At 38.3% G+C, this 69,470-nt stretch overlaps 6 protein-coding genes, 3 long non-coding RNA genes and 2 pseudogenes across 13 annotated transcripts; 7 read left to right on the top strand and 4 right to left on the bottom strand.

The window, feature by feature from the left end:
- The first annotated feature begins 118 nt into the window (after positions 1–118).
- On the top strand, positions 119–8,589 carry SEU (SEUSS transcriptional co-regulator). The gene is made up of 10 exons (XM_088245363.1): positions 119–504; positions 827–2,368; positions 2,451–2,570; positions 2,837–2,885; positions 3,116–3,330; positions 3,421–3,489; positions 4,027–4,124; positions 4,892–4,985; positions 5,968–6,037; positions 7,326–8,589. Exons 2-10 carry the CDS (start codon positions 1,325–1,327, stop codon positions 8,303–8,305), a joined length of 2,739 nt encoding a protein of 912 aa, XP_088101489.1. The 5' UTR covers positions 119–504; positions 827–1,324; the 3' UTR covers positions 8,306–8,589.
- Positions 8,590–9,314: 725 nt separating this feature from the next.
- On the bottom strand, positions 9,315–10,693 carry LOC110744691 (uncharacterized). The gene is made up of 2 exons (XM_021944680.2): positions 10,310–10,693; positions 9,315–9,757 (listed from the first exon to the last, which is right to left on the bottom strand). Exons 1-2 carry the CDS (start codon positions 10,530–10,532, stop codon positions 9,438–9,440), a joined length of 543 nt encoding a protein of 180 aa, XP_021800372.1. The 5' UTR covers positions 10,533–10,693; the 3' UTR covers positions 9,315–9,437.
- LOC148291107 (uncharacterized) lies at positions 9,725–10,442 on the top strand. The gene is made up of 2 exons (XR_015826072.1): positions 9,725–9,852; positions 10,183–10,442. It is a non-coding gene; the product is annotated as an uncharacterized LOC148291107 (long non-coding RNA).
- A 6,142-nt stretch (positions 10,694–16,835) lies between the features above and the next one.
- LOC148291106 (uncharacterized) lies at positions 16,836–17,760 on the top strand. Its single transcript, XR_015826639.1, has 2 exons — positions 16,836–16,888; positions 17,017–17,760. It is a non-coding gene; the product is annotated as an uncharacterized LOC148291106 (long non-coding RNA).
- Positions 17,761–20,072: 2,312 nt separating this feature from the next.
- LOC110744692 (class V chitinase-like) lies at positions 20,073–21,761 on the top strand. The gene is made up of 2 exons (XM_021944681.2): positions 20,073–21,191; positions 21,350–21,761. Exons 1-2 carry the CDS (start codon positions 20,102–20,104, stop codon positions 21,367–21,369), a joined length of 1,110 nt encoding a protein of 369 aa, XP_021800373.2. The 5' UTR covers positions 20,073–20,101; the 3' UTR covers positions 21,370–21,761.
- Positions 21,762–33,373: 11,612 nt separating this feature from the next.
- Positions 33,374–34,300, bottom strand: LOC110744694 (class V chitinase pseudogene; annotated as a pseudogene).
- A 7,326-nt stretch (positions 34,301–41,626) lies between these two features.
- Positions 41,627–43,255, bottom strand: LOC110744693 (class V chitinase-like). The gene is made up of 2 exons (XM_088245550.1): positions 41,917–43,255; positions 41,627–41,806 (listed from the first exon to the last, which is right to left on the bottom strand). Exons 1-2 carry the CDS (start codon positions 43,034–43,036, stop codon positions 41,787–41,789), a joined length of 1,140 nt encoding a protein of 379 aa, XP_088101676.1. The 5' UTR covers positions 43,037–43,255; the 3' UTR covers positions 41,627–41,786.
- A 512-nt stretch (positions 43,256–43,767) lies between these two features.
- Positions 43,768–47,762, top strand: LOC110745576 (uncharacterized; annotated as a pseudogene). Its single transcript, XR_015826322.1, has 7 exons — positions 43,768–45,021; positions 45,548–45,685; positions 45,871–46,037; positions 46,122–46,332; positions 46,537–46,774; positions 46,866–47,016; positions 47,129–47,762. The product of XR_015826322.1 is annotated as an uncharacterized LOC110745576 (transcript).
- Positions 47,763–49,442: 1,680 nt separating this feature from the next.
- LOC110745574 (uncharacterized) lies at positions 49,443–53,378 on the top strand. Of its 3 annotated transcripts, none has more exons than XM_021945680.2 (7): positions 49,443–50,793; positions 50,957–51,103; positions 51,216–51,376; positions 51,814–52,024; positions 52,333–52,570; positions 52,649–52,799; positions 52,894–53,378. In XM_021945680.2, the coding sequence occupies exons 1-7, from the start codon at positions 49,668–49,670 to the stop codon at positions 53,194–53,196; spliced, it is 2,337 nt and encodes a 778-aa protein (XP_021801372.2). In that variant the 5' UTR covers positions 49,443–49,667; the 3' UTR covers positions 53,197–53,378. The 3 variants fall into 3 exon arrangements, with proteins under 3 accessions (XP_021801372.2, XP_021801373.2, XP_021801374.2); XM_021945681.2 differs by having other exon boundaries at positions 49,444–50,793; positions 50,957–51,088; XM_021945682.2 differs by lacking the exon at positions 50,957–51,103 and having other exon boundaries at positions 49,444–50,793.
- An 873-nt stretch (positions 53,379–54,251) lies between these two features.
- ERS (glutamate tRNA synthetase) lies at positions 54,252–59,538 on the bottom strand. The gene is made up of 13 exons (XM_021945696.2): positions 59,097–59,538; positions 58,876–58,994; positions 58,474–58,595; positions 57,938–58,120; positions 57,640–57,758; positions 57,454–57,502; positions 57,226–57,327; positions 56,948–57,050; positions 56,760–56,823; positions 56,389–56,503; positions 55,489–55,589; positions 54,699–54,855; positions 54,252–54,590 (listed from the first exon to the last, which is right to left on the bottom strand). Exons 1-13 carry the CDS (start codon positions 59,348–59,350, stop codon positions 54,360–54,362), a joined length of 1,719 nt encoding a protein of 572 aa, XP_021801388.2. The 5' UTR covers positions 59,351–59,538; the 3' UTR covers positions 54,252–54,359.
- Positions 59,539–59,781: 243 nt separating this feature from the next.
- Positions 59,782–61,896, top strand: LOC148291105 (uncharacterized). Of its 2 annotated transcripts, none has more exons than XR_015826329.1 (3): positions 59,782–59,954; positions 60,536–60,848; positions 61,600–61,896. It is a non-coding gene; the product is annotated as an uncharacterized LOC148291105 (long non-coding RNA). The 2 variants fall into 2 exon arrangements; XR_015826328.1 differs by having other exon boundaries at positions 60,988–61,896.
- Positions 61,897–69,470: the final 7,574 nt, after the last annotated feature.

The following is a 69,470-nucleotide window of genomic DNA, read 5'->3' as shown; positions in this document are numbered from 1 at the left end:
GTAATGGACAATGATGATGAGATGCTATGATGATACACGCATATATAAATGTATACATGTACATCCATCGCATAACATAATAGGAGAGGCGTGAGTGGTAGAATAGCATTTGACTTGGTTTGAGAGAGAGAGAGAGAAGAAGAAAGAAGAAAGAGAAAAGGTAAAGAATGAAGAAAATTCAATCGAATCGAATACAATTTTGACGTCCGCAAGGACACACTCTCGCTTCTCTCTCTACAATCCCTTTCTCTCTCTACAACTCTCTATTCTCTCTCTAAGCTAACCACCGAGGGACAGGACTTGTGCTTCAGAGAGAACACAGAGACTGTGAGCAAACCCTAAAAAAGGGAACAAAAGCTGAAGTGAATTCAAATAGAATTGAAGCCGAAGGAAAATAAAACACAACTCAGTGAATATCTAATACTGGGTTTTATGTATTAGAATCATTGTGGGTTTTTGGGAAGTCTCTCTCTTTCTCTTTCACTGTTCAAAGCTCTACTGCTGGTGAGTTACTGTCTACTCTTTCTTTTTTTGTTTGTTTTTGGTTTCTTCTTCATTTTGTATTTTCATTCAGTTGAAGTTCTCGATCGTTGATTTGGGGACTTTGGGTCCGATCGAGGTTGTACTTTTTTGGCATATTTTGGCAGCTGTTGCTGGTTTAGCTTTACAAAGTTTGGATATTTAAGATTGGTTTTGGGTTTTGGGTGTGGAATTTGGGTTTTACTTGTGTTTTAGAGCCTAATCTTTATTGGCGCTCGTTCAATTTTGTTTAATTTTTGTGGGTTTGTGTTGAATTGGTGAGTTTTGGTAAATTGGTGTATTTCAGGTTATTGATTGGAGGTGGTTTTGGTTGATAAAGTGAGAAATTTTGGGATTTCTTCTCTGTGTTTGGTGGAGAGAGTTTGATTTGTTTTGATTTAGTTCTTTCGTTCAAGGCTGAGGTTATGGTGGATCTGAAAGTTCATGTAATAAACAGAGATTCATGCGGAAGCTGGTCGGGGACTGCTCTCCTCTTGAAGCTAGTGAGATTGTAGAATGTTCAGAATTAGAGCCTGTCCCTTGGTATTGGGTTTCTATGGTATTTGGCTTGTGTTTGGCAAAACTCAACACGATGTCCCCAGGCACAATGCTTACCCTTTTCTATTGGTACACAATAGAGATTCTGAAACCTGTGGCCTTCGACGTAGGGGTTCGATGCTTTCTGAATTGAGCTCCATGCCTGGTATTTTGCGTCCTGTTATGTAATCTAGGCTTGTTGAATTCAAGTTGTTTTAGATAGTTGTAATACTTTCACCTAGTATTTTTAGATTGTGATTTTGAAATTATGGTACCTTCGGGGCCGCCCACTCCAATTGGTGGTGCCCAGTCTGTTTCACCTTCACTCTTGCGTACGAATTCTGGAATGCTGGGAGGTCAAGGTGGTTCACTACCCTCCCAGTCAGGTTTCCCCCCGCTTGTCTCACCACGTAATCAATATGGTAACATGAATATGCTTGGCAATGTAGCCAACGTGTCTTCTCTCCTTAATCAGTCTTATGGAAATGGGATTCCAAATTCGGGGCTTTCTGGTCCTGGTAGCAGCCAACGTGGAGGTATGGATACCGGTGCTGAATCAGATCCACTTTCTAATGTTGGCAATGGAATGGGTTTTAGTGCGCCTTCTTCGTCATATGTTGCATCAAACATGGCTAATCCTGGTACATCTGGTCAAGGTCAGGGCCAACAATTTTCAAACCCTTCTGGTAACCAACTATTGACAGATCAACAGCAGCAGCAACTTGAAACACATAATTTCCAGCATGGTCAGCAGCAGTTCTCTGCCCCTCACAACACACAGCAGCAACATCAATTTCAGGCTATTCGAGGAGGCTTAGCTGGTGTTGGACCAGTAAAGTTGGAGCCCCAATTGACAAATGATCAACATGGACAGCAGCAGCAGCAGCAGCAGTTGCAGTCTTTGAGGAATCTTGGTCCAGTGAAATTGGAACCCCAACAACTTCAGACCATGAGAAGCTTGCCACCTGTAAAATTGGAACCGCAGAATTCTGATCAGTCATTGTTTTTGCATCAACAGCAGCAACAACAGCAGCAACAGCAGCAACAACAGCCGCAACAGTTCATCCACATGTCAAGGCCATCTTCTCAGGCACAGATTAACATTTTGCATCAACAGAGATTCTTGCAGCTACAACAACAACACCAGCAACAGCAACTCTTGAAAGCAATGCCTCAGCAACGCCCCCAATTACAGCAACAGTTTCCACAGCAGAATCTGCCTATGAGGTCTCCTGCGAAACCAGTATATGAGCCTGGAATGTGTGCTCGGCGTTTGACACATTATATGTATCAGCAACAACATAGGCCTGAAGTAAGATACCCCCATCCATAGATTTCATTAGTCTGTTGGGTGTGACTGTTATGGTTACTGATGATGCCTACTTTTCATATAGGACAATAATATTGAGTTTTGGAGAAAATTTGTTGCTGAGTATTTTGTACCTCATGCCAAGAAGAAGTGGTGTGTTTCTATGTATGGAACTGGTCGGCAAACAACTGGCGTTTTTCCTCAGGTCTGTTGCTAGGATACAGTAATCTGTTCGACCCCATCTATGTTGGCATCTTAACTAGTAAAATGAGGTTAATTGCAAAACAACCTTTATGCATGCATACACGCGTTTTAGCAACTGCATCTCGTTTTCAACTCACTTTTATTTCAGGACAGTGTTCTCAGTGTGATAGTAGCTATTTAATTATCCTATAGACATTTTGGTTTGTTGTAATACAAATCATGCTGAGCTATTTAACACTCATGAGCTTTCTCTACCAAATTTTGCAGGATGTATGGCATTGTGAGATATGCAATCGCAAGCCTGGGCGTGGCTTTGGTATGTTATGCAATTTATCTTTTTGTGCCTCTTGTTGTGGTCTGCTGTTAACCAGTGCTTGTTTGAATGACATCTGGTTCTAAATATCTCTTTCATGCTGTCAGTTCAATGCCATATCTTAGAGTCTTTGGCTAGATATCAGTGTTAGTTTTAATGCTATATCTAGGTGTTTTGTTCATGGGCTGTTCTCTTTAGAACTAGTATCTGAGTTATTCTTGCCATACTTTCAGAAGCGACTGTTGAGGTGCTTCCCAGGCTTTTTAAAATCAAGTATGAAAGTGGTACTTTGGAGGAGCTTCTTTATGTTGATATGCCACGCGAATATCATAATTCATCTGGTCAGATTGTACTGGACTATGCTAAAGCAATACAAGAAAGTGTTTTTGAGCAACTTCGTGTTGTTCGGGATGGTCAACTTCGGATTGTTTTCTCTCCAGATCTAAAGGTAGGACATAAAAATTGTTTTCATATTTCCTTTTATGTTCTGCCTTCCCCAGGTGTTGATCAACTTTCTCTTCGTTCGTTCTTTTGACAGATATGCTCTTGGGAATTTTGTGCAAGGCGCCATGAAGAGCTTATCCCTCGAAGATTACTGATACCTCAGGTTACTACCAAATGTCTACTTGTGATGGGCAGTTTTCTCCATCTGTATTACCCTTATGCTGTGTTTTCAAAACTTGGGATTTTCTGTTCTCTTCATGTGACAAATAGAAAATGTCCAAATTCATATATTTGAAGCTTTTTTTGTGTGTTAGGATATGTAAATTGTTTGGATGAAATAAGACTTAGTGTAACTGAGAAGATAGATGCTTCTGCTGACTTTGGAGATGAAAAATTTGTTGATCCTAGCAAATAGACCCATCAGTTCAAATTTAAATCTGAGTCTAATTTGATTAAAAAGTAAGTGTAGATATTTAGTTATGTTATATCAATAACCAGTGATTTTAGTAAAGGATTTATAAATTTGTGAGATTAAGGTCGGAGTAGGGTCCTACATTATGTTTATGTGTTTTGGATATGAATCTGGATACCAAACTAGCAGAGTCATTGACATCCCCATCTGGTGTATATGAGACTAATTTGAGTACATTTACCATTCATATGTTATTCTGCATTAATAATATGTACTTGCTCTGTGCAGGTTAGTCAGCTTGGTGCTGCAGCTCAGAAATACCAGGCTGCTACTCAAAATGCATCATCCAATTTATCTCTTCCAGAGATACAAAATAATTGTAATATGTAGGTTCTTTATCTTTCTATCTCATTCTTGTGCATATTTGAGCATCCAAATTTTTTTTTTTTTGCCTGAAAATATTTGAGCTTTCAAACAGCGCTTTTTGATAGAAATTTGGCTGTCTGTTTTTATGCCTTGTTTGTAATGAGGGAATGTTGGATTGTCCTTATGCCATCTATGACTCTGGATCTCTTGTTTTTATCAGTTCATGTGCTGTACCCTTTAGGCCTACAAAAAGTATAGTCTCACATTTCTAGTAAAGACATCAGCAGTCATTAATTATTTTGTGATCAGAAAATTACATAATCAAGTTATTATTTGGCTGTATAGTTATGTAACTTTTTCTTTTCTTCTTAATTTGCTTAGGGCTTATTGGGAAAGTTGCATATTGTTCACCCTTTTTTTGTTAATGGCTCAAACTTGTCTGTTCTTAATTACTTATTCCAGGGCTTCTCCGAAAAAAGAAAAAAGAAAAAAAAGAGTCTGAGACTAAAGAATATTTGATTTTGCAATTACATGGTGGTTTCATCATAAAGATCTTAATGACAGTGTGAATCTAAGTGTTGAAATCTCCTGCCTCCATTTCAACCTTTGTTCTATGTAGTGGGGGCTTAGTTTTTCAGTTAAACTACTGTATGTCTACCAAATATATGGGTGAAATGATTTTAAAAGCCTATTTATTTGTATTATTTGATGTATATGCAAAATTGGTGATTGATTGGATTGCAGTTTTTTCTGTTTGATTAATTCCTCCTGTGCAATTTTGGTTTAGGTTTGTATCGTCAGCTCGGCAGTTAGCGAAAACCTTGGAAGTGCCATTAGTAAATGATTTAGGTTATACAAAGAGATATGTAAGGTGTCTTCAGGTAATTTCTTATTTCCTTGCATAGTCACTGTGCATTATGATGGTCCTTGTGTACAAGGAGCCTTACGGTGATCGGATATATGTTTTCATCAATGCAAAGTTTGTGTAACATCTTTTGCTTTGAGATACGCTATTGTATTTTGCATTTTGTGCTGCAGCATTTGTTCTTGGTCCAGTGTTTATCTTATCTGCATGGGGATCATTTTTCTGATAGAGATTATATGTACATATGTGAACTCGTCAAAAGAATTATTTTGCTCCTATGTTACATGTATCCCCCTTCTATAACACCTGAAATAAAGTTCTCCATTATTTGCATGGACGCTTGGATGGAAATATTTTTGACTTAATACCATCATTTTTTTTTTCTCCTTTACCCCTTTTTTGTCTACATATGTAATGTCGGGGCTTGTGTGTTTTTTTACTTGGTTCACTGTCTCAAAATTTGCAATAGCAAAGTGAGATTTTTTTGTGTCCTACTGTACCAAATTGATTACATGTTTCTACATGTCTGACAATTATTCAAAAATATTTCTGAATGATTTTGTTCCAATCACCCTACTAATTGAAATGTTCTTTGGTGAGTTGTCTGATGGGTTGGCTTGGAAGTGTAAGATGAGTATGAATTGTGTTTTTGTTCTGTTTTTTACAGTCATCTTTGGCTGGTTAATGAGGCATTAGTTCTATCCACTGTTTGTTATAAATTAAATTATCAACACACAGCATGTCAAATGTTTAAGTTTATTGTGTAACATCGGGTTTAACATCTGATTGTTGAAGTTGGAGTCCTTACGCCAGAAATGCCTTTGTTTTTGTTAAAAGAAACTTATGACCAATATATTCTCTTCTTATTCCTTATGAAGTGTAATATATGATATTTCAAACAATTATGGTCCTATGTTAGCGAACCATGTAACTGAGTTTGCTTGCAGCCTGATTGACCATTGTCATTGTTAATATTTCTTTTTTGGGGTGCAATGCAGATTTCAGAAGTGGTTAATAGTATGAAAGACTTGATTGATTACAGCCGAGAGACAGGGACTGGACCTATGGGTAAGCCTGATTTTTCTATGTTAACTAAATAATTAATGATAATTCAAACATACGTTCCCCTTTCTTTTATTCAATTGTTAGAGACAATCTTTATGCTACATAAAAATTAAAAATATTTATTTTCCACATAAGAAGACGTAATGAGTAATTTAGAACTAAAAAATGTGTAAATTTCGTAGGAATAACAAATGAAGCCTGTAATTTTCTATGGATTAGATTCGGTATGTACCTTTGCAGTAAAGCTTCTGCTTTCATATATGCATTTTATTACTATTGTTGAGATCAAAGGAAATTGTAAGAACAGCACTGAGTGGAAGAAGAGTGTGTGAACTAATGACGTGGTGCCTAGAAGTGATGGATTGGGAGAAACCTGCTTATGTATGCTTGTGCGGTGGGTTTTCAGATTGCAAGTTAGGTTTCAAGTCTTGGGTTTGTAGAAAGAGGGGTTTAGGATATGTAAATTGATTTGGAGGTGAAAAGATCATTGAATCTTGATGGTGAATTATGTGGAAATCTGAGAAGGATGCTTGCTGGAAATTAAACTAAAGAGCTAATTTTAAGCACTGCCTTAATCCTAGACTACTCGTAACTTGATCTTCAAAACCATAAAGGATCTTCTTTTCAACTTCAATTGACATTGCCGGTAGGCCCCACAAGGTAAAACCTCAATTTTCCTGACCTAAAACTAATAAGCAACATAGCAGCTTGATCCTTTCTATCTTGTTTGTACTAGAAATACCTAATTCCTAAGATTTAGAATCAGCTTCAGCCATGATGCTTAAAAAAAAAAAACAAATTCAAAGAATAGCAGCAGGTCTGAAAGGATAAGGGGAAATTAAATTATGGAGTTCAGAGATATATCACAGTTTATTGTTGAATTTATGGAGGGAACATAAGAGGAGTGTCGCGGTGATTAACAATAGTTAGAGAACAAAAACAAGAAGAATGATATTTATCTTCATGGGAGTGAATGAGGCTGCTGCTGGATTACCAAGCTTCCATAACATGAAATTTTGCTTGTCTCATAGTTAGAAAATCAAGTCGCTGTGCTATTTTTCACAGTTACTTGTGAAGACATGCACAAATGCTCCGAATGCCATATGGTTGCACGATATCATGGCAATTTAAAGCATTATATTGTGGGCACCTATTTCTATGCCCATCAAATCGTACAAGTTATTCTTGAGGCTGAATGCTTGCAATTAATTCATTGTATGTTAGTAGCTCCGCTATAATATAGGATTGTTTGATTGCCACATGGTAGTTCATTGCTAATGTTTTCTTTCAGAGAGCTTGGCCAAGTTTCCTCGAAGGACGAGTGCTTCATCTGGGTTTCACAGTCAAGCACAACAGTCCGAGGAGCAAATGCAGCAGCAGCAACAGCAACAACAGCAACAACAAACGATGGGCCAGAATCCGAACGGCGATCCAAGCTCTGTCCAGGCCACCACTATGCAACTTGCTGCCAGTAATGGTATGGCTAGTGTAAATAATGTTCTGAGCACAGCATCCACATCTACCTCTGCAAGCACCATTGTTGGGCTCCTCCATCAAAATTCCATGAATTCCAGACAGCAAAGTTCAATGAATAATGCAAACAGTCCCTATGGAGGAAATTCTGTTCAGATTCCATCCCCTGGTTCTTCTAGTACAATTCCACAGACGCAACCAAACCCCTCTCCATTCCAGTCACCAACACCCTCGTCAAACAATCCCTCTCAAACATCTCATGGTGCCTTGACAGCTGCCAATCACATGAGTGCAACAAATTCACCAGCGAATATAACCATGCAACAGCCAACCATTTCCGGTGAGGCTGATCCAAGCGATTCCCAGAGCTCTGTCCAGAAAATAATACACGAAATGATGATGTCCAACCAGCTGAATGGCGCAGGCAGTATGGTTGGTGTGGGTTCTCTGGGAAACGACGTGAAAAACGTTAATGGGATTTTGTCAACAAGCAACAACACAGGAATGAATGGCGGCAACTGTCTGTCAGGGAATGGCATGACTAACAGTAGTAACTCGGGTATTGGGGGTGCTGGATTTGGGAGTATGGGTGGACTTGGTCAGCCTTCCATGGTTAATGGAATAAGAAGTGCAATGGGAAATAATTCTGTTATGAATGGAAGGGTGGGAATGGCATCAATGGCTCGAGAGCAAAGCATGCATCATCAACAACAGGATCTGGGGAACCAGTTACTTAGTGGGCTTGGAGCGGTTAACGGCTTTAACAATCTTCAATTTGATTGGAAACATTCCCCTTGAAAGCCTCTGTGATCATGTTGATGCTCGTTTCACCGGTTCTTGATTTAGCTGCTTGTGCAGCATGGGAAGTGGCAGAGTTGCCTCTAGCCCTGTGGAAGATGGCAGTGCGTGGATGAAATGAAATAGTTGACAGGGCTGTCGCTCCCACTTTGTACTAATCTGTTATTTATATATAAAAAGGAAATTTGGTGGCTGGTTGTGTGGCTGATGGGGCTCATTTTCTTGTGGTTTTAAATGTACTTCAATTTTTTTTTTTAATTTTTAAAAATCTCGTCATAATGGTATACTACATATCTTTTTTCCTAGTAGTAACTTTTTTACTTGGGTAGAGGGGTTCAAGAGTGCAAATGAGATCTCCTTGGTTGGATCTGTTCATCCAATCATAGAATTGTATTTCTCAACTATTCCTTAGGCATGTATTTGTTATTCTCAATTCCAATAGGCGTTTCCGGTATACATGTTAGAAACCAGTAGTTATGAGAAAGTGAAATTTAGTCTTTTTCTTTGATTACGTGGAAGTTAGTTGGTTGACCTTACTGGTGGTTGTTCATGTAATTTTAAGTTGACAAGTCACCTAAACTTATTGAGTGTTGGTGTAATCGTGTCCTTTGTACCTAATTCTTCATATACTTGCTGTCTTCTTCTACTCAAATCTAAGAAGAATATGAAGTCATAAGACCATTTAAAATCATGCTCCCAATTTTTTTAGTTGAAATTTAGTAAAAACGTTAAAAAGCTATTTAGGGAGCTTTTATAAAATTTCAACTCAAACCATTAAATAAAATGTAGACTAAAAATGGTTAGCATAAAATAGATGTTTAAAATAAACCATAATTAAATTATAGGGAGTTATTAGGAGTCGTTTCTCTCTCTCTTCAGATTTAGGATTTCCTGGACACCTCCATGTATTTCGACAGTTGGCCCCAATTTTCAATGTGTAGAAATATATCCTTGTTTTAGGGGGTAAATGGAAAGTTGAGTAAAATAAAAGGTTAAAGATTACAGGAAGGAAACAACAATAAGAAATTATATGAATTCAAATGGAGGAGTTAATTGAAGATTAACAATGAATAGCTTCTTGAGCACAAGCATGATGGCTCACACTAAAAGTCTATATACATCATTTCCCTCTTTAAAGATCTACATATTTTTCTATGGTAGCAGACAAGGTGGACTTGGGCACTGCTCCAATAACGCTCTCCTTCTTTTCTCCATTCTTGAAGAAAAGCACAGTTGGTATGCTCCTTATGCCATATTGAGTGGCAATGTTAGGGCTGTCATCAGTGTTGAGCTTGAAACAAGCTATCTTCCCAGCATACTCTTTCGCCAGTTCGTCGATCACTGGGGCAATCATCCTGCACGGTCCACACCACGGGGCCCAAAATTCTACCAGAACTGGGTTCTCACTTGCAATCACCAGGTTATTCCAACTTGAATCATTCACCACTTGAACTGCAGAGTTTGCACAAGTCAATGAACTCAGTTGAGATATTCATGTGATGTGGTTCTTATTCAGAACCAAACCAACTAATTTGAAGATGGAACAGGTAACAAATTATAGTGCAAAAGTAACTTATATGTATAAGTTGCACAAATAGTCAAATTTGGGTAATTAAATAAAATTCTTGCATACGCTTTACTCTACATACATATATATGAAAATAACTGGACATGTGACCAACACGACATGGGTATTATATACACGAAAGAATGAATTTTGCGTAGCGAAAAATTGCCATCAATTAAAAGAAAGCAAAAGAAGATATTGCATAATAAACTCAATTGTCAATTCTGTAAGTGGTTAATAACTGTAGCTGCTTTCAACACCTTCTTTAGTTGTTCATTGCACTAATATGTGTTGTTATTTCTTCTTCTAGTTGTCATACATCTACATATAGAAGTTACAAGATTCCTAACGAAATCAAGGGAGAGTGACATTCAACATAAATAATTAAGAATTAATCAGAAACAAACAACAATAATAGCAGAGACTGTGCAGCTAACCTTCATTCACAGCTTCACGAGCCTTGCAAATAAAGCGGGATCTGTGGGATTTATTGGAAGGTGCAAAAGATGAAGATGAAGAGAATTTCAAAACAGATTTCTTCAATCCATTGCAGGTTGGCACAATAAGCTTTTCCCTGGAAGAAAATGGCTGATAGCATTGTGCAGCACCAACTCTTGTAGTGCACACTGTGCTTAGTTGCAAACAGTTTTCCAAAGCCATTACTCTCCCTCTCTCTCTCTTGTTTTCTGGCTAAGTATATTTTTTTACAGTGAATGGGGTGTTGAACAGAAAATGTGGCTTTTGTTTTCTGATGAGCAAGTTTCTACAAATTTCTTCTTTGAATTTCCTATTTGTCAAGGCTGTACATATTTTTGAATATTTTTCTGAGTGTGGATATTATGCCAAGATTGTAAGGTGCTAAGTGTGCTCAGATGTATGTGGATAATATTTCTGTACTGAACTGTCAATATGCCCCACTTGATGTCCAACTCTCAAAATTCAATGTAAGAAAGGATCAAAATTGAGGACCAAAAAGTAAAATTCTTAGTTTTCATTTGATCCTTACTGGTGGGTGAACCATATATATGGGCCTCTCATTCATTAGGCATTTCTTTTTCTGTAAAAAAAATCTGGTCATTATCTATCAGGCAGCTTTAGCAGGATTGGCCCATTTAACCAGTGAACAAAATTATAGCCGTTAAATGATGACCAATAATGGGGTTCACCAAAAATATCTCCTACAATTTTCACAGTAGTAGTACAGTACAGGCTTCAACTTCCATGTTTTCAATATGGTCGAACACTTGGGGCAGAAAGAAGAAAAAAGAAAAAGAAAGGAAACCTGATACCCTTTATTTCCACTAACAATACAAAAATGAAAAGCAAATCATTTATCCATACACAATGAAATTCACACTTGTGCAAACATTAAATGAAAAGAAAAGAACTATATATTGCAATAATTTTCAAATTGTGTTATAGTATGAATGTATTGTACAGGACTAACTCTACTATACATACAATATAAATACAAGCATGGGTGTCTCTTATAACTTGTAGTTTGTTTTTACCATAATTGAATTCAAGTTCTATGAAAACTGAACATGTTTTTCTCAAAACAATTCATGCTTTTAGGTCTTTTATCTTTCTTATTTTGTGCCCATGCGAAACTTGGGAATATAATAGTAGGGCATAAGTGTTTTGGTCCGATAGATTTTCCAGATGAGGAGGTATATGAGGAAAACTTAGAGGTGCTACTGACACAGTTAACTAAATTAATTCCTCAGGCAGGATTTTCAAATGTAATCTTGGGTGGAAAAGGGAAGAATCAAACGGTATCAGGGCTAACGCAGTGCTGGGGATCAATCCTCTCAGTTGGCCACCTTACATCTTGAAGAAGATGCATACTTCAAGCAAGCCAAGAGGTTAGAAAGCGATGCCGTCATGGCGCTATAATTTGGTCTAGACTCTAGAGACTGCTTCTTAAGATACTCGACCATAGATTTCTTAGGTACAAGTGACGCGCCTTGGGGACACAAGAGATTCAATCCGTTTTGGTGGGGCTCAATGCACTAGAGACCTATCTATTATAGAATGTGGGAAGTGTCTTGATGTAGCATTGAGTGAACTTCTAAAAATAAGCCATGGAAGGAGAGGTCGTCTTGCTTACTATGGGAGTTGTCACATAAGATTCGAACTTTATCGCTTTATTCATTAATGAATAGAATTCTTCTAGACTAACTTTTGCTATTTATTGTTGATGTTTGGCTCGCTTGAAGATGGGGAAGAAGTAAAGGAAACTGGGCTTTGCCGCTCAAGCGGCAGAGTGGAACTTCTCGCCCAAACCCAAGAGCTTGAGTGCCTGCTCGAGCGGGCTGCAGCGCTCGAGCAGCGCGAGTGGCGCTCGAGGGGGACATGCGATCCCAGCACGAATCCCAAGCTAATATGGTCATATTTTCTCCTATTTTGGAGTCTTTAATTTTCCTATTCCTTCCTTAATTGTACTAAAGCCCTATGACATAAATAGGCACTTTAGTGCTAGGTTAATGTAACTTGAGTGTGGGGGATCTTTTGTTCCGGCAGCTATAGATGGGCTTGGGCTGCTGTAAAGAGCAAATGGCTGGAATTCCTCTTGTGTCTGAGTTCAAGAATCAGGCCCCAAGAGTGCTTCGAAAGGTTCGTGGAGCCTTAAGGAACACCTTGGCTTCCTTCACCAACAAAACCAACAGTTGCTTACAGATAAATATTTAGGCTTGGCATGAGAAGCTTGTGGCATGGGAGTTGAGCATTCGTGAGTTTAGCATGAGAGAGAGAATGCTTGGGTTTTCTATGAGAAACAGAGGCTCAAAGTAAGGGGAAGAGAGAGTTTTTGGGAGGATTTGCTGAGGGGAGAGAGGAAGAGATGACGAAGGAACGGGTGGCTTGAGCAAGTTTCTGGCAGCTTGACGAAAGCTTTATCAAGCTTTTGAGCATTTTGCCAGAAGAGAAAAGGGGAAGCAATGAAGGAATAGAGCTTGAAATCGAAGGGTTCCAGAGGTGAGAGGTGATGCTTGCTCTCTCTGGATGTGTTTATGGGAGAGAGAGGAAGAAGATGGAAGCATGGGTGGGTTTAGCAGATTTCCAGCAGCTTGACGAAAGCTTTGTCAAGCTTTTGAGTATTTTACCAGAAGAGAAAAGGGGAAGCAATGGAGGAACAGAGCTTGAAATTGAAGGGTTCCAGAGGTGAGAGGAAGAAGATGGAAGCATGAAATTGAAGGGTTCCAGAGGGGATGCTTGCCTTCGATCTGGAAGAGTTGTGGGAGAGAGAGGAAGAAGATGGAAGAGCATGAAATTGAAGGGTTCCAGAGGGGATGCTTGCCTTTGATCTGGAAGAGTTGTGGGAGAGAGAGGAAAAAGATGGAAGAGCATGAAATTGAAGGGTTCCAGAGGGGATGCTTGCCTTCGATGAGTTGTTTTGCTGGGTAGAAAGTGCCTCCTTTTATAGGTGCTAGAACCCTCAATTTTATCAAGCTACCCTCTCCCCTTTTCCTTCACTTTCTTCCATTCCACCTTATTTCTTGAAACTTTCCCAGCCTGAGCATATAGGCACGAAGCTTTTTGGAGTTCTATGACTTCACGTTGCTAGATTTCTCCATGTGGGTGAAAGCCACTCACTTTTCCTTCTTGTTTTCTCACCAAAGCTTGCAGAGGAAAGAATGGGTAAGGGTGCTAGTCAAAAGGTGATTTACTTCCATCAGCACATGGGTTTGCTTGGTTTTGATGGTTTGGCTTTGATCTAGTTTTAACAAAGATGCTGGATATTTCCACGAGGCTGGGCTGTTTTGTTTCCAGCAGCTTGTGAGTTTGCTTTGATTTCGTCAAGCTGCTGGAAGTTTTGGCTGATGTGGGATTTTTTCAAGTGTTGTGGGCCTTTTCTTAAGGTGATGGGCTATTGGGTTTTCTCTCTCATGCTTACCCATATGTTTGGGCTCAAGGAATGGGCTTGAGTTTTGGTGCTCCCAAGCAGCCCGAAACTTCCACTCCTTAGACCATCAATGGGCCTCGTGAATACTCGTAACCATCCATACCACAACCCGCTCAGCAAGCCCCAGACATTCGCGTGGCTTGGGCCCACTTAAGCTTGTAGTGTGGCATGTTGCTTATTTTCTTGGTGTGGCACGTGTGCAAGTGCATATGACGAACTCTTGCATACCCAAGTTAAGTGTCTTACTGGGCCAGAAATATATTTGGGCCCATCCTTGGATTTTTTGGGCCTCAATAGTGAGAATGCTAAGGCATCAAACTAGTTTTGAGCCAAGGATGAGAGAAAAGTGAGCTAGGGTTTGTGAGAGATCAAAGGGGGTTCTTCATTGTAACCAAAGGGGATTTTCTCATACTTGTGAATTTCTCGGGAATCACTAAGAGGACGTAACACAATGCCGAACCTCTATAAATTCTTATGTTCTTTGTGTGTGTGCTTACTTTGTGGTTTCGTGTGTTCTTTATCTTTGTGTGGCTTGTGTGTGATAGTTGCATAGTCCATCAACGACAAAGTCTTGGAGTGTTTTCGCACAACATTTATAGAGGGTTCAAAAGCTACAAGCTCCATCCAACCAAATGGAAAGTTTAGATGTTGTTGTGTAATCTTTCTTTACAATAATAAAGTTTTCTTCAGACTTTGAATTACAAAAATAGGAATTGAGTTTAGGTAAAAACAAATTTAAATTTCCTAAAAACAAGAATCACATTTTGAATTTCAGTTTGGTTAGTGGTTGTTTATGTTTCTTCTGATTGTGGCCACAACTCTACCATTAATGGTTGATGTTTTGAAGGCCTCGGTTCGAGTTTTGCTGCCGACAATCCCTCTTGGTGGATAATCTGTAAAAACCAAAAAAAGGAGTAAGACCCCCTCTGTAAGTCTTCAAAAAGGTCTTGGTATGCCCTGACCCTAGGATGGAGTAACCTCCCCTCCCCCTAAACTTTTGTTCATTAAAAAAAAAAGAGTAAAATACAAAATTTTAATTAATGGTTGCTAATTTAACACTAGTGAAAGAAATTAAACAAAAAAAGAAAAGAAAAGAAAAATTGATTGACACACCTCACCCACTTCTCCTTTATCTTCATACCCAACTTATTCAGATCTTATATATGCTTGTCTTTTCTTTGCTATGATATATTTTGACTTTTAATACGAGACTGCTATAACAATAAAATACAATCAAGGTTAGCAGAATTACAATAATATTATTTGTACTAGGCCTTTGGTTAATGTATTAACACATCACTTATGCTATAAATATAAGTGATGGGTGTTAGTCGGATTGGTCCAAGCCTTTGGTGTGCTTAGCCTCTTGTAGGAATACATCACAAGCATCTCCAAGGGAGTACGCGAATGAAAAAGGCAAAATTGTACTATAACAACCCAGGTGGCATGTTGCCTACCCATTTGCCTCATGAAAAAAGTTGGTCACTCCAGGGGACTAGGCAATGCAAGTCTAAAAACCATTATTATATTTTTATTTTTATTTTTTATATTTACTATTATATTTTATAGAAAGTAGATGAGAGAGTGAGGTGATATTTTATTATAAAAAGCAAGTGAGGTCCAAAATACATCTTCACTTTGAAGTAGGCAATATTGCCTTGTTGGGGAAAATATGTATATTTTGCCTACTCATTTGTCTCTTCACATGGAGCATGAAAATACTGATGTGGCAAGACAAATGTGATTTGCATACTTTTTGGCCTCTTCCCTTGGAGATGCTTGACAAACTTTTTTCATGAGGCAAAAGGGTAGGCAACATGCCACCTAGGTTGTTATAGTACAATTTTGCCTATTTCATTTGTATACTCCCTTGGAGATGCAGCCTTTCTAGATCTAAAACTTTTATCTTCTAAGAATTGAAAAAAGTAAAAATAAAAAAAATCATCCAGAGATTGGAATACGAGTACAAGAAACGATTCTCCCGCTGGTGCTTCGTAATAAAAACAAAGATATATATATTTTTATGGGTAATGATTTCCCCACTCCAATTTTATCCACTTACACTCCTTTTTTAGTTATAAAATGGAGTGTAAGTGAATAAAATTGAAGTGGGGAAATCACCACTCTTTTTTATTGTTAATGTGACAGGGTGCAAGAAATGTGTTAATTGGGTTTGGCATTAAAAGCAAAACAAACAGATTAAAAAGGAGAAAAGAAAAGTAAAACTAAAAGACTACAAAGGAGAAAAAGAAACGGGCATGGCTTCTTGGTCTATTCAAGTCTGCAGATTGTGTTTTATGAAAAGGACTGGAATACTCAAGTTGGCGTTAGTGTATGCAAAAGAATCCTCAAATTCTGGGGAATTTGGTTTTTAGAAGGAAAATCATAGAGAGCATGATTGAAAAACTTGTGTCAGATACATTCTTCACTCTAACATTTTCAACGCATTGCAAAACAATAGGGGCGGGGCGAGGGGGAAGGAATAGATTGATCAGTTGAGGTACACTCTAAACTCACCATATTAATAGTTACATGTTTGACTATACTAGGCTGTGTGACTACATGAATTAAGAATTAAGGACTATTCAAACATATGGAAACTCCAGAACTTACTTTCCAGAAAACTGTTTTGTATGCAAGGCATCATGGTTTCCCAGAATAACTGCTTTAGCAAATCCGAGCTCTGCAACGCTCTGAACGAGTTCAACGTTCTCTTCACCAAAATCACCTGGAAAAAAAAAACAGACTGACTATAGGTTTACATAAAACAAATAACAGACTACGCTAGTGCAGAAACAAGAAATCAATTTAGATCACACATGGCTAAGTGTCTAAATTTGATTTAGCTTTTTTCTGATAACTTATTTATCTTAACCTTTACAACACTTAGGGGCATGTCATGAATTTATCAAACATGCAAATGACAAATGTGGTGTGTGCTGGTGCGATGTCAACCATGAACAGAGATCTCTTTCGTATATGCTAAAGTAGCTTAGTCACCAACGGGGAAACACAAGAAAAAATTGAAAGTGAAGGAGCTGAAAATCGAAAGTGAGAAGTGTTCGGTTCATTTTTACACATGATTTTTCATGTTATTCACCCACTATTTTGAGTTAGTTCTTGACATTTTATAGCTTTTTACTTCCTTTTTGTGTTTTCTTAGATTTTACCTTGGTTGGAATGAAAATGAGCTAAAAGTGCATTATTGGTTATAAACTTTGTTTTTGTTCATTTTCGTAGGTCAACTTCTTGGCCTGGGATCAACATGCTCTGGTGCTCGGATGAGGTCATGATCTTCATGAGACTTGTTCCAATGGATGTTAACTACAACATATCCAAATTTGAGCTCCATTGGACAAGTATTGCCTATCCAACCAATCCAGCATGTTACCACAGCTCTGGAAATCCGGAATTGGCCAGCTTTTACCCCCATTGTGTCATCTTGATTATTCTTGTTACCATAACACTTGGTAACAAGAATTTACCTTAGTAGATGAGATATTTTCTGAAGCATTTGGCTTCTTTGTGAGGACAAGGCTTCATCATTTGCAAGGGGACAAGAAGACAATGGGTGAAGACTTTGCATTAGAATACTAAAAGTAAAAGCTGGAAAGGAGGAGAGAGGGAAGCAAAAGGAGTGCAAAGAGCATCAGCCATTGCAATCAGAATAATTCCACAATTTGCAGAGATTTTGGAGCTGGAGATGAAGCTTGGAGCTAGGGAGCTCAAGGAGGAAGACAAGGGCAACAAAGCAAGAAGTGGAAGAGATTTCCACCATTGAAGACCTTGAGCTCCCATGTTCACAAAATCTGTAACTTCTTTCTAGTTTTGTTTTGAGTTTGTATTTGAAATAAGTATGAGGAACTAAACTCCATAGCTAGGGCTTAGGTTGAAGCCCTAAACATGATTACCTTATTGTTTTGATGCTTGAGTGTATGAATTTCTAGATATTGTTGATGAATTCCAATTCACCAAATTAATCTATCCTTGATGTGTGTTTTTCCTTGGTTGGCCATCTTTGAAAGCATGCTTCTTGAGATTGTTGGGATTATGTGTATCTTCATGTTTTCCTAAGCAATAAATGGATGGAGTAAGAACCATCCATGTGAATTGGTTTCTTGAATACCTAATGTAAACACCATGCTATTAGGGTTATTGTGATGTTCATATTCTCTTTGAACTTAATGGGTTTTTCTTGTAATTGAATCGAAGTACTAAGCACACCTAGATTCGATTATAGGGAAGGCACAAGTATTGTAGCACTCGTACTGCACTTTACGTACATTAGAGAGAATCAATGCGTCTTGAGCCACTCGTACTGGTCTTGATTGCGAACATCTTCAACAACACGTTTAGAGTTCATCACTTGAGTATTCATGAACATTGGTAGAATTGTTTAGGGTGGATTCCGAAACCCTAGTGTTTGTTACAATTTTTATTTCACATTGTGATAATTCATCTCTGCTATTCTTATTCAATTTTAAAGTCCATTTACTTTCATGCAATAGAAATAGGTCACTTCAAACAAATCAAAACCCCCCCCCCCCAAATGTGTGTGTGAGTTGCGTGTTTGACACGTTTTGTGTCTTTGTTACTGATTTTATTTGATTCCATAATTGTTTTGGACTTTTGGTCCGCGTTGTATTCTTCCATTTTCTGTGCTGAATCCAACCGTATAAAGAACGTGAATTTTGGACGTACGGTTGGAAAGTTATAGGCAAAACACTGGACAGAGGTCGAAACTGGAAAAACAGAGAAACGAATCTGCCCAAAAACGACCGGTCGTCACTGTTCAGGCGACCGGTCGCACATGAATCTGCCCAAAAACGACCGGTCGTCAATGTTCACGACCGGTCGTCACTGTTCATTTCACTGTTCACCGCACTGTTCACAAGTGATAAATAGGTGATAAAAGGGTGATAGAAAGTGCTGTTTCTGTTTTTCTTTAGTTTTCTTGTGTTGTTTCATTTCTTTTACATTTCTTTACTCATTTTCAGTTTCCATTTTGCATTTGTGCATTTGTGGTGTGTCAATTAAGTGTTCTTTACGTACTCAAATTAGAACTTATAGGAAGCCGACAAGTTCTTCGTGGGATCGACCCCGTACTTACATAATCTATACTTCATTAGATTCGTGCACTTGCGGGTATTTTTAATTGGTTGTTTGCACATTAATTTGTGTTCTTTTAGGAATGCAACAAGAAGCACCGAAAAACATTAGGTAGATGAACAGTAAAGGAGAATGGAACCTGCCTGTAGATGAATTTTTTCTTTTATACAAGTAATATTGAGGAAGGGCCTAGGACTTTGGATGGAGAATGGGTACATCCTAATCACTACTTAAACTATAAACCTTTGCAAGAACAAGCAAATGTGTGCATTATAGCACATTCCCCACCACTGAATTATAATTTGAGCGATATACAAAGTTTGTAATGTCATAGTGTTACGATAGCATACAAAAGTTTTTTTCGTTTTTGACAAGTCATAAATCACCATGTGTTTAATCAAATTGATCGTGGTCGCGTAGGTTTAGTTCATCATATATCTCTTAAAATCACTAGCTTTGTTCTTCTGATTTCTTTTGATCTCACTCATTTATTCTCTTCCCCAATATCTGTATACTATCTCTCAATCAGACAAAACTGACTTCATCAAATCCATGTCTTCATCAAATCCAGGTGGGCACTCTATCATTAGAATTATAAATCCCTGTTGGTATCTCTTGTTCTAATAAGCATCTTATTCTTGTTCATATGGCTCGACCCATTAAAGTTTCCTTACCCAACTCGATCACGCGTAAGACCACCAAGGACAGTGGACTACAACATTTGGGTTTTGGACCTCCCTAACCAGAAGGGATGCCAGTTGCTCATCTAAAGTCCAATCTTTCAAGTAGGCCATTATAATTAATAGGGGTTATAAATAGCAACTTAAGAGATGTCAACTATATCTTATAAGATCCCTCTAACTCTTACTTTTGGATGAATAAAGATGTTCACATTGTGGATAAGAATCAGTTTCTGCAAGTTTCTTACCAATGTATTTGATGTTTATACACTACATACGTCATTACCAATCGGCATGAATTAGTCAAGACTCAAGAACATGATATGTTTGGTATGGTCCGCTCTATCTATGCCACTAGACACTGCAGAAAAGTCTCTTAATGCAGCTTTCTTTCTTCAACGTCCAAAGTCCAAAGTCCAATATATAATTTTACACGCAACTTTGCATCATCTTGTGTTGTGTGTGTATATATACACAAAAAATCGTCATAACAATCAGCAAGCAAGAACTATTTCCTCTTTCATCCATTTGCTGCAATGTCTTCCAAGTTAACACTTCCATTGATCCTTCTTTCGGCTCTCGTTTTCCTTGCCCAACTCAGCTTCTCAACCGGCCAAACTGTGGTTAAAGGCGCTTACTGGTTTCCTGACAGTGGCTTCCCAGCCTCCAGCATAAATTCCAGTCTTTTCACTCATCTATTTTGCGCATTTGCTGATCTTAATTCCGACACTTACCAAGTCACCGTTTCTTCCTCAAACTCGGCCCCCTTCTCAAGCTTCACACAAACAGTCCAAAAAAACAACCCTGCAGTGAAAACCCTCTTATCCATTGGCGGAGGAAATGCTAATCCAGCAACCTTTGCCGCAATGGCCAGCCAAGCCAGCCGGCGCAAATCATTCATTAACTCCTCCATCACGTTAGCAAGGTCTTACAACTTCCACGGCCTTGACCTCGACTGGGAATATCCATCCTCCACCACTGAGATGACCAACTTGGGCAGCCTTCTCACCGAGTGGCGAGCTGCTGTGGCCAATGAGTCCAAGGCCTCTGGCAAGACTGCTTTGCTTTTAGCAGCCGCTGTCTTTCGCTCTGCAGATTACTACACCATAAATTACCCCTTCCAGGCCATATCAAACAGTTTAGACTGGATCAATGTAATGGCTTATGACTTCTACGGCCCTGGTTGGTCCCCAAACAGCACCGGACCACCTGCTGCATTGTCGAACAGTCAGGTTAGCGGGGATGCTGGTATCACATCCTGGATTCAGGCAGGTTTGGCTGCCAAAAAGATAGTGCTAGGCCTTCCCTTTTATGGCTACGCATGGCGTTTATTGAACGCAAATAACCACGGCCTTTATGCTCCTGCTAATGGATCGGCTATAGGGCAATACGGGGATCAAGGCTACAACCAAATAAGAAATTTCATAAGCCAGAATGGGGCACAAACAGTGTACAATGCCACGGTTGTTACAAACTATTGCTACTCAGGAACAACATGGATTGGTTATGATGATACGCAGAGCATCTCTGCTAAGGTTTCATATGCCAAGGTAACAAAAGGGCTTCTTGGTTACTTTGCGTGGCATGTTGGTGCCGACAACCGTACTTGGGCTCTTTCTCAAACAGGTTAGTAACAACACCAGTAATTTGCATAATATATATGAATTTAATTCTTCTAAATTCAATAATACAATATGTGGCTGTGTAGTTTTTGGCTTAACAAGACGATAACTATTTGATTGATTTAACTGTATGATTTGTTTTTTTTGTTTTCCTTCTTGCAGCTTCAAGCACATGGGGATGAGCACAATGATTACAGATACTGCTGATATGATACATCTACGTTTTAGGGTTGGTTAATTACCTAAAATAAGCCCACGCTCTGTATCCAGATAGAGCTGTTACTTGCAATAAGACTAAGCGACCAGATAAACAATAAGATTTCCAATTTCTGTTTATTCTTCCATTTCATGTAGACTTCCATTCCAACTTAAAAAATGCATGCTGCTAGCCCAGCCGTGTTTTCTCCGGAAATTTAAAATCAAATATTAAATTAAACAAACTATCTTGGGTTCAGAATCAGAATTATATCAACCTAGTTGATGCAGGTGCAAAACCAAAACTCATTCAAGTAATTGTTGATCTATCTAAAATCATTTTTTTTTATCACACGAGGATATTTTTCAGCCATGTTCTGCTATTTTCCACTACTCGTTATCACAAAAAAAGGAAAAGAAGAAAGAAAAACAAATACAATTGGGATTACAACTTTATCATTAATGTGTTTATTGATGGAGAACAATAGGTAACTGGCCTGATTTGGCTGAATACCAAATAAATGAAATGTCTTCTTTCTGCTTAATCAGCATCAGCATATTGGTCTTATTGTGGAGAATGCAAATCACATCATCTTCTGGTAGGAAAAGTAGTGTCCCTATTCTCCCCATGCGCATGAAGCTGCAAACAAATTTAACACTCACATTAGGCATCATCAGTGCAATTAATTAATGATGAAAAACATGATTGGGAAGCTTTTAAATGCTCAATTGGACATCGATGCCAACATTCCATGCAAAGTAGCCCAGTAGTCCTTTTCGCTTAGCATACAAAACTTGGGTAGTGATACTCTGCCTATCATCATAACCAATCCAAGTCTTCCCAGTATAGGAATAGTCCATAACAAGTGCAGTATTAAACACAGTTGGTGCACCATTCTTTGCTATATATGCCTCGATTAGGTTGTAACCCGCTGATCCATCCAGCGGTACTGCCATTCCACTGGTTGGTGCAAAAATACCATGCTGATTTGGATCTGTTAGGTTCCATGCATAGCCATAAAATGGTAGACCAAATGCAATCTTTTTTGGAGGCAGACCTGCCTGAAGCCAAGCAGTGATCCCAGAGCGGCTATAACGTATAAAAAAAAAATTAAAAAAACCGGGTATAGCCGCGCGGCTATACTATTTATATATAAAAAAAAGAGAGGACCCGCCTAGCGAATAGGTGCCACGTTTCAAAATAGGTATCGTCGTCCGGCTATACTATTTTTAAAAAAAATCAGATAAACACAGCGTATAGCCGTGCGGCTATACTATTTAAAAAAAATTAAAAGGGCCCGCTCAGGAGCCCACGTGTACGTATAGCCGAGCGGCTATACTATTTTAAAAAAAATCAGAAAAAAGGAGTCTAGCCGCGTGGAGAGACCATTTTTTTTATAAAAAAAAGGACCCGCCTCGCTGTAAGGAGCCCACGTGTCAAAATAAGTATCGCCGAGCGGCTATACTATTTTTTGGAATAAAACCCAGTACAGCCGCGCGGCTATACTATTTTTTAAAAAGAAAACCCGCCTAGGGAATAGGTAGCCACGTGTCAAAAGCAATACTATCTTTTAGAAACATTACTAAGACCGAGTATTTGGCTATACTATTTTTTTTTTATTTAAAAAAACCGAGTATAGCCGCCTGGCTATACTGTTTATATAAAAAAACAACCGAGTTTTAGGTTATGCTCTAAAACTGTCTTTGCCTAGGCGGGTCCGGGCGCCTGGGGGGTGAGGTTTTTTTTTTTCTAGACTTTAAATAAAACCTCACGCTGCCTCTCTCTCCTCTGAGCCGTCGCCTCCTTTCCTCTCTCCCTCCCTCTCTCTCTCTCTCACAATAGACCACCACCACCAGGCCGCGACGTGCGACCCGCTCGGACCTCGCAACCTGCGGAGGGATATGGAGAGGATGTTGAGTTTCAGTCCGATAACGAGAGAGTCTTGGAGGGATATGGAGAGGAGGATTTTCCGGGGTTGAATAAGATAAAAAGAGAACGGAGTTACTATCAGTGTTCATTATCGCTAATTTGAAAAACAAAACACAACAAAAAAGAGAGTTCGAACGGGTCTTTATTTTATTTTATTTTACTCTCTCTCTCTCTAGGTAATTGGCCTAAAGAGTCTTGGAGGAATACAAATGGCATGCCATTTCTGCTTTGAGTGGTGTAGCATCAGCTAATTGGTCTTTACAATGGAGAGGAGAGTGTAAAATCACATGATCTTCGAGCAGGGAAAGTTGTCCGTCCCTAAGCTTCCCAAGCGTATGAAGCTGCAAATAAATTTAACACTCACATGGGGAGTTAGCACAAAATTAATAGAACATGAAAGTGTTGAGAATTAAGCTGCATACTTAGCTTAAATCAACATGCAGATGACAATCCTGCAGATTGGAAGTGAAGAGAATGAAGAAATCGAAGAGATAAAGAACTTGTCCTTTTTTCAGAAATGGCTGTTAGTTTTAAACTTGTAACCACTAGTTTTATTTCCTGTTTTAGAAACCTACACAGCTGTTATTCTTATCTGGTTTGGGATGTACTGTGTTATCCGATCTTTCTCCAAGTGGAAGGATCGTAGCCTTTGATGGCCTGAATGGCTGGAGATGAGTCCTTGCTCCCTAAAAAATAGGATCTGAGCATTTGACCGAGTAGGAGAATATAGGCTTGTTTTTTCTCTGAGATTTATATAGAAAATATACTGAACATTCTCAATCCTCTGTGTTCTTCCTTCTCTGCATAAATTTCTGCTATAAAGGTTATGTCTTTGTTTCATTAATCAACCTAAAATATAAAGTTTGATATCAATTTAACATGGTATCAGAGCTCTAGGTCTGATTCTAGAGAAGGGCGTAAACTGTGAGAGAGGGCCTTCTTGAAAAAATTCCCAAAAGGGATAAAGGTGGTTCGTTTATTGGTTGGTTCACTGATACTCACTAAGAAAATGGTGGGATCAGGTTCTTCAGGTGGAGATTTAAGAACTCCACAGTTTGATGGTGCAAACTACGATTTTTGGGCTGTCAAAATGGAGACTATCCTCATAGCACATGATCTATGGGATGTAGTAGAGGTCGGAGTACAACCGCAACCGATTCTCAAGGAGGAAGAAGCCTCTGGAGGTGAAGAAAGTGAGGCTGAGCAAGTTCCAGTGGAAGCACCCACCATCTCCAGAGAAGACAAAATAAAAAATGCCAGGGCACTGAGTCTCATTCAAGGAGCAATAATAGAAGAGCTCTTCCCACGCATCAGAAATGAAAAGACTACAAAAGGGGCTTGGGATATTCTGAGAAGAGAGTTCAGAGGAGATAAAAAGGTAAGAGATTTAAAACTTCAAGCAGTTAGAGCAGATTTTGAGTATATGAGAATGACAGATGGTGAAAGCCTAGATGACTATTTGGCTAGGTTTTTTGGAATTGTGAATAATCTGAAATCCCTTGGTGAAGATGTGCCTGAACAAAGAATTGTGCAAAAACTATTGATGAGTCTAAGTAGAAAGTATAAGTCCATTGTGTCTATCATTGAGGAAACTCGAGATTTGGATGCTATTAGAGTTGAAGAGGTCATTGCATCAGTCAAGGTCTATGATAAAAGGGAAGGCTTGCATGATGAAAGAGATAAATTGATAGGAATTGAGAGAGCCTTTAGTAGCCCCAGGGTTGGAAATAACCAAGACATTGGTACCTATAAAGTTTCATAGAGTAGGCCAAATCAAAAGTGGCAGGGACAATACAAAAAGGGATCAAATTGGTCTCAAAGTGGAAACTTGAACAACAACAATGGCTCAAGTTGGAATAATAGTTCTGGAGGAAATTGGAACAATAGATTCAATTCATAGAACAAGCAAGGAAGTAGTAGTCAAAGTGGTGTGAAACCACAGTGTCAAGTGTGTCAGAAATATCATTTTGGTGTGTGCAGATACAAAGGAAAAGCTAAGTGTGGAAAATGCAATCGTTTTGGTTACTGCAAAGGATTGTGATAGTCACAAGCAAGTAGCCAACTGTGTAAAGGAAGAAGAAGTAACCACATGAACCATGTTCTATGCTTGTCACACTACAAGTATGCAAGATAGAAGTGTATGGTTTGTGGACAGTGCCTGCAGCAACCACATGACATCTCAAGAGTCTGTATTAATAAACATTGACAGATCTGTGACTTGTAAAGTTAAAATGGGTACTGGAGATCTTGTACAAGCAACTGGAAAAGGCACTCTAGTGGTTGAAACTTAGCGTGGGAAAAGATATATAAATGAAGTGTCTAGTTCCGGGTTTGGATGAGAATTTATTACGTGTAGGCCAGATGATGGAGCATGGTTACTATTTTCTATTTGGGGGTAACATGGCAGTTATCTTTGATGATAGAAGTCTCAACAATGTAGTAGCAAAAGTGATCATGGCAGGAAATCAATGTTTTCACCTTTCACTAGGAACTATAACACCTGTAGCAAGAACAACATCAGTGATTGAAGACTCTTGGATCTGGCACAGAAGGCTTGGACACTTGAATTTTGCTAGCATGAAGAAGATGCAGAAGAAGGAAATGGTACTTGGATTACCAGTTTTGACAGAAATGGAAGATGTGTGTGAAGGTTGTGTTTTAGGGAAACATCATAGAAAGCCATTTGACAAAGAAAAAACATGGAGGGCAAGCTATCCACTTGAATTGGTGTACATAGATTTGTGTGGACCAATGCAAAATGAGTCCATTGGAGGAAATAGGTATTTCATCACATTCATAGATGATTTCTCAAGAATGTGTTGGGTATACTTCCTTAGAAATAAGTCTGATACCTTCAATGTGTTCAAGAAATTCAAAGCTTTTGTTGAACTGCAAAGTGGATTCAGTTTGAAGAAGCTAAGGAGTGATAGAGGTGGTGAATACACCTCATATGAATTTCAGGATTACTGTGCAAGCATGGGAATGGAGAGGCAACTGACCATTGCCTACTCTCCTCAACAAAATGGAGTTGCTGAGAGAAGAAATAGAACAATTGGTGAGATGGCAAGGTCCATGATGATTGAGAAAGGAATTCCTGTGATTTTCTGGGCAGAAGCTGTGAGCACAAATGTGTACCTTCAAAATAGATGCTTTACAACATCCGTGTTGAACAAAACAACTTTTGAAGCTTTCACAGGTAGGAAACCTGGAATTAAGCATCTGAAAGTATTTGGTTGTATTTGCTATACTCATGTCCCATCACCTTTGAGGCATAAATTTGATGACAGAACCGGAAAGGGGTCTTCATGGGATATGGAAGATGTGAAAAGGGATATAGAGTGTATGATCTGAAATCTAAGAAAATTGTACTCTCAAGGAGTGTGATTTTCAGTGAAAACAAGTCATGGAATTGGGAAAGTAACCAAGTGGAGTCTATCTCAATACCTTTCAATCTTGAAGGGAATGGAACAGAAGATGAAGTTAGTGAAGAACAAACTGATGTAACCCAATTTGATAATGCTGGAAGTTCTCATTTAAACACTATCGTTGAGGAGTCAGTTGAGGATAATAGTGGAAATAACAGCCAAGTCTCCACACCTAGCTCCACTCCAGTGAAGTTGAGAACTCTGGAAGATATATATGCAAGGTGTCACATGTGCATTATAGAACCAGAGAATTATCAAGAAGCAGCAAGTGATATAGCTTGGCAATAGGCTATGAATGCAGAGTTGGAAATGATTGAAAAGAACAATACTTGGGAACTTGTTGAGAGGCCAGTTGATAAACTTGTTATAGGTGTGAAATGGGTGTTTAAGACTAAGCTTAACCTGGATGGAACAATTCAAAAACACAAGGCCAGGCTTGTAGCCAAAGGGTATACACAGAAACCTGGGATTAACTACAATGAAACCTTTGCACCAGTGGCAAGGTTAGACACAATTCGAACTCTCATTGCTCTTGCATCACAAAAGGGGTGTAAGTTATTTCAGTTGGATGTTAAGTTAGCATTCCTAAATGGTGTGCTTGATGAAGAAGTGCATGTTGAATAGCCTGAAGGTTTTGAGTTAAAGAATGCAGGTCACAAGGTCTACAAGTTAAGAAAGGCCTTATATGGACTTAAATAGGCACCTAGAGCCTAGTATAGTGAGATTGATGCATATCTCTCTCTATGAAAGTTCAAAAGAAGCACAAGTGAAGCCACATTGTATACAAGATCTGATAATGAATGAGGTTTGATAATTGTCTCAATATATGTTGATGACATTGTCTACACTGGAAGCAGTGAGAAGATGCTTACTGAGTACAAAAGAGAGATGATGCAGAGATATGAAATGCCAGATCTTGGACTTCTACATCATTTCTTGGGCATGGGGATATTACAAATTGATCAAGGAGTATTCATCCACCAAAGCAAGTATGTCAAATCTCTGCTTGTGAAATTTGGACTTGAAGACTGCAAACCAGTATCCATTCCTTTGCCCACTGGTGAAAAACTTAAGAAAGTGGATGGGAGTGAATTGGCTGATGAAGGGCTTTACAGGAAAATAGTGGGAAGCCTACTGTATTTAACAGCAACTAGACCTAATCTAATGTATGCTGCAAGTTTGCTATCAAGGTTTATGAATAGTCCTACCAAGAAGCATCTGGGGGTTGCACGAATGGTACTAAGATATGTGCAAGGTGTCAAAACATAGAGAAGATTGGAAGGAGAGAGTGGAGAGTGTAGAGAGAATTTTCTGATTTCAACTTATGTTTCATTACTTACAATCAACACATATATATACAAATTCCTAAGACATTAGTCAAGCCTCCCAAGTTAGGCAACCAACCTAGTTAGGCAACCAAACTATTAGGCTACCAAACTATTAGGCTACCAAACTAGTCTACAAAGTTAGGCTTCAACATATGACAACTTCTAACACTCCCCCTCAAGTTGGTGCATAGATATCACCAATGCCCAACTTGATCAGTGAGTTGTGGAATACTCTGCTAGAAACTGCTTTTGTCAAAATATCTGCCAGCTGATCTTCGGACTTGACAAACGGAAGCTGAATGTCTTTATTTTCAAGTTTTTCTTTAATGAAGTGTCGATCCACTTCAACATGTTTAGTGCGATCATGTTGGACTGGATTGTGTGCAATGGATATTGAAGCCTTGTTATCACACTTGAGATGCATTCCTGATGTGGGTGCATATCCAATCTCTGTAAGCAATTTTTTCAACCAAAGGAGTTCACAAATTCCTTTGGTCATTCCTCTGAATTCAGCTTCTGCACTAGACAAAGCAACAACATTCTGTTTCTTGCTCCTCCAAGTAACCAAGTTACCTCCCACAAATGTGAAGTACCCTGATGTTGATCGTCTATCAGTGACATTCCCTGCCCAATCTGCATCTGTATAGCCACTGATATTCAGATGACCATTTTTAGAGAACATAAGTCCTTTTCCTGGTGCGGACTTCAAATATTTAAGAATCCGAAGAACCGCATCCATATGATCTTCACTTGGACAATGCATAAACTGACTAGCAACACTTACAGCATACGCGATGTCGGGTCGGGTATGGGATAGGTAGATCAGTCGTCCCACCAATCTTTGATATCTTTCTTTGTTAGTGGGTACTTGATTGGGATATTCCCCAAGGCGGTGATTCTGAACAATTGGAGTGTCCACAGGTTTGCAATCTAACATTCCTGTTTCTGCCAATAAATCTAGAACATACTTCCTTTGTGAGAGAAATATGCCTTGCTTTGATCGAGCAACTTCAATGCCCAAGAAGTACTTGAGTCCACCAAGATTCTTCATTTCAAACTCCTTTGCCAAACATTTTTGTAGTTGAGAGATTTCCTGCATATCATTCCCAGTAATAATCATATCATCAACATAAATGATTAGAGCCGTTACCTTTCCTCCCTTGTATTTTAAGAACAGAGTATGGTCAGAATTACTCTGCTTAAAACCATAATTCTTCATTGCCAAGGTAAAACGCCCAAACCATGCCCGGGGAGACTGCTTCAATCCATATAATGCTTTTCGTAATCTGCACACTACATTAGCATGAGTAGACGTAACATATCCTGGTGGGATATCCATGTAGACTTCTTCTGTGAGTTCTCCATGGAGAAAGGCATTCTTCACATCGAATTGGTGGAGAGGCCAATCAAGATTTGCTGCAATGGACAAGAGCACTCGAACAGTGTTAAGTTTTGCAACAGGGGCAAAGGTTTCTTCATAGTCAATACCATATGTTTGTGTGTATCCCTTTGCCACAAGCCGTGCTTTGTAACGTTCAATTGACCCATCAGCATTGTATTTCAAAGTGTAAACCCATCTACATCCGACAGTCCTTTTTCCTTGAGGTAAGTTTTCCAGTGTCCATGTGTGATTTTTCTCCAGAGCATGCATCTCCTCCTTCATTGCCTGAACCCATTTTGGATCCTTCAATGCCTCACTCACTTTGGTTGGAATATGAATTGCGGATAATTGGTGTACAAAGCCTTGGAGGGGTGCAGATAATTTTTCAGCAGAAACATAGTTTGCAATTGGATACTTTGATGCCTTGCCATTATCCGGTGAATACCGAATTGGCGGTTTTCCACGGTTCTGTCTATCAGGTAATTGATATCTAACAGGTTTATCAACTAAAGCAGTAGATGTAGTAGAATCACGTACCTCAGGATTATTCTCAGGAGATTGATCAGCGGGTACTGAGATGTGAGGGGGGTCTTCATCAGTCTCGGTGGTGAAATATGAAGAGATATCGTGTTCGTGACAGGGAGGCGACCGGTCGCTGGGCTCCTGAAGACCGGTCGCTTTTGGGCAGGTTCGAAATTCTTCTTCAGGATTTTCTGGCGACCGGTCGCTCGGCTTCTCGAGACCGGTCATTTTTGGGCAGGTTCGAAATTCTTCTTCAGGATTCTCTGACGACCGGTCGTTGGGCTCTTGGCGACCGGTCGTTTCTGGGCAGGTTCGAAATTCTTCTTCAGGATTCTCTGACGACCGGTCGCTGGGCTCCTGGAGACCGGTCGCTTGGCTCCTGTTCCGAAATTCAACTTCATTGCTTGGGTTTGTTTTGCTCCAATTGTCAGGTCCTTGAATTCCCAGAGCCTCTTTGTTCATTGTTACTATTTGTATGCCTCTTTGAGGCGGAGAGTTGGACATCGGATCATGGAAGAACATCTCTGACTCCATAAAGGTGACATCCAAAGTGACATACGTACGACGGCTAGAGGGGTGATAACACCGGTATCCTTTCTGATGAGCAGCATAGCCTATGAAAACACATCTGAGAGCACATGGATCAAGTTTGCCACGTTGATTCTTATGAAGGTGGACGAATGCCACACAACCAAAGACTCGGGGCGGAAGCATTTGAACGGAGGGCAAGGGCCCATGTTGGGCAAGTGCTTGTATGGGGGTCCGGAAGTCTAAAACTTTGGAAGGCATTCGGTTGATGAGGTAGACTGCGGTAACTATAGCATCATCCCAATGGTGACGAGGAACATGAGCTCCAATCAGAAGGGCTCGTGCTGTTTCAAGGAGGTGTCGGTTTTTCCGTTCCGCAACACCATTCTGTTGTGGTGTTTGAGGACAAGTCGTCTCATGAATCATGCCGTGCATCTGGAAGTATGTTTGAAAGTCATGATTGACATATTCGCCCCCATTGTCGGAGCGAAGAACTCGGATCTTGGTAGAGAACTGAGTTTCAATCTGTCTGTGGAAAGACTGAAATATAGTAAACACTTCATTTTTATTCTTTATCAAGTACAACCATGTCATACGAGTACAATCATCCACAAATGTCACAAACCATCGAAAGCCAGAATGAGAAGTTATAGGTGAGGGCCCCCAAACATCAGAGTGAATTAACTTAAATGGAGTAGTACTCTTACTTGAACTCAACGGGTAGGGCACACGGTGACTTTTAGCCAAAATGCAAATGTCACATTTGAAGTCGGAGTCCTTGAAATCTGATAATAAGTTTGGTAGAATATGCTTCATATATCCAAAGGATGGATGCCCCAATCGACGGTGCCACAACCAGACTTGCCTTTGTTTGATATCATGTGTCACATTGTGAGCCATGCCTGTACTGAGATCCTCCATATAATATAGCCCCCCTCTCATAGTACCACGACCAATAATCTCCTTAGTGTGAATATCCTGAAGTAAACAAAAAACTCGGGTAGATTAATACACAACAATTCAATTGTTCAGTAATCTGACTAACTGACATTAACTTATTTGATAGAGATGGAACAAGTAAAGTATTAGATAATGAAAGAGAGGATGAGAGAGCCACAGTGCCAGCCCCTGTCACAGGAGAAGTAACTCCATTGGCATTAGCAATACTAGTTCGTCTGGGTTGACTAGTACTCAGAAAATCATCAGGATCAAATGTCATATGATCGGTTGCGCCAGAATCAATTATCCAGCCCGTTGAATTTCTATCATCCGAAGTATGGGATACATGGCTAGAGTCACCACTTGCAGCTTCATATCTCTTTTGATCTTTTTCATATCGTGTAGTTTCAGTCGGTGTCGAGGTCTGGATCATCGGGGTCGGTTGGTTGGGTCGGCGGCAACACCTAGTCCAGGTGAGGCCAATCGGTCGGGTCGGTGTCTGGGTCGGGATCGGTTTCGTCAATGCTTCTAGGTAGGTAGGTTGAGAAGAGTTGGTGGTGCTATTTCCAGCAGGGGAAAAAACATCTTCCCCCATGGAGGTAGCGAAGATTCAGAACAAGAGTCAGCAATTCCAAGATCGCTGCTCTGATACCATGTCAAAACATAGAGAAGATTGGAAGGAGAGAGTGGAGAGTGTAGAGAGAATTTTCTGATTTCAACTTATGTTTCATTACTTACAATCAACACATATATATACAAATTCCTAAGACATTAGTCAAGCCTCCCAAGTTAGGCAACCAACCTAGTTAGGCAACCAAACTATTAGGCTACCAAACTATTAGGCTACCAAACTAGTCTACAAAGTTAGGCTTCAACATATGACAACTTCTAACACAAGGGACCCTTAACTATGGCATTGAGTATGTGAAGGACAGGTCTGCAACTCTCATTGGGTTCTGTGATGCAGATTAGGCAAGAAGAGAAGATGATAGCAGAAGCACCTCTGGTTATGCATTTAGCTTTGGCAGTGGAGCATTTTCTTGGGCATATGTGAAACAAAACACAGTGGCACTATCAACTGCTGAAGCTGAGTATGTCTCAGCATATGAGGCAACATCACAGTCCATTTGATTGAGGTTTGTCCTTGATGATTTTGGGGAGATGCAAACTGAGGCAACACCTTTATTCTGTGATAATATGTCAGCTACATATATGGCTAAGAATCCAGTTTTTCATCAAAGAACTAGACATATAAACAGAAAGTATCATTTTATAAGAGAAGCTCTGTAAGAAGGTGTGATCGATGTGCAATTTTGCAGAAGTGAAGAACAACTTGCAAACATTTTTGCAAAGGCCTTGCCAAAGGACAGATTTAATCAATTGAGATTGAGGCTTGGAGTTAAGCCAGTAAGCAGCTTATGAGAGGCTGTTGAGAATTAAGCTGCATACTTAGCTTAAATCAACCTGCAGATGACAATCTTGTAGATTGGAAGTGAAGAGAATGAAGAAATTGAAGAGATAAAGAACTTGTCCTTTTTTAGAAATAGCTGTTAGTTTTAAACTTGTAACCGCTAGTTTTATTTCATGTTTTAGAAACCTACACAGCTGTTATTCTTATCTGTTTTGGGATGTACTGTGTTATCTGATCTTTCTCCAAGTGGAAGGATCGTAGCCTTCGATGGCCTGAATGGCTGGAGATGAGTCCTTGCTCCCTAAAAAATAGGATATGAGCATTTGACTGAGTAGGAGAATATAGGCTTGTTTTTTCTCCGAGATTTATATAGAAAATATACTGAACATTCTCAATCCTCTGTGTTCTTCCTTCTCTGCATAAATTTCTGCTATAAAGGTTCTGTCTTTGTTTCGTTAATCAACCTAAAATATAAAGTTTGGTATCAATTTAACACAAAATTAATAGAACATGAAAGAGGGTTGGTGTCATATAAGTATATACCTGCCTGCTTGTGAAAGAGTCCAATTGAAATCGAGGCCAACGTTCCATGCAAAGTAGCCAACTAGTCCCTTGCCCTTAGCATATGAGACTTTGGTAGTGATACTCTACGTATCATCATAACCAATCCAAGTCTTCCCAGAATAGGTATAGTCCATAACAAGTGTGGAAATGAACACAGTTGCTGTCATAGCTGTACAAGCCCTGATCTGGACGTAACCCAGCACGCCATCTGGCAGTACTGCCATTCCATTGGCTGGTGCAAATATACCATGCTGATATGGGTTTGTAAGATTCCATGCGTACCCATAAAATGGGAGGCCAAATGCAATCTTTGACTGCCTGAAGCCAAGCACTGAGCCCATAATATCCACTTATGGGACTGATTGGGTTGTACAGTGAAGCAGGGGGCCCTGTTACATTGGGTGACCAACTGGGTGCGAAAAAGTCGTATGCCATCACATCGATCCAGTCCAAGTTGTCTGATATCAACTGAATGGGGTGCAACAATGAGTGATAAGTTGTAGAGTAGTAGACTGCTGCCACTAGAAGCAATGGGGGCCTCCCACTTGTCTGGGACTCATTGGCCACCGAGGCTCGCCATTCTGCGAGGAGGATGCCAAAGTTAGACATGTCTGTGGCCGTGGCGGGGAACTCCCAGTTAATGTCAAGGCCATGGAAGTTATAAGATCCGAAAATGTTTATGGAGTCAATGAATGCTTTGCGGGATCTTGGTTGGCTAGCCATGGAAGCAAAAGCAGTCTTAGTTGCGCCTATTGATAAAATGGTTTTGACTGAAAGGTTTCTTAGTTGAACGATGGTTGTGAAGTTGCAAATTGGGGTTGGTCTTGAGTGGAAATGATGACTTGGTTGGTTGGGGAATCAATATCAGCAGAAACACAGAATAGGAAAGAGAAAAAACAAAATTAATTAAAAAGTATTAAAAAGCAAAAGGGAGTGTAAGTGGAAAAAAGGGGAGTGGGGAAATCAGCTCCTATATATATATATATATATATATATATATAGAGAGAGAGAGAGAGAGAGAGAGAGAGAGATTCCATTGAGGGACACTCCGCATTGTATTTCACTAATCCAAACCGTTTATTTTCTAGATATTCATTCAAAGATTATCTTTACACAAAATCACTTGAATCTGAAATCATTTGACCACTCAATTAAATTATTGAAATCTAAGTACTTTCTTGAAGTACTGTGTTCATTGATTTTGTTGGTCTCAACATTAGATGCCTTAATGACTTTCAATTTGCATGATTTTTTGCAAGGATGATCTCTAAATGAAGATGTGAAAAATCGAAGGTTGGGATGGTTGAAAAAAATTTGGCGCCACATGTACTAGTTTTAGCCGCAGGGATATAATAGTTTTTAAAAAATAAAAAAAAAATCGGGTATAGCCTCGCGGCTATACTATTTTGTATACTAAAACAGAGTATCGCCGCTCGGCTATACTATTTTTTTTAAAAAATTCAAAAAAACCAAGTATCGCCGGGCGGCTATACTATTTATATATATAAAAAAACCCCTTGCGATTAGGGGCCCACGTGTCAAAAAGAGTATAGCCTCGACTATACTATTTTAAAAGAAATTCAGAAAAAACCCCCGTATAGCCGTCCGACTATACTATTTTTGAAAAGAAATAAAAAACTGAGTATAGCCGCGACTATTTTAAAAAAAATTCAGAAAAACCCGAGTATAGCCACCCGGCTATACTATATATATATATATATATATATATATATATATTAAAAAAATGACCCGCAGCTATACTATTTTTAAAAAAGTAGAAAAAATCGAGTATAGCCGTGTGGCTATACTATTTATCTATATATCTATATATATAAAGCAAAAGGCAAAGAATGGTGAAACATTCAAAATACCAGAAAATGCCCTTGGTTAATGCAAACATTAAGAATTGAAATTGTTAATTAAATGAGGATAATATGGTAAATTCACACTTTTTCGTATTTAAAAAAATTAAAATTAAAAGAAAAATCAGATAATGGCCTATTTTTATGGAACACAACTACCCATTATCTTTTTAATTCTAAAATAGATTTTAATTTTTTTTTAAAAAGCCTCTCGCAGGCGCGGAAGCGCGTGCGAAGAGGCTAGTATATATATATATATATATATATAAAGCAAAAGGCAGAGAATGGTGAAACATTCAAAATACCAGAAAATGCCCTTGGTTAATGCAAATATTAAGAATTGAAATTATTAATTAAATGAGGATAATATAGTAAATTCACACTTTTTCATATTAAAAAAAATTAAAATTAAAAGAAAAATCAGATAATAGCCTATTTTTATGGAACACAACTACCCATTATCTTTTTTAATTCTAAAATAAATTTAGTGTACATATAAAAAAAGGACCCACCTTTTGATTACTGGCCACGTGTCAAAATAAGTATAGTCGCGCGGCTATACGATTTAAAAAAAAATCAGAAAAAACTGTGAAATTAAAGACTGCCGTCTGCAGCCTTTGCCAACAACAATTCTAGCTTTTCGAAAGGAAAGTCAATCTAATTTGAACCAATAACAAATTGATATGTTTCTTACAGAAATTCTTCTGCATGCTGTCCAATTAAGTCAATGATCGGCTTAGATACTTAATTAAAGAAAAAAAAAGACCTGCTTAGATATGCATTTTGCCTCAGTAACAGCTACGTCTCTGTGGCGTGATCAACATTAGTGCTTTGTCTCTTACTTGTTCTAAACCCATCTTTCATGCTAGGACCAAGCACATCGAGTTGGATTATCACTTCGTGAGAGAAGGGAATTGGTCACTAGTAGTTGTAAAAATCTTTTCAAGTTCAATGTGTTTGTCCTTGTTAGTTGAAGGGAGAAGAGAGGCTTAGAGAATAGTTGATTTATTTAGGACAATATTCTTTATGTGGAATAGAAAGCTTTTTTGAAAGGGTAACAAGATAATTTTATTTTATTGATTGAAATAAGAAGGGTACAAGGCTTTAGAATTGGTTGGATACAAGGGTTGGCTAAAGGGAGGAGTTAGGCAGCTGTAGATTTCAAGTTTTCCTTGAATAAATACATATGTGCTGCTAATAGCTATATATAGGAGTGCTATGTCGGCAGCATACTTTGGAAAAGTTGGTTTGACTTTTCCAAAGTTGTTTTTAGCCACAATTTTTTACATGATTCTAGATTTATCTAGTTATAGTTAATAGATATTTCTAACTTCTACTTTCTCTCAATCTTTCTTGATTTTTCTAGATTATTCAAGATATTTCTATATTATTCTAGTACAAATGTGTATTACTTTTTAACACTCCTCCTTAATGCACATTTGTGTTACTCCGAGCATGCTTCGTAGCAGTTCAAATTTTGGTCTTGGAAGTGCTTTAGTGAAGATGTCTGCAATCTGCTCTTCTGTCTTGCAGTACTTGAGCTCAACTTCTTTGTTTGCTGAGACTTCTCGTAAGAAGTGATGCTTGATGGCGATATGCTTTGTCTTGCTGTGGAATACTGGATTCTTCGCCATTGCTATAGCAGACTTGTTGTCACAAAGTATTTCAGTAGCTTCTGTTTGTTACTCTCCCATATCTTTAAATATTCTTTTGAGCCAAATAGCTTGACATGCTGAACTTGCTGCTTCTACGTACTCGGCTTCTGCTGATGATTGAGCCACAGTCTCTTGTTTCTTTGATGAACATGAAAATATTCCTGATCCAATTGTAAATGCATAGCCTGATGTGCTTTTCATGTCATCCACTGATCCAGCCCAATCACTGTCTGTGTAGCCAAATAGTCTTGGATCTGTAGTAGGCTTATACCATATGCCATAGTCAATTGTGCCTTGCAAGTATCTTAATATTCTTTTTGCTGCTCCATAGTGTATTTGACTTGGATTTTGCATAAATCTTGATAGTAGGCTTGTCGCGTACATGATGTCAGGTCTTGTTGTTGTTAAGTATAGCAAGCTCCCAATGAGACTTCTGTAAACTGATTCATTAGCTTTTCTTGATCCATCTTCTTTTCTTAATTTCTCATTGGTAATAAGTGGAGTAGCTACAGTCTTGCACCCGTACATTTTGAACTTTTTCAAAAGATTCTCAGTGTACTTTTTCTGGCATATGAAGATTCCATCTTCTTCTTGGTTTATTTCGATGCCCAAAAAATAGTGCATCAACCCAAGGTCACTCATCTCAAATGTTTTCATCATATCTTTTTTGAACTCTTGAATTATTTCTTCATTGTTTCCTGTGTAGATGAGGTCATCCACATATAGAGAGACGATTAAGATATCGGACTTACCTTGAGTTTTGGTGTAGAGAGTGGGCTCGCTTTTGCTCCTTCTGAAGCCTGCGTTGATGAAGTATTTGTCTATGCGGCTGTTCCAAGCTCGTGGCGCTTGCTTGAGTCCGTACAAAGCTTTCTTTAGCTTGAGTGCTTTATCTTCTCCTCCTTGCTCAATAAATCCTTGTGGTTGCTCCACATATATTTCTTCTTCAAGCTCTTCGTTTAGAAATGCAGACTTTACATCTAGCTGATAAATTCTCCATTTCTTTTGAGCTGCTAATGCTATCAGTGCTCTTATAGTATCAAGTCTTGCAACTGGTGCAAATGTCTCGTTATAATCTACGCCCGGCTGCTGCGAGTAGCCTTTAGCTACTAGCCTTGCCTTATGCTTCTGTATTGATCCATCAGGACTAAATTTTGTCTTATAGACCCATTTAACCCCAATGATCTCTTTGTCTTGTGGGCGATCAACGAGTTCCCATGTTTTGTTTTTCTCAATTGTTTTAATTTCTTCTTCCATAGCTTTTCTCCAGATTTCTTCTTTTACTGCAACTTCAAAACTTTCTGGTTCTATAGTTATGAAGTTGCAAGTTTCATATATGTCTCGGAGTGATCTAGTTCTTTGTTCTGGTTCTGGAGAGCCTTCATGATGTATGGATGGAGGAGTTGTGGGTGGTGGAGTCGTACCTGGAGTTTCTTCAATTTCCTCTCTGCACGGTTTTGTTATAGTAACACTTTTCTTTTCAACTTTTTCTTCCTCCCAATTCCATGATGCCGATTCATCGAACTCAACATCTCGGCTTATCGTGAACTTTTTAGTTCTGGGATTGTAGACTCTATAGCCTTTAGATTGGGAACTGTATCCCAGGAATATGCCAACTTCAGATTTTTCTTCTAGCTTGTGTCTTTTCTCCTTAGGAATGTGCACATAGCAAATGCATCCAAATACTTTGAGATGCTTTGCTGATGGCTTTATATTGCTCCAAGCCTCAATAGGAGTATTATTTTGTAAAGCTTTTGTTGGGCATCTATTTAGCAAGTATACTGCTGTATACACAGCTTCTGCCCAGAATGTGTTTGGCAAGCCTTTTTCAAATATCATGGATCTTGCCATCTCCATGATAGTTCTATTTTTCCCTTCTGAGACTCCATTTTGTTCAAGAGCATAGCCAACTGTTAGTTGATGCTGTACTCCTTCATCTTCACAAAATTTGTTGAATTCTTTAGAGGTATATTCTTTTCCTCTATCACTTCTTAGAACTTTAATATAGTGGCCACTCTGTTTTTCAACACGGGTTTTGAATTTTTTGAAGATATTAAATACTTCTGATCTTTCTCGCATAAAATAAACCCACATCATTCTAGTATAGTCATCTATGAACAGGATAAAATACCTGTTATTATCAAGAGATGGAGTCCTCATGGGTCCACAAACGTCTGTGTGAACAAGCTCCAACAAGGCTTTAGCTCTCCAAGCCTTTCCAGATGGAAATGCTTGTCGATGTTGTTTGCCAAGTTGGCAACTTTCACAGACATCATGGATCTCTTTTATGTTTGGAAAATCTCTCATCATATTCTTTTGATAAAGAGTTTTTAGTGCATAAAAATTAAAGTGGCCAAATCTTTTATGCCATAACAATGAATCTTCTATTTCTGCTTTCTTGGCTGTGGCTTTTACAAATTGCCAGTGGATAGGAAAATTTCTATTTTCCATCCTTACTTTTGTTATTATGTGATTTTTATTTCTTTTATCGAATATTGTGCAGGAGTCTCCAGAAAAGTGCAGAGAGTAACCATTTTCAATCATTTGTCCAACACTTAATAGATTATGCTCCAGGCTAGGTACTAATAGAACATCTTTTATATATTTAGTTCCTTTATTAGTTTGGATAGAGATTGTACCTTTTCCTTTTGTCTCCACCAGTGTTCCATTTCCCAGTTTTACGTGGGATTTTACGGACTTGTCTATGTTGGAGAAGATGCTTTCATCTCCAGTCATGTGGTTACTACAGCCGCTGTCAATATACCATTTCTTGTTGGTTCCTTCTGGTGTGGCTTGATGAGCATAAAACATATGCTCGTTCTTCTCACTTTTTTCTGAGTAATTGGCTTGATAGTTCTTGGTCCGACAGTCTTTTTCTATGTGCCCAAATTTTTTACAATTTCGACATTTGGGCTTGCCACGGAACCAACAATATTTGTCTAGGTGGTTTGTGTTTTTACACACCCCGCAGGGAGGATAGATTTTTCTTTCCTTTATTTCTTTTTTATTTTCCCAATTCTTATTGGATTTATAATTTTCTCTTCTAGAACTTTCTCCAAATTTCCTTTCCCCTTCTTTAGTTTTCTGAGACCTTAAATTTAGTTTTGACTGAAAGGCACTTTCAACTGAATTTTCATTTCGCCTACTCAGTCTTTTCTCATAAGCTTCAAGAGAGCCCATTAGTTCTGTCACTGACAGACTAGTTAAATCTTTTGTCTGTTCAATGGCAGTAACTAAAGGATCATACTTATCAGGAAGACTTATAAGTATTTTTTCTACAATTCTTGAATCATTAATATTTTCTCCATAGGCTCTCAATTGATTAATTATTATTTTTATTTTAGCATAATAGTCTTGTGTTGTCTCAGAATCCTTCATTTTAATGTTTTCAAACTCTCTTCTCAAAGTTTGTAGTTTAACAGCACGTACCTTGGCATTGCCTTGAAATTCCTCCTTTAAAGTATTCCATGCTTCCCTTGCAGTTGTGGCTCCCATGATCCTTGGAAAAATCGTATCATGCAAGGCTTGTTGCAGGGCATATAAGGCCTTTGCATCTTTTTGTTGATCCTTCTTCAGTTGCCTCAACTGTTCCACAGTTGGATTTTCTGGATTATTGAAGCCACTATCAACTATGTCCCATAAATCCTGAGACATAAAATAGGTCTTCATTTTAATACTCCAGAAGTCATAGTTTTCTCCTGTGAAAATAGGAAGAGGGTCAGAGTTTTGGCTAGTGGTAGACATGATGGAGGACCAGTGAACCAACGCCCAAGATTGATCGGAACAAGCTTTGATACCACTATTAGTTGAAGGGAGAAGAGAGGCTTAGAGAATAGTTGATTTATTTAGGACAATATTCTTTATGTGGAATAGAAAGCTTTTTTGAAAGGGTAACAAGATAATTTTATTTTATTGATTGAAATAAGAAGGGTACAAGGCTTTAGAATTGGTTGGATACAAGGGTTGGCTAAAGGGAGGAGTTAGGCAGCTGTAGATTTCAAGTTTTCCTTGAATAAATACATATGTGCTGCTAATAGCTATATATAGGAGTGCTATGTCGGCAGCATACTTTGGAAAAGTTGGTTTGACTTTTCCAAAGTTGTTTTTAGCCACAATTTTTTACATGATTCTAGATTTATCTAGTTATAGTTAATAGATATTTCTAACTTCTACTTTCTCTCAATCTTTCTTGATTTTTCTAGATTATTCAAGATATTTCTATATTATTCTAGTACAAATGTGTATTACTTTTTAACAGTCCTCAAGATCAGATTGCAGATGTGTACTCACCAAGGCTCAAGGCTCAGTGCTTTTTTCGGTTCCACTTCCTTCAGATTGAGGGGGAGTGTAAGTAATATGTTTGTCTAAGATCTGCATGCTGTCCAAATAAGCCAATGAATGGCTTTACATACTTGAGGTCAAAAAAGGACCGGCTCAGATATATATATATATATATATATATATATGCATTTTGACCAAATGTAGTAGTACCTTGTTCTTCCTGTACAAAAATAGAACTGCCAAGAGTGTATTTTCAGGGTAGGCTTGGGCTTCAAGAACATGTTCCTTCTTACTCGAAGAACTTGTTGGCTCTTCTTTTTTATTTTGTTTCCTTGTCCAAGGAAGGAAAAAATGGGCTTGACTTGGTGCAGCTTGGAATTTTGGATTCAACAAGGTTTGCAAATTATTTTTTTTCTCATCCACACAAAATTTCCCAAAATCATTCGTTCGTCCATACAAAGAATGAACCGATTAAGAAAATAAGAATTCAGGGCAACATGTTATTGTTTATTTGGCCTCATTAGCCTTATTGCAAGTAAGGTATTACATTTGCATATACAGATCTAATCCTCATTTTCTCATCCCCAAGTAGTTGAAGCTGCAAGAACAATAGTAAAAACATATGTAGTTAATACATCAGAACATCCATTTGTTAATATACAATAATTCCAATAGAGTTAAACATATTTCTACTTAGGATTTACCAACCTTTTTGAGAAAGAGCCCAGTTATTGTCGTCACCACTGACTTGCCATGAGAAGTAACCAAGAAGCCCCCTTTGCTTAGCATATGAAACCTTGGCAGAGATACTCTGTGTGTCGTCGTAGCCAATCCATGTTGTCCCAGAGTAGCAGTAGTTTGTAACAACCGTCGCATTGTACACTGTCTGTGTCCCATTCTGGCTTATGAAGTCCCGTATGTCCTTGTAGTTTATGCTCCCATCTGTCCTAATAGCAGGTCCATCAGCCGGTCCATCAGCTGGAGCAAAAAGGCCATGCTCATCAGCATTCAGCAAACGCCATGCATACCCATAAAATGGAAGGCCCAGCACTATCTTATCCGCACCCAAACCTGCCTGAACCCAAGATGTGATGCCAGCATCCCCATTAACCTGGCTAGCGGTTGCGTTGTACAATGCAGCCGGTGGTCCAGTGCTGGCTCTGCTTGAGTCCCAAGCAGAGCCATAGAAGTCATAAGCCATTACATTGATCCAGTCCAAACTGTTTGATATGGACTCAATGGGGTAATTTATGGTATAGTAATCTGCAGAGCGAAATACTGCAGCGGCTAAAAGCAATTCGGTGTTGCCAGATGTCTGGGACTCATTGGCCACAGCAGCTCGCAGCTCGGTGAGAAGGGTGCCAAAGTTGGTCATGTGAGTGGTGGTGTCCGGGTACTCCCAATCAAGGTCAATGCCATGGAAGTTGTAGGACCTGGCTAAGTTAATGGAGGAGTCAATGAATGATTTTCGCCTGCTGGGTTGGCTTGCCATTGAAGCAAAGGTGTCTGCAATAGTAGCATTGCCTCCACCAATGGACAAGAGGGTTTTCACAGAAGGGTTTTTTTGTTGGACTGTTTGTGTGAAGCTCGAGAATTGGGCTGAGTTTGAGGAAGTAACGGTGACTTGGTAAGTATTGGGATCAAGATCAGCAAATGCACAGAAAAGATGAGTGAATAGGCTGGAATCTATGCTGGATGCTCGAAATCCGCTGTCCCAATACCAGTAAGCGCCTTTAACCACAGTTTGGCCTGAAGAGACATTGAGTTGGATAAGGAAAAGGAGGGTGGAAAGGAGAAATATTTGAAGGGTTTTGGTTTTCGAAGACATTGAAGCAAATTAAGGAGGAATGATCTTTGTTTGCTAGCTATGATTGATATGAAGATCAGCTTCTGCGAGCTATACATACATATAAATAGTCGAATATTGAAGATCTAAACTTTGAAAGAGACTTCCATTGGAGACTTTTGCTGATTTATGTCTTGGTGATGACATATGTAGCTTGAAAGTTTAGATATATTGAAGGTCAGTTACCCAAGTTTTGCAGAAACTGATTGTGGTCTAAAATGTCAGCTTGAAATTATCCAAAAGTAAAGAAGGTACGTGGATCTTTTAAGACAGATAAAATATTTATCTCTAGAAGCCATCCAACAGTATATGCTGTGATTAGCAACTTCTCTCCTGTTCACATCTGGTTATTAGAGTAACTCAATCTAGGCCTTAGATTACTTTGCGCTTTGTGTGGAACCGTCAAAACCAGGTACACAACATACTAATTGGAGGAAGACTTTTCTACTTGTGATATTGATATGTCAATATCTGCTAACAACCTATAACTCGGTGAGAGAGACCCAATATTTTCATTTTATGGAGACAATTTCACCATTGACCGTAATGTCATTTATGATCCCAGCAAGTTTGGTGTACAGTTATGTGGAGATTATTACTTTACAATTCTTCTGTTGGTTGGATATGCAAAAAGTTGTCTTGATTGCTCAACACCCTTAATTTGTGCCTGTTGACTGCTAGTTTTTCAATGTCACTGTCTACACTTTAATAATTCAGCGGTACGTCAAGTCGTGTAACAAGAATCTAATCTCTTCATCCTAAGAAGAAGTGAAGTCTTAATGCATTTCTTTCTAAGTTCAGCCATCAGCCATCATCCATCTGCTCTCAAGCATCAGCTTCCTATCCATACTCCATGGTATTCAAATTTTCAAGTGTACTACTAGTCCTCCTTTTCTTCCATTTTCTTGTTGCTTTTAGACTGCAAGCCTCAGAGGCACAATCTTGGATCAAAGCGGCATACTGGTATTCTGGCAGTGAATTCCCCATTGCTGACATAAACTCTTCGCTTTTCACTCACCTTATTTATGCATTTGCCGGTTTTAATTCATCATCCTATGAGCTCTCCCTCTCCTCTGACTCTGAGGAGCAGGATCAGGAGCAGCACTACTCCACCTTCTCATCCACGGTCAAGCAAAAGAACCCATCAATCACCACCCTCATCTCCATTGGGGGTGGAAACGCAGACTACTCAGTCTTTTCAACACTTGTCAGTAATTCTTCTCACAGAAAGACCTTCATTGATTCTTCAATAAAGATTGCAAGGCTTTATGGCTTCCAAGGCCTAGACCTTTGCTGGGTTTCAGCTAACACAAGCTCGGACATGACCAACATGGGAAATTTGTTTCAAGAGTGGCGAGCTGCTGTCAAATCTGAGGCTGCAAACTCTAGCCAGGCGCAGCTGATTTTGACAGCAGCCGTTCAATACAAACCAGATTTGGAGTCCTTTTCTTTTCCGGTTGAATCCATTCGGAACAACTTGAATTGGGTACATGTAATGGCCTATGACTATTATGGGCCTCAGTGGACTAATTTCACTGGCGCTCATGCAGCTCTGTATGATCCATCAAGTGATGCTAGCACAGATTATGGTATCAAGGCATGGCTTGGTAAGGGATTATCTGCTTCCAAATTGGTTTTGGGCTTGCCTTTCTATGGCTATGCTTGGAAACTTGTGAATCCTAGGGACAATGGTATTGGTGCACCAGCAACAGGTCCAGCCATTACAGAGGATGGATCCATGAGCTACAAGGATATCAAGGGTTACATTCAGAGATATGGGGCTGACATAATCTACAATGCTACGTATGTAGTTAAGTACTGCATAATTGGATCATCTTGGATTGGTTTTGATGATGCTCAAGTTGTCAAAATAAAAGTTTCTTATGCTAAGGAGCAGAGTTTGCTTGGATACTTTGTCTGGCAGGTTTCCCATGATGACAATTGGGTGCTTTCTCTTGCAGCTGCAGGTAGGAATTGAAGCTCAATAATTATGCATAGTACTCTAGTTGATGAACTCATTTTCTCTGCATATTCCACCATGACAACTTAATTTCATTACTCCCTATTGAAGTTTGTTGTAAATAAAAGTCAGAAATTAAAGTATGAGCTGATATTGAAAACAGAAAATATGATTCGCTGTCCAAATTGTATTTGCCCTTTCAGCCATTTAGCAGTCAAGACAGAAGAATAAAATAATTGGTTTCTGTTGAAAATGAAATGAAGATGACCACTATAATTCTTTACTGCAAACTAATGAACAAGATACCCATATAAGTCAAAGTCACCGTCCAATAAAAGACTTGGAGTTTTACGTTGGAAAATTCAACCATCGCCTTATTTATATTTCCCCTGTAATGAAGGTTAGCTCACAACTTATTTATATCTTATTGTTGCTGCCATAGAAAGTCCCATACTACAGTCAGCTGACAACTTCCAAGATCTTTAATGCATTCTTCCCTAACTGTTACATTGAATTATATATGCTGATCACAGCTACAGCTCAAGAGCGTGCAAGCAGTGGACAAAAAAAGCGGCGACTTCTTATCATCATTTTGACTACAGCAGCTTCAGTTATTCTCATATTAGGCACCGTCATGTGTTACTTCCGCATGAGAATGCTCAAGTCAAAAGGTATATAGCTTTATTCTTATTTTTGTTCGGCCTGAAAGTATTGAACATTAACTATTCACCTCTTTGAATAGTATTTTGGATTTATGTATTATCTATAACTCTTTTTTTGAACGAACGTACTATCTATAACTATGGAGGAAGAATTGGATCTTAAAGCTCTTCTGCCAATTCTTTGGCAAACGCAGCTAAAGAATCAGAATCCAAGGCAAATTATATAGCAGACACAGCTGGAACTTTTAATAGCAATGTACCTAATCTGCAAGTCTTTGGCATTGCTGTCATTGAGGTGGCAACAGAAGGATTTTCAGTTGAAAATAAGCTTGGAGAGGGTGGTTATGGTCCAGTTTATAAGGTAAACTTTTATAATGGGGCATATCATGGCACCAGCTTGTCCCCATTAAACATGCTAACCATGAGTGTCTACATAACTTGCTAGGGTGTATTGCCAAATGGACAAGAAATAGCTGTGAAAAAACTTTCAAAAGCTTCAACTCAAGGATTCGAGGAATTCAAGAATGAGGTCATGCTTACAGCAAAACTACAACACGTTAATCTTGTCAGGGTTTTGGGATTCTGCATCGAACACCATGAACAAATGCTGATTTATGATTACATGCCAAAGAAAAGCTTGGACCTCTACCTCTTTGGTAAGTCAATATGAGATTTCGCTGCTTTCGTGCAAAAGATGACAATCCACTAGTTCCTGGTGGTTTCACTTCCTTGTGCCACACAGCTTTAAGCTGAACATAGTGTAAGCTTGTAAGGGATGGCCTATGGTGTCTCTACTGTTCCATGCATTTTTTAGTATATTTCAATGCAGAACTGATTGGACAACATCTGTTTCAATGTAGATCCTATCAGAAGGTATCAACTAGATTGGAGAAAGCGTGTTAGCATTATTGAAGGGGTTACTCAGGGACTTCTTTATCTCCAAGAATACTCAAGATTGACCATAATCCATCGAGATCTGAAAGCTAGCAACATTTTACTTGACGAGGAGATGAGACCTAAGATCTCAGATTTTGGTATGGCCAGAATTTTCACAAAAGATGAACAAGAGGCAAACACAAGCCGGATCGTTGGAACATAGTAACTCTATTTCCTAATAAAGCTACTTTTTTAATTGAGCTTTCTATTATTGGATACTTTGGTAAGTAATCTTCTAAATCATTCTGTGCAGTGGCTATGTACCTCCTGAATATGTTAAAAACGGTCTATACTCCACGAAATCAGATGTTTATAGCTTTGGAGTTCTCCTTGTACAGATCATAAGTGGCAAGAAGAATGCTGCTTCCTATGGTCCAAATGAAGACTTAAACCTTCTAGAATATGTAAGTTACTTCAATAAGCACAGTTACATCAGAATTAATATTTGCTTCAGCTTTGCTAAGAATTAAATCTTCACGTTTCAATTACATGGTGGGGAACATTCAATAATTTCAGGCATATGAACTTTGGAAAGAAGGCAAAGGGATGGAGTTTATGGATCCTTCACTCGATGATACATTCATTATGTAAATTGATGAGATGCTTGCAGATTGCTCTTCTATGTGTTCAAGAAAATGCAAATGATAGGCCTTCCATGTTGGAAATTTCTTCGATGCTACAGAGTGAAAGTGCTGTAATGGAAAAACCGAAAATGCCAGCTTTTTCAAAAAGAAATGAAGACAAAGAAACTAATCCTGCACCACGGCTAGAAGTGTGTTCCATTGATGATTCAACAATCTCAGAGGTTGTAGGTCGATGAGTGGTGGTATATGCTCAGTGCTTTGTAAAACAAAGTTCAATCAGATTTTCAATTCTTTTTCCTTTTACTCTTAGGCATAACAGCTCGGCCACTAGTCAAACTATTCTTAGAATTTATTAGTCATGTATTTCCTAGTAAGTTCATTAGGTGTATATTACATTGCAGTCTACTTACTACAAAGTTGGTAAGGGGAAGAGGTCAGGGGTCACACTACAATGTTGCAGAATTTGGAATTATAGGTTTCTTTAGTTTAGGCATGAAGTGAACCAATTATGAGTTTGGGGTGGTTCTGTTCTGTTCATCTATGAGTCTACCAATGGAAGTTTATTATGTGCTGCGAGTTTTACTGATATTTCGTTATCTACCAATGTAATTGTTTACTGTAAATGTAACCTGATTATGAAGAATAAGATACCCATAAAAACCGTCACAATCCAATACGAAAACTTGGACTTTTGCGTGGAAAATTCATTTATATTTCCCCTGCAGTAGAAGGTTGGCAGCTCAATGTCAATACTAGAAAACAATGAGCTCACTCACACAACTTTATTAATTATTAACAAAAGAAACACACACAGACAAACATCTTACTACAAACTTTACAAAGTGAGAGCTCCAGGCTAGCAGTACAATGAGTTGACAACTTCCAACATCTCTATGGCATCTCTATGCATATTATATTCTCACAGCTTACTGAGCTTTACAAGTTTCACCTCTTAAAAAAGAAATTTTGATTTTTCTATTATCTGTACTATATGAATGCATGATGAAGAATTGCATCTTATTAAAGAATACAAATCGCCTCCAATTAGGCTAAATACAAATGGCACTACATCTTGATCTTCTTATTGATAGTAAAAGTAGCTAGAGTAGTGTCCCTAATATGCTCCCCATGCGCATGAAGCTGCAAACAAATTTGACATTCACATTAGGCATCAGTAAAGTACAATTAATTAACGATCAACTATATATACAAATACAAGAACATGAAAGAGTGTTGTTGTCAATGTCATATATACCTGCTTGTGAAAGAGTCCAATTCACATCGATGCCAACATTCCATGCAAAGTAGCCAACTAGTCCCTTTCCCTTAGCATATGAAACTTTGGTAGTGATACTCTGCGTATCATCATAACCAATCCAAGTCTTCCCAGTATAGGAATAATCCATAACAAGTGTGGAATTAAACACAGTTGATGCAACATTCTCAGCTATATATTCCTTGATCAGGTTGTAACCGGCTTACCCGTCCGGCAGCACTTCCATCCTTCGGCTGGTGCAAAAATACCATGCTGATTTGGGTCTGTTAGGTTCCATGCATAGCCATAAAACGGAAGGCCAAATGCAATTTTTTTTTGAGGCATACCTGCCTGAAGCCAAGCAGTGATCCCAGAATCCCCACTGATAGGACTGATTGGGTTGTACAAGGAAGCAGGGGGTCCTGTTACATTGGGAGACCAACCAGGGGCAAAAAAGCTATATGCCATCACTAGTGGGTTCATTTTTTGATCCCATGGATATAAAGCTAGTTTGATATACAAACTAAACTATATAGGCGTTGAATTTAAAACATATATGCCACTAATATCTCATCTATCAAGCTGCCGAGTATGTCCACATCTGCAAGAGGACCAACTGGCAAAAACATCGAGGGTATTATTGGGTTTTCTCGTTTCATTTGTGAGCTTATTTATTTCTTCTCTTTCTTTATAGAAACAGAAAGAAACAAAGTGGAAATGAATAGAATACACGATGTGTTTTAATCTGAACCCTGTGTGAAGTCTAGAGTTGGCAGAAGAAGGGCTCCAGGAAAATTGTCTCTTGGCTTGCCATCGCTTTCGTGGGCAGACTAACTTTTCCAAGAATTTACATTTCACAACAAGTTTGGTGGCAAAAGTGTTCCATTCCATGCCACGTACGTCTTCTCAACTAAATCCAGAGACTTGCTTGTGGCATATGATTACTCCATTTCACACACACACCCTCCTCATCATGCTGATTTATTTATATTTATAAAAAAATTAAAATTAAAATAAAAAAAGCAAGGGCTTGATTGATTGGTTTGGCTGCAATGCAATCTCCATTAATCCGTCCAGTTAGGCCAAGGGGTCTGTCTCTCTGAAGTGCAGACTTGCAGACTTGCAATGCAATCTCCATTAATCCGTTCAATTCTTCAATCTTCCAAAGAAGTCCAGACTTGCAAGTCTGGAGCAAAATCAAACTAGCTTTATATCCATGGGATCAAAAAATGTCACCCACCTTTTCCTCTTCTTCTTCCTTATTTCATCTCAGTTTTATTGTCGTTTCTCTGCACAAACTTGGATCAGAGCTGGTTACTGGTATGTCGATAGCGAGTCCCCGATACCTGACATAAACTCTGCCTTGTTCACTCATCTTATTTGCGCCTTTGCTGAACTAAATTCCTCCACCTACCAGCTCTCCATCCCTTCCTCTCAGGAGCCATCCTTCTCCAGCTTCACCGGTATCGTCAAGCGCAAAAACCCATCAGTCATAACACTCCTGTCCATCTGGAATGGACTAGCTGCAACAAATCAATCAATTTTGGGTGAGAAAGCTAACTCTTCAGTCTTGTCCTCAATGGCCAGCAAACCTTCTAACAGAAAGTCTTTCATTGAGTCTTCAATCAAAACAGCAAGGCTTTATGGCTTTCAAGGTATAGACTTGCTTTGGCTTTGGCCTAGGACAACCTCTGATATGATCAACATGGGAAAGCTATTGGATGAGTGGGGAGTTGCTGTGAATTCTGAGTCAAGAAACTCTAGTGATCAGTCACGCTTGATATTGACAATGGCGGTTCGTTATTTGCCTGCTTTCGAATCGTTGAGTTACCCAATTGAATCTATGAAGAGGAATTTGGATTGGGCACATGTTGTGGCATATGACTATCATCTACCTGCTAAGGAGAATGTTACCGGTGCTCATGCTGCTTTATATGACCCGTCAAGCCATGTTAACACCAACTATGGTATAAAGCAATGGCTAAACAACTCATTTCCTGCTAGCAAACTGGTTTTGGGTTTGCCTTACCATGGCTATGCGTGGACACTTGTGAACCCCAAAGACAATAATGGAATTGGGGCACCTGCAGCCGGAAAAGCTGAGACGAAAGATGGATCCATGAGCTATAAATACATCAAGTGGTACATTAGAAGCTACGGAGCTCCCATAATGTATAATGCTACTTATGTTGTGAATTATTGCATCATAGGATCGAATTGGATTGGTTTTGATGATGTGGAAGCTGTCAGAACTAAGATTGCATATGTCAAGGAGAAGAAGCTACTTGGTACCAATGTGTTTCAAGTCACCAATGATGACAATTGGGCGCTTTCTTGGGCAGGTTGGCCAAAGTGATTTTTGATGCTTTGTTTTTGACATGTCATAACACTCAATTTTATATACTGAAGAAAGTTTAATTTTGACAACAGGCTATCTGCATAAATCAACTTATTTTCTAATGGAGAGCCATTTATTCTACTTCTAACTGGTTTAGTAAATGACAGTTCGAGAGGAAGAAAATGATCAAGAAAACAAGCGGCGGTTATTGCTTATAGTTTTGCTTCCAATTACTTTGATCATAATCCTCATAGCCTTCGTGGTGTGTTACTTACAAAGAAAATTGTTGAAGACAAAGGGTTATTTTTCTCACTGTTAGTGTTTGTTTCGAATAGCAATTAGACAAAGATAAATTCTTTTTTCGAATTTACATCAAGAGTTTTGCATTTGCATTTTCACTTTTTATTTTTTTCCTTCTGGTTTCAGGGATGCATATTCTTGGGAATTCAAGGTCTACTAGCACATCAGATCTTAACAGTGATCCTCCAACTCTGCAAGCATTCAGCTTTTCCAATATCAAAGCGGCAACAAATAACTTCTCAAGTGAAAACAAGCTTGGAGAGGGTGGGTTTGGTCCTGTTTACATGGTAATATTTGCTACCTTATCTAACATAAGTTTACACTGTGGGAACTGGGATTTAAAACTTGTGGTTGTATGTGTGCCCTTGTGTATAATCTGCTGCTACTTTTAAAACAATGAGATGTATATCAATAAAAAAAAACTCTTTCCCTGAACTACCCCATTCCTACTTTCCTGCTACCAAGAAAAGGGAACAAAAATAACTTTAGGCTTAAAGCTGTGTCTATGATCATTGGCTACTAATTCCCCTCATGCTGAACCAAAAGCTTATCAACAACTGAAAGCAGAGTCACCCTCACCTTGTGTTAATTAAGTGGTACATTCTGGTGAACAGTGAGAGTGATACCATTTGTAGATTTATCTTTTGATCAGATATAAATCTGGATTTTCTTTTTACTAAACCATGCTAACTTAACTAACCATGGTTTTCTTCAATTTTTCAAGGGTAAATTGCGAGGAGGACAGGAAATTGCAGTGAAAAGACTTTCCAAAACGTCAACTCAAGGACTTGAGGAATTTAGAAATGAGGTTACACTTACTGCAAGACTACAACATGTAAATCTAGTTCGAGTTCTTGGATTTTGCACTGAGAAGGAAGAAAAAATGCTGATCTACGAGTACATGCCCAACAAAAGCTTGGACTTCTACCTTTTTGGTCTGCAATTTTTCATGCTTCCTGTTATGGTTGAGAGTGCAGGCTAGCATAACACAATACTTTTGCATTCTGTAAGTTTCAGTGGGTCTTAACATCTCCTCTAAGAGGTAAAGATGGGGGGGTTAAACTCATTGAAACTCTCCAAATAGTTAGACAAGCGTATTCTTGAGGAACACTAGTGTATATTAAGCTAACAAAAATCACTTGTTAAGCCATCTAAGCTTGTGGTGCAGAAACCTGTGACTTTTAATTTGTCTGTCTCTTGATCCTTTGCCTACCTCATTGGTCCTGAATTTGAAATCTTGCAGATCTTACCAGACGGTATCTTCTAGACTGGACAAAGCGTGTGCACATCATTGAAGGGGTTACCCAAGGACTCCTATATCTTCAAGAATACTCCAATTTTACAATTATTCACCGAGATCTGAAAGGTAGCAACATTTTACTTGACCATGAAATGAATGCTAAGATATCAGATTTTGGAATGGCTAAACTTTTCAGAAAAGATGAACTTGTAGCAAACACAAAGCGGATTGTTGGAACATAGTAAGTAAACTGCCTCTTTTTGGTTGTTCACACACACATGATCATATCCTTTAATACTTGTTGTGGTATGCAATGCAGTGGCTATGTTCCTCCTGAATATGTAAAAAAAGGTATATACTCTACAAAGTACGATGTCTACAGCTTTGGGGTTCTACTTTTGCAAATGATTAGTGGAAGGAGGAGCACATGTTACTATGGTCCGAACGAAAGCTTGCACCTCTTGCAATACGTAAGTTCCATAGCTGTCTATGATTCTATCACCACTACAGGAAACTATTACTTAGATCTAAACTATATATGAAGTAACATTCAAACTATTTCAGGCATATCTATCATGGAAAGATGACAAAGGAAGGGAATTTATTGATCCATCACTGGATGATTCTTCTTCTTCTTGTAAATTATCGAGATGCTTGCAAGTCGCTCTATTATGTGTCCAGGAAAATCCGGAGGCTAGACCTACAATGTTGGAAGTTTATTCCATGCTCAAAACTGACATTGAACCCGTTCCCACTCCTACGAAGATGGCTTTCTCAGGACATGGAAGTGTGGAAAACACATCTACACCGCAGCAAGGAAGTTGTTCAGTTAATGCTGCAGAAATTTCTGACTTGCAACCCCGATGAAATTGCAGGCTCAGAATAGGAGACATTAGGTTTTCATTTTCAGTGGTTGAGTTCTTAGGCTCAAGAATGTGGGTGGTCATATACTCTATGAAGTATACAAGATTTTAGCAACTTTAGATTCTTCATCTGGAGGCCTACATGTTCTAAACATTACAATATTTGGTTGAATTAAAACTTTGCAATTCCTGTGCAGAGAGAAGGGAGGGAACTGATGAGGCAAGTAATTTGAACATTGAACTAGTGGTTAGGCTTAGACCAAGGAGGGGATATGCCAGGATGTACCAAATTTTTTGTTTTATTTGTACGAAATTCTTTTATACAACAATAACAAAAACTGCAGGGAAAAAAATTCAAATCCAGCCTGCATTATTCCCAGGCAAACACAACTGAACATGAAAAACAACAGAATAACATGTCCACTCAGAGCCCTGTTCTAAAAGAAAACCACCACCAAATGAGAAGTATTAGCATTTTTGTCAGAAGTTAAAGGGGTAAACAATGGCCTCCCCTAACAACAACCTTCATCATTGATTTCTACCGTTATAAAAATTAGTGACACTAATCAAGTTAAGACAAGTGGTTTAAAGAAACATTATGGTATGTTGTCGTTCTAAGGTTGGTTTTAAAAACCATTTGCTTGTGAATTCTGTGTTGTTATGATTGGAGCTTGTGCTTAATCGTGACTTCCCTGTCCAAGCATTGATCATCTCCACAAGCATACATTCTCTTGACCAATATTCTAACTGAGTCTCTGCAGCAGCATTAGGATTTCTTTTTTAACCAGGAATTAATTTGAAAGGGTTGCTTTCGCTTTAGACTTTACATTAGAACGATAATTTAACAGGAAACAAGCTTTTTATATTAGCACCATGGAATTAATATAATGACTGCCAACTGCCAAGAATGTATTTAGCGAAATGGATAACTTTATGCGCAAAAATTAAATTTAAAAAAAAAAAAAAACCGATTGTGATGGATACCAGTTTGTCAAATCTTATTCTCTTGTTGGTGTCTTGCTGGTGATAGTGTTCTTCATTGGCTGTGCATAGTTGTCATGATAAATGACTAGTGGAAATTTCTTTTTCTCCCAAAAATACGATTGTGATTAATAACTTCATGTGCAAGCTAAAAAAAAAGAAAAAAAAACTGAAAACTGTCTACTCTCAAGTTGATACAGTGGCGGCAGTCTCCAGCAGAGACTGTTTCTTGGTTAATGCTTCCCAGTCAACTTTTCTCAATACTCTGAACCTTTCATCCAATGTCACAAACTCAGCTTGAGGAGCAATAATACCAGATTTTCCACCATTATGCAGTAAAAGCACGCTAGCCCCTATATCTGGGCCATGAAGCTTTCCTGTTAACAGCACTCGGAGAGGCATGAACAGTGATTTCCCCTGCCATTAAGATTTTGAATGCACAAAATTTTCATTTTATTAGCCAGAAATGGAGAGAAGTTCATGAAAAGGTTGGAAAATAAATGAACAATGAACGAGAGAAGCCACCTTGCGCTTCAGTGATTTGCCAAAGCTCTTCACCCATTTCTGCCAACCAGCATGGCCTTCTTCGAGTGCAGCAAGTAGTTCACCACTGTCATAAGCAGCTATGAAGCTGGCTGCAAACTCAGAAAGTTTGTCCTCTAAGACTGGTTTGGCTTCAAGACTGCAGCCATGACAAACAAATTCATAGTTATCATACACATAGTAGTTCTGTTAACATCAATAGCCAACAAAGCATCCCCTTCTTCAAATATAGCTTACTCATTACAAGACAAATACGGTGATTTGAAGAACAGAAGGCCATATACATTTGAAGTGGTAAACCTAAATGCAACATCAACTTAGGAATAATCCACCCTTCCATTGAAATAAATCCATATTTTTGTCTATCCGTGTGAGAGCACTGTCTTATGTTGGATATAATGTCTTAGCCCACATTCATGTTTCAACATGCTAGCGAACGCTTAGGATTCTCAGCTGTTGCTTACATATTATTGTTTCAAATGGAGGGCTAAATGCAATTTCATCCAATTCAATGCACAATCCCCATAACTTATGATAATGAACCACAACAACATTCCAGAAGGAAATAAATGGCCATCCGAAAAGTCAGCAAAAGCATATCAAAGTTGTGAAGTGGTTGAGCAGTTTTTGATATTCGATTAGAGACAATTGTTATCAATCTCTCTGAAATTCTTATGAACCCTTCAGAGTGCCAATTCAATGATATATTTTCCAACAACAACAACAACAAAAGCAAAATAACAGAGTAAGTGCGACAAAAAATCAAGATCACCTGGATAAAGTTTCAAGTAAAGGGTACGATAACAAGTTTGAGAGTGCTTTATCTGAATCTGGTGTCAAATCAATCCCATCCTTGAGCAACTGAACTGCGTCCTACGAAATTACATAGTAGACATGCTTCACTTTTCATGATTATAAAATATAAAATATAAAAAACATTGAGGTTGTTAAAAAGCAGAAAACACTTCAATTTAAGGGGCACTTTAGCTTGTATTGAAATCATCGGGAAGTGAAGAAGCTCCCCTGGATACAGTAGACCTATTATAAAAAATCATAGACCACAAATAGTCTTGTTCTTAACAACAGTATCATCAACAGCAATGCACAGCATTAATGACCTTAGACACCATGATGTAGAACAGCCCGTAGGTTTTAGAGTAAACACTTAAGCAATAGAACATAGAAGAATATAAGAGATCGAGGAGATGAAAATATAGATCAAAAAGACGAAAGAAAGGGCAGAACAGTAGAACAAGAAGAATATCGGAGGTCGAGAAGATGAAAATATAGATCGAAGGGATGAAGGAAAGGACCGAAATCAGAGAACAGAGAAGGAAGAACAGAAATCACATAGTTTTAAGAGAAGGTTTACTCAATATCCAAAATCTCCATTTTAAAGAACTCCATGGGGTTATTTATAGCAAACTAAAACCTAGACATAATAGGATAAAAATCCCTTGCTTAAACAGAAATCCTAACCCAAATAAAATAGGAAACTTAAAACTAGAAATCTGGAAATCTGGAAAAGTAGAAATCCTACTAGAATTTGGAAAACTAGAGAATCTAGGAAACTAATAAATTTAGGTCCTACGCGTCCTGCATCACACCATTTCTCTAAATTTACAAACTAAGATAACCTGTAAAATGAAAATGTGGAGGAGATGAGTCTTACTTCAACAAATGAACCCTCTGACTCTGTAAGGATGCCAGTACCTTTCCATCGCTCACCAATAAGCTTTGTCAACTCCTCTGATGGAAGTGCTCTCAAATGTTGACCATTCATCCACCTTTAGTTTGTAAGTATATGTATGAGAATATAATTAGAAACAATACCTCAGTGATGCAATTAATTCAAGAATTCAATAAGCTGCCTAAATTTTCATAGACATGATCCACAGTAAATCAGGAAAACCTATACCAACAAAACAACCATGCAACTGCAAAATGCTCACTCAATCTGCTTCTCCAAGAGAAGGAAATGCTACGTAGAAGAAATCTTAAACAATTTTTCTCTTCATATAGTAGATTTAAAGCTATAATTACCTTAGCTTGGTAGAGTCAAAAATGGCACCACTTTTGTTGACACGACCAATTGAAAATTTCTCAACTGAAATTATTAGTAAACAAAATACTTAGATATTTAAACAGTGCACGTAAGCTGAGCAGCCGGTTTCTGAGTATGATAGGGAGCACGAGGGTGATAAAGTGAGATTTCAAAGGAATTCACTAACCTAGGTGGTCCAGGGTGAAAAATTCATTTTCAGTGCCATCACCCCAACCTAACAGTGCCAAGTAGTTCACCATTGCCTGGGGTAGATAGCCCATCTCCCTGTACTGTTAAGTTCTAGTAGTTAGATATCAAGAACATCTATTAATATTAACAAAGAAACTCTTGAATAAAGGAAATCAGTAGGAGAAAGGTGGGGTTGGACCTCAAGGAAACCATGGAAGAAACCTCCTGTAGCCCAACATTCTTAGCAAGAAAGGAAAACTATATTTAGATGACTACCTGGCCCACTGAAGTTGCGCCATGCCTCTTTGACAGCTTACTCCGGTCCGGTGCAAGAATTAAGGAAACATGTGCAAAGTGAGGCATTGGGAATCCTAGAGCCTGTGTTGGTATGGTGGTTAGATTTTTTTTATTTTATAAAAATAAAAAATAAAAAAAAGCTTCACTGTAGTTCTACATTAGAAACCCAAACAGAAAGAAAATCAGGACATGAGTTTATAAAGTTACCTTATATATTAATGCTTGCCTTAGAGTATTTGGTAAATGCTCCTCTGCTCTGAATGCAAATGTTGTGTGAGTCACATGACATAATAAAGAGATGAACCAAAATCCAAGAAACAATAGTGGTGAAGTGGTGAAATAGATTGGCAAATAGCACACTCTCATCCATGTTCAAGAAGTTATTCGTATTACCTAATAACATGTGAGATAGCCATGGTAGCATCATCAACTGTCACGCAAAAATTGTACACTGGTTGACCATTGCTTCTCATAATTACAAAATCTCCAAGAGTGTCCAAGTTCCAACTGACCTTCATGACACTATACAAAGTTAACAGCCTATAAAACTTAATTAAAAATTTGATGGTTGTCGAAGTTAATTGATGAATTACTTTAAGTTAGTGAGAAACACACTTTACCATACTAGGAGTTCCTAAGTGCTCCCAACCCAATAACCAAAATATTTATTTATATAAAAAAAAGAACTAACCTCGCCTCGAATAAGATCATTGATTTTCAAACGTCCTTCCTTTGGCACACAAAACCGATATGTGTAAGGAGTTCCTCTTTGAAGCTCTTCTTGTACTTCTTTGTCTGTTGCATTGGCCCATTTTCCTGTGTATACTGGAGGCAGTTGTTTTAGTTTCGCAATCTCCTTCATTTTCTCTAGTTCCTGGAGAGGATAAGGTTAAGATTGCAGATGTACAATAGCATTGCACTTTAGTATGAACACAGAATGAACAAATAACAGGACTTATGATGCCTTAAAAACCCAAAAATACGAAGCAAATTTTCATCTAACTTTCTTTCAGAATAAGCTAGAAAGGTATGAACAACAATCTGGCACTCCTTTAGCCAACTAAACAAGGCATAAACATCAACTAAACAGAAGGGCAAGTCATCAAGTCATTCATACTCCCTTAGAATTTCCATTTGTAAATCTATTACAAGAATATTTTCATTTTCTAATCTTATTATTTGGCAAGCGAAGACATGCTTGAAGACTCAAATACAGAAGAGAATCACCTCACTAGAGCAAAAGCAGCGGTAGACATAACCAGACTCTAAAAGCTTCTCAGCGTATTGCTTGTACAAAGAATTTCTTTCTGATTGCCGGTACGGACCATAATCTCCATCAACACCGGGTCCTGCAAAGTTTACCAAAAATGAAATGACCAAGTTTGAAACTTTACAAGATAGACCCAGTACACGTAGAGTAAAGGAGATTCAATATGCACTGAAGTTGAGAAATTTATCTCTCCTGCCACCACTTATTGAGCTAGTACGATCATGTCATTGAGTATAAAAGTCATAATTCAAGTAATAGCCAAATGCACTCACATATTCGACAAATCCTATGGAACAGGATTTTGGATTAAACCGTAGGCATTTTAGAGCTGGAAAAGAATTAATCAAGAAAAAAAGTACCTTCATCCCAATCAAGACCAAGCCAAGAGAGGTCATTTAACACAGCCTCCTCAGATTCTTTAGTAGACCTCTCCAAATCAGTGTCTTCAATTCTCAAAACAAATTTCCCTCCATTGGACCTGCCCCAGCACAGACACTAATACTCATACTCATACTCATCCAATAAAGAAAAAGCCGACAAAAACCATAAACCCAAACAAACAAAACAAACAAAGACGTACCTGGCAAAGAGATAATTAAATAGCGCAGTTCTAGCTCCACCAACATGGAGATTTCCAGTGGGAGAAGGAGCAAAACGAACGCGTACTTGGTCTCGGGTCTCCTTTGTTGAAGACGCAGAGACTGAAAAAGACCTCCTTCTATGGAAGACTGAGACTTTCTTCGGTCTGTAGGATTGGCACAAAAATGGAGGAAAAACATTCGGGAAAACTGTAATTTTCATTCTCATCCTAGGCATTGCAACCAAAGCTGCCATTGCTATTGTGGGTTTTGGGTACTGAGGTTGGAGTTTCAATGGCAATCTTCAGAGGATATCGAGTCAAAGGCTATGGAGGCAGTATCTATTATTGGCAAATAAATTGCAAAACAAAACAAAGAAATTGAGGGTATAATGGAGAGACCTTTGCACCATCTGATGCAGGAAGGAAGGGCCTTGTTCCTTTGTGGAGTTGTGCTGAAGAAGGGGCTAAGGTGGCGTTTGGCCCTGCTGAAATTTTTAAAAAAGCAGCTTTAATAAAAATTTGGCATGAATTGGATGTTTGGTAAACCCAAAAAAACAAGCTTATTTTAAAAACAACCATCATAAAAAGCAAAAACTCAAAGCAGCCAATACCCAGCTTTCAAAAGCTGCTTAAAAAAAGAGCCGGTTTTTTGATTAATGAAAGTTTCATTATTCCTATAATGCCCCTAAACATTTTACGAAAGGACAACGTTTGTCCCTCTCACAAAATATCTCGCGACCTTCACTCTCTCTGAGACCTTCACTCTCTGCTCTTCTCACTTTTCTTCTTCCTTCGCTATCTCAAAATTCCAGTCTCAATCAAGGAAGTTCATTGCTAACAACAATCAGCTACTCATCAGTAAGTTCATCTTTTCATTACATTTATGATTTTTGGGTTTATATATGTAATGAAATTAGGTTTTTTTTGGTTTCTATGAGATTGGGGGCTTTGTGTTCTTGGGGCTTTAGGAGGAAGACACGGGAGAGAGACAGAGACAGAGACAGAGAGATAGAGAGAGAGTTTTTTGTACTGGGTTTGTCTCTCGTTGCTTTTTGGCAAGGTTTTGTTTTCTCCCTAGCTTGGTCTGGGGTTTTCAATTGGCCTTTGGGTCAGATACTTCTGTCTCTGTTTCTCTTTCTCTGAAACATGTCTTTCCTAGATGCCTTTTTTCTCTAGATTACCCAACCATCATTGTTCATAGCTCATTGTATAGTTTGGTACAGTTCCAAAATCTCAACAACAAAACCCGCTAGGCCAATCTGGTTCATTATATACATACATCTATATATATACACACACACATATATATATAATTGCAACCCCAGTCCCCAAAAGTCAAGTCCCGTGTTGATTTTTCCATTGTCCTAACCTTGTTTCAACTTTCCATCAGTTCTGATATTTTTTACAACTTTGTTGATTATGAGTTTTCTTTCCTGCAGTTGCGGATGCTTCATTGCTGTGAAGGAAGTTTCCTTGCTGGATAAAGGAAGTCAGGGGGTGCAAAGAGTTTATCAACTTGAACAGGTGAGAGGCTTGCGTTGTGTCTGGTCCTATGTCCTGGTTTTGCATGCCTATACTAATTGATTCAGTAATAGTTTGTGAGTGGAGCCTGGCTTTACTGTTGTTATTCTGAGATCCTTTTCTTCTCATTCAGTGTTTGCTTGTTTGGTTTTTTTTTTTCTCTTCCGGGAGATTGCTCTTTTGAGTCAGTTTGAACATCAAAACATAGTTCAATACTACGGAACCGCTAAGGTACTACTTTTTATTTTCTTGTTGTTCTTGAGCTTGAATCTATGCCCCTTAAAATTGTTTGTCATGCTATTCCCTTATCTACCATGATAAGTAATTATGCATATCGGAGTCATTTATTCGTGTATTTAACTTGCTACAGATTCTGGCCATTTATTCGGAGTCATTAGATACTTCATTTTTATGTTGGTTTGACACTTGGTGACATTGCAACGAGAATCATTAATGACAATTACAGAAAAATCCACCTTAATGTATAAATAAGGGGATGAGATATTCTCATACATTGGTGTATTTTGTCTATCTGAGGTGGAATTTGTTGTATGCGTTATTGCTATGACTTTATTTTGTTTAATTTTCTTATTTTCATTCACATACGAAATCACTGTAAATAAAAGTAAATAACAAAAGTGATTGTAACAAAAGTGTTTAATTTTCTTCCTTTTATTTATATTTTTTTGTGTTGGTGGGCTTTATCAAAAGTGATTATAGCATGCTGATCATTGTGGTAAGCTGGAAATTTTGGCTAAGAGATTCAATAACAATGTTCCCTAGTAAGCTGGAAATATTGGCTAAGACTTTTATGTCATCTTTGTCTCCTCTTGGCATAATAGGCTAGCTAGTTCCTCAAGTAATATATATTAAAGATTAGGAAAATTATGTAGTTCTTGTTCTTATGTCAATTGTCAAGGTGATCAATTTATTTTCATGTGTGGATTCTTCTTGTTCTTGGTTTTCTTTCATGAATCATTAGGAAAACTCCATGCTTGGTATCATCTCCCGGATTTTCGTAGGGGAAGCCAGCCAACGGGTTATAAAGAGGTATTCAATCATGTTCATTCTTCTCTTAGGAGTGTTATTAAAAGAACCTTTGGAGTATGGAAGAAAAGATGGAAAATTTTAAGAGATATGCCTAATTATCCATTCAACAAGCAAGTGAAGATAGTCATTGCTACAATGACACTTCATAATTATATAAGGAGGCATGCCCAACGTGATAGACATTTTGATGCTTCAAATGATATCTTAAGTGAAGAGATAGGTGAGGATATTGATGTACAACAAGAAGATAGTCTTCATGACAATGGAACACAAGAGATGGAAGCATTGAGAAATAGGATTGCTACAAGTTTAATGAATGCATCTAATTAGCTTCTTTAATATTGTAGTGATCTATTTGGGCATGTTAAAATTGAACAAGTTTTGTATATTCGTTATGCTAACCCTCTCCGAAGCCCTCAAAACACATTGTTATTATTAATATAACAATATTTATAACTACTTTTGTTACAATATTGATTTATAATTTATGGTAATATATGTGTGCTAATTGTAGATTACAATTTTTGATAAAAACAATGTGTAAATTAAATAAAGAAAAAAAAAATTATGTAGTGAAGTTTGTTTTCTTTTTTTTAAAGTAGAAAAAGAATGAAGAAAAAAACAAACAATTTCATCATCATGCCCTTTTCGGTCATTATACATACTAAAAGCACTTTTGATAAAATTTTACCAAACACTTCGACTACTCACAGCAGTTTTTCAAATATAGTTTACCAAACGCCTAACTGCTTTTTTTCACAGCTGATTATTTTCGCAGCACAGCAGAAGCAGTTTTTTTTAAAAGCACAGCAATGCCAAACTAGCCCTAAGGTTGCTGGAAAATTCTAATATAATACATCAAGTTTCTAGACCGTTAGATGAGATCAACGGTTTAAATTTATTTTAATACAAAAAGAACAAATTGTTACATATTCACTCATGCTCCTGCAGTTGCAAAAAGACAAAGCTGCGCCTTTTTTTTATTTTTTATTTTATAGAAAACAGCCTACATTTTTTTTTGAATTGTGGAAGCTTCTTTGTTTTTTTAAGAAAATCTACCGTTCTCTCTCTCCTTCACCAAGCCCCCAGAATGATGGCGGCAGCGATTTTAGAGCCTAGCCAGGGCCGGCCCTTGGCCAGGGCAACCAGGGCCACCGCCCGGGGCCCACGATTGAGAAGGGCACAAAAAAATTTTATATTAGCTTATATATATGTATATGATTAGATAAAAAAAATATATATTTATATTCCAAACAAAATTATAAGTGCTCATAAAAAAATAAAATAACTAAAAGTAATGGGTATGGCTACATTATATTGCCCATATGCTCAACTGATGTACATATTACCTTATTTCCATTTTCAACATTTAAGTAAATGTCTTTGTCCTTTTACTTTCATTTATTTTTATATTACTCCATTTACTTAAGTTTACAATGTAAATAAGGAAGTACCCCCCATTTGGATTTAAATAAAAATACTAGAAAATCAAATTCCCACCAAATAAAAATATGAAAAATCGGTTTTAGTGCAAAATACGATTTATGCTAAAAATGATGGCTCATTAAGTCAATATATACTTCATACTAAAATTCCATAAAATCAAGTTTTCTTATATGATGTGTAAGGAATAAAAGCCGCCAAAAATTATCTTGAGAAAATGATTATTCCGAAAAATCATTTTTCATACTTAGTCAATATTGCACCTCCGCTAAAAAAATTATGGGTCCGCCAATGGTGGCAGGCATAAGAATTCTCTCTCTCTCTCTCTCTCTCTCTCTCTCTCACCCAAAGCGCGCATCTCCTCCCTAGGTTTCTCTAAACAAGGATTTTCTTATCAGGCTTTTGGTTTTTGTCTCAAATGGTGAGGAAGGCTATTTCAATCGATTCTCATACTTGCAAATTGCAATACACTAGTTAATGAGTTTTGTCAAATTGGGTCGGTAATTATTTAGAATGGGTTGTGGATAATTTGGTTTGATGGGGATTAGGTGTCTTGAGAGCTAGTTGGGTGGGTGGGTGCTATTCGGCTTGTGGTAGATGGTGGTTGCTAGGTGGCTGGTGGTGTTTGGGTGGTGGCTTGTTTGGTGCAGCCTGGGAAGGAAGTTATGAAGTTTTTCATGTTTGTTTAATATTCTAAAATAATTTTTTTAATTGTTAACATCCATGCTGGATTTACACTTAAGATGAGTTACATAAGTCCTTATAAGTTATTTTACAAAAAGATAAACTTGTCTTTAAAATTTTAAAGATATGGTGGGTGGGAAAATAGGACAAGATGATGAAAATAGCAGCACTCAATTAATTATTTGATTAAAAAAAAATTATGAATAAAGGGCACACTCTTAGAGTTTTTCCCTGGGCCTTCAATCACCCAGGGCCGGCCCTGAGCCTAGCTCAAGGATTTTGAGAGGTCATCGACACCAATCCAAGGCCGTGAGATTGGGACCTAGTGGGCAGGTGCTAGGGTTCAACGGTCGTGGTCGAGGAGAGTGAGGAGCGTGGTGGTAGCACCTTGAGACAGAAGGCTATGAAGGCTGAAGAAAGTTGAGATTCCACCCCAAAATTAATTGGCAATAAGGGGAGTAGCCCAACTTCTTATAAGCCCTTGCTAGGTTTCTCAACTTTCCAATGTATGATTTTTTACCTTCACATTCTCACAAGCCCCCACACATGTGGCAAAATTTCAAACCTAGCATGTGGACAACACATATTAGGTGACGTGGAGCACGTGTGGCCGTTGGGCTTTCACACGTGGACTAACCTGCTCTGATACCATGATAGCAAACTTCAATGAAGACACAGCAAGAAACTTTGAGAAGAAGCTTACGATTTCTTTGATTAATTTTCTCTCTTTTTCAATATACTTTACAATGAACAATATCTAATATTTATATGACAGATGCACTTAGCTTCTCAGCTACGACTTAATAAACACGTGAACCCACGTGAACTTCTGACTAACTAAACAATTCAGCATGTCATGTCAGCATTATATACATGTCTTTTGCCAATCAAAGGATGTGATCTCAATATGTTTTCATGGCGATTTCAGACTCAGTGAAAGAGAATGGTGGATTTAGGTAGCGAGGAAGCTGGGCAATGGCCATGGTGGACCTGGGCTTGGTGGAGGAGTTGGGCAATGGGCTTGGTGTGTGTGTGTGTGTGTGTGTGTGTGTGTGAGAGAGAGAGAGAGAGAGAGAGAGGTACCAATATAGAAAACAAAGGAAATGAAAGAGACAAATAAGAAACTGACAAAGTTCTATCCTGCTTTTCTCATTGATGTTGTAGCAATTTATACAAAAGTTTGTTAGGACCAGCTTGTAGGTTGCCACGAAAGAAAAGATAAACAGCTAATCCATAAGGATAGAATGACTAAAGTAGCCTTTGAGGAAAGCATAATGGCAACGGGTAGTGGCTAGGCGAGTAGTGATCCGGCCATTAGGATCAGGGGTTTTATCAACGAGCGAGCGAGCGGTGGATTTGGGCGAGGGAAGGAGCTGAGCAGTGGCTAGGGAGTTTTGCCCAGAGAAAGAGTTGCAGAGAGGGAGAAAGTGAGGTTATTTTTATTTTTTTTGCTTTTTAATTTTTTAATACTTAATAATTATTTAAATTTAATTCTATTTTGTTTAAATTATTTTATTTCAATTAAATAAAAAATGGTTCCCATGTGTGCCATTTTTAAAGTAATGGCATTTCTATTATTTGATTAACTCTGTAAAAGAAAATTAATTTTGAAGAAGAAGTAATTGTAAAATTGTTGTGGAAAAAGTAACCTAATGTAATATAATATATTATATATGAAAATAAATAAATAATAATTTCTCTCATAATCCAAATCACCAGGATTTCTAAAAATTCATGCAACTACCTTCTAAGTTTCTCATACATGATACTTCCCAAAATATAAAATGTATTCATAATTTGTTTAGTTATGGAGCATCACTACGTACACCAATTAATGTTGTCTCTATTTTTGTTTTCTTTTTTAACCCTCGGTAGATGTAGATTTAACATAGGACATCTTTCAACATTGGGAACAAGAATATCACTCTACTAAGAGCTAATTGATCAACATTGTCTTTTTATTTTATTTTATCATATTGTCATTAGGTTATCATCATTCTCATTTTAGAATTTATAACTGTTGGCGTGAGTTGAGTGCCCAAGTGGCTTAGCTCCTACATATGCAACCTTTGACCTCGAACTCGGTCTTGAATCAAGATCCTATTTTGATGACCTTGACCCCGACCCCGACTACGATGACAACTCCGACCATGACTCCGATGATGACCCCGACCCCGACTCCGATGATGACCCCAACCCCGAATTTGTCTCTAATTCAAACCCCGACTCAGGCTCAAATCCCGATTCGGATTCCTACTGTATCCTATGCATCTTCCACTGCATAGATTATGACTTCCCGACTAACGACCCCGACACATGAACGACATTCTCATATTGTGGTGATCCGAGACACACTCGTGAGACTTGTTTTAAATTGCATGGCTACCCCGAATGGTGGGCTACTCTCAAAGATGGAACACCACACGATACGACCAGTAATGGTACTGGTTATGGATTCCATACTTCGATAAGATTGATTTTAGTAGTTGGATAATTGATTCCGGTGTAACTGATCATATGACGTTTGATCCTGATGATTTTCTAAATAATACATAACCCCGACGAACTTGTATAGCTAACGCTAATGGAGTTACTTATCCTGTGACAGGGGCTAGCACTGTTGCACTCTCATCCTCTCTCTCACTGTCTAATACTTTACTTGTTCCATCTTTGTCTAATAAATTGATATCTGTTAGTCAGCTCAGCTTACTGAACAATTGAATTGTTGTGTACCAATTCACCCGAATTTTTGTTTGCTTATGGATATTCACACTAAGGAGATTCTTGGTCATGGTACTAAGAGAAGGGGGTTATATTATGTAGATGACTTTAGTCCCGACAGGGCTAATAGTGTGACGCATCCCTCTGATAGCAAACAAAAGCAAATCTGGTTGTGACACCGTCAATTGGGACATCCGTCTTTTAGTTATATGAAGCATCTTATACCATATTTATTTTCAGGTTTTAAGGACTCTGACTTCACATGTGACACTTGTATTTTGGCCAAGAGTCACCGTGTGCCCTATCCGTTGAGTACGACCAGGTGTACTACTCCATTTACGTTAATTCACTCTTATGTCTGGGGACCTTTACCTATCACTGCTCCTTCTGGCGTTCGGTGGTTTGTCACATTCGTAGATGATTGTACATGGATAACATACCTTTATTTGTTGAAGAATAAAAATGAAGTGTTTTCCCATTTTCAGTTCTTCCACAAACAAATGAAAACTCAGTTCAATGCTCAAATAGAGATTCTTCGCTCAGACAATGATGGAGAATTTGTCAATCATGACTTTCAGACTTACTTCCAACAACATGAAATTATCCATGAGACGACTTGTCTTCAGACACCACAACAAAATGGTGTTGCTGAATGAAAGAATCGACATCTTCTTGAAACCGTTCGAGCACTTCTAATTAGAGCTCATGTTCACCTGATCAACTGCATGCCTTCTAGTGTATTGACCTTTAAAACTCCCTTACAAGTGTTTGCCCAACACGGGCCCCTGCCCTCTATTTTGGTACTCATACCCGAATCTTTGGATGTGTGGCTTTCGTTCATCTCCACAAAAATCAACATAGCAAACTTGATCCATATGTGTTTCGTTGTGTTTGTTTGGGTTATGCCACTCATCAGAAAGGCTACCGTTGTTATCACCCTGCTACCTGACGTACCTATGTCACTTTGGGTGTGACCTTTTTGGAATCTGAGCTGTTCTTCCATGACCTATCATCCAATTCTACGCTTCAGGGATAGATACGAAGTGAAGAGCAGAATTGGAGCAACTTAGAAAACGAAGAAATTCTCATATGTACAGAAATGATCGATCGGCCCGAGTCTGTAGCATGAGATTACTCTTTGCCGAAAAGCGATCAATTGTCCATTCATAACGATCAATCGCCTGATCCACCTGATCCCTGCGAAGATGTTTCTGATCCGAGTTCTACACCTACAGACAATACAGAACAACAAGATGAATACCCCCCCCTCTAACTCAACAGTACCAACAGACAAATCTCCTCAGAATATCCCTGATGTAACTACTCCTCTTACACTTGTGAATTTAGAGGATAAATCTATTGGATACCAATTACCTTTCAGGAAAAATAGTGGGAAGCCACCAAATCATTATTCACCTGATATTGGCAAGACATCAAAGTATCCAATTGCAAATCATGTATCCATTGAGAAGCTGTCTGAACCACTTAAGGCATTTGTGCATCAGTTGTCTGTTATTCATATCCCAACCAAGGTTGCTGAAACATTTAAAGATCCTAATTGCTATAAGATCTCGAATGCGGTACTCAAAAGAGAAGATTGTTATGCTTCTTTTTCGAAGAAAATGTTATATGATCATTTAAAGCTTCACTTAGCAAATGAGTTCTTTGAACTTCCTCATATAATGTTCCCTTCAAATGCCTTATATCATTAATGGCTTCTTCCTTCTTGGCGGCCTTTTTTCCGACGGAGGTTAAGGCTTCCATATTTGATATCGTATAAACCCTAAAATTAGAAGGTGCAAAGCATCACCCGAAGGTTTAATTATGTTGCGGCTCATGATAATATATATATATATATATAAAGGCAGAAGCCTTAAAAGTGAAATTTTCAATAACCCCGAAAATACCATTGGTGAAGTAAAATATTAAAATACACTGATTTTATTTATATGAGAGTAGGGAAGTAAAACAACTAAAAAAAGTAGAAGGAGTAGTTAAGAAAATCAAAATCTCAAAAATGAAATCCAACATGGAAGTGAAGGAAGCAGAGGTAGTGATCGTAGGTGCCAGCCTTGACAACGTAGCAACCTTTGCATATCTAAATTTCCATAAGATCTCGAATGCAGCACTCGAAAGAGAAGATTGCTATGCTTCTGTTTGGAAGAAAAAGTCATAGAATCGTTTAAAGTTTCACTTAGCAAATGATTTCTTTGAACGTACTCATATAACGTTCCCTTCAAATGCCTCATATAATTAACAGCTTTTTCCTTCTTGGCATCCTTTTTCCCGACAGAGGCTGAGGCTTTCATATTTGAAATAGTATAAACCCTAAAATTAGGAGGTGCAAAGCATCACCCGAAGGTTTAGCGATGTTGCGGCTCCTGGTAATCTATATATATATAAAGGCAGAAGTCCTAAAAGTGAAATTTTCAATAACCCTAAAAATACCCTTGGTGAAGTAAAATATTAAAAGACATTGATTTTATTTATATGAGAGTAGAGAAGTAAAACAATAGTCAAATAAAATAATTATAAAAGTAAAAGAAGTAGTTAAGAAAATCAAAACCTCAAAGATGAAATCCAACATGGAAATAGAGGAAGCAGAGGTAGTGATCGTAGGTGCTAGCCCTACCGGCGTAGCAACCTCTGCATGTCTTAATTGCGAAAAGATCTCGAATGCGGTACTCAAAAGAGAAGATTGATATGCTTCTGTTTGAAAGAAAAAGTCATATAATCGTTTGAAGCTTCACTTAGCAAAGGATTTCTTTGAACTTCCTCATATAACGTTCCCTTCAAATGCCTCATATAATTAATGGTTTCTTCATTCTTGGGGGCCTTTTTCCCAACGGAGGCTGAGGCTTCCATATTTGAAATAGTATAAACTCTAAAATCAGGAGGTGCAAAGCCTCACCCGAATGTTTAGTGATGTTGCAGCTCATGGTAATAAATATAAAG

The sequence above is a fragment of the Prunus avium genome, chromosome 8 (genome assembly GCF_965620075.1).
Source record: "Prunus avium chromosome 8, drPruAviu1.hap1.1, whole genome shotgun sequence".
NCBI classification, from domain to species: Eukaryota; Viridiplantae; Streptophyta; class Magnoliopsida; order Rosales; family Rosaceae; genus Prunus; species Prunus avium.
This window is presented reverse-complemented; position numbering and strand designations above follow the sequence as displayed.

What these genes read in the sequence shown, in the direction of transcription:
- SEU (XM_088245363.1), top strand. Translation starts at nt 1,325, where the DNA reads ATGGTACCTTCGGGGCCGCCCACTCCAATTGGTGGTGCCCAGTCTGTT. An exon ending in CAAGCCTGGGCGTGGCTTTG is followed by an intron (nt 2,886 to 3,115) that starts GTATGTTATGCA and finishes CCATACTTTCAG; the next exon opens with AAGCGACTGTTGAGGTGCTT. An exon ending in GACAGGGACTGGACCTATGG is followed by an intron (nt 6,038 to 7,325) that starts GTAAGCCTGATT and finishes GTTTTCTTTCAG; the next exon opens with AGAGCTTGGCCAAGTTTCCT.
- LOC110744691 (XM_021944680.2), bottom strand. Translation starts at nt 10,532, where the DNA reads ATGGCTTTGGAAAACTGTTTGCAACTAAGCACAGTGTGCACTACAAGA. An exon ending in TCGTGAAGCTGTGAATGAAG is followed by an intron (nt 9,758 to 10,309) that starts GTTAGCTGCACA and finishes CAAACTCTGCAG; the next exon opens with TTCAAGTGGTGAATGATTCA.
- LOC110744692 (XM_021944681.2), top strand. Translation starts at nt 20,102, where the DNA reads ATGTCTTCCAAGTTAACACTTCCATTGATCCTTCTTTCGGCTCTCGTT. An exon ending in TTGGGCTCTTTCTCAAACAG is followed by an intron (nt 21,192 to 21,349) that starts GTTAGTAACAAC and finishes TCCTTCTTGCAG; the next exon opens with CTTCAAGCACATGGGGATGA.
- LOC110744693 (XM_088245550.1), bottom strand. Translation starts at nt 43,036, where the DNA reads ATGTCTTCGAAAACCAAAACCCTTCAAATATTTCTCCTTTCCACCCTC. An exon ending in CTGGGCTCTTTCTCAAAAAG is followed by an intron (nt 41,807 to 41,916) that starts GTTGGTAAATCC and finishes TTGTTCTTGCAG; the next exon opens with CTTCAACTACTTGGGGATGA.
- LOC110745574 (XM_021945680.2), top strand. Translation starts at nt 49,668, where the DNA reads ATGGGATCAAAAAATGTCACCCACCTTTTCCTCTTCTTCTTCCTTATT. An exon ending in TTGGGCGCTTTCTTGGGCAG is followed by an intron (nt 50,794 to 50,956) that starts GTTGGCCAAAGT and finishes AGTAAATGACAG; the next exon opens with TTCGAGAGGAAGAAAATGAT. An exon ending in AAAGGGTTATTTTTCTCACT is followed by an intron (nt 51,104 to 51,215) that starts GTTAGTGTTTGT and finishes TTCTGGTTTCAG; the next exon opens with GGATGCATATTCTTGGGAAT.
- ERS (XM_021945696.2), bottom strand. Translation starts at nt 59,350, where the DNA reads ATGGCAGCTTTGGTTGCAATGCCTAGGATGAGAATGAAAATTACAGTT. An exon ending in GCTATCTCACATGTTATTAG is followed by an intron (nt 57,503 to 57,639) that starts GTAATACGAATA and finishes ATTTGCATTCAG; the next exon opens with AGCAGAGGAGCATTTACCAA. An exon ending in GCAAATCACTGAAGCGCAAG is followed by an intron (nt 54,591 to 54,698) that starts GTGGCTTCTCTC and finishes TCTTAATGGCAG; the next exon opens with GGGAAATCACTGTTCATGCC.